At 49.4% G+C, this 62,210-nt stretch overlaps 2 long non-coding RNA genes across 2 annotated transcripts; one reads left to right on the plus strand and one right to left on the minus strand.

The window, feature by feature from the left end:
- Positions 1-955: 955 nt before the first annotated feature.
- Positions 956-46,562, minus strand: LOC110353619 (uncharacterized). Its single transcript, XR_011804860.1, has 5 exons — positions 46,480-46,562; positions 27,571-30,306; positions 25,233-25,382; positions 2,329-2,477; positions 956-1,535 (listed from the first exon to the last, which is right to left on the minus strand). It is a non-coding gene; the product is annotated as an uncharacterized lncRNA (long non-coding RNA).
- A 129-nt stretch (positions 46,563-46,691) lies between these two features.
- On the plus strand, positions 46,692-47,297 carry LOC110353620 (uncharacterized). Its single transcript, XR_002404367.4, has 2 exons — positions 46,692-46,820; positions 47,101-47,297. It is a non-coding gene; the product is annotated as an uncharacterized lncRNA (long non-coding RNA).
- Positions 47,298-62,210: the final 14,913 nt, after the last annotated feature.

The following is a 62,210-nucleotide window of genomic DNA, read 5'->3' on the forward strand; positions in this document are numbered from 1 at the left end:
TGTGTGCTATTTGAGGGTGTGAGCGTTGGCTTTTCCCAGCAAAAATCCCAAAAAGGAAGCTAGCCCTGCAGAGGGGACGTGCCCCTTTGGTGCTGATAAAACCCAGCAGCAGCACAGCTGGGCACTGCTCTTTTGGCATGGATTTACCCAACTGAGAGCTGAATAAACCCATCAAAGCACACCACGCTCAGCAGAAAGCGATCCTCCCCGGTTGTCACTGAATAGATGCACCAGCTTGTCTGGTTTGCCTTCAGATTCCTCCAAGGAAAATGTTTTTTAAGGGGGAGAGGGAAGAAGTAGAGGTGTCCCCAGGCTGGCAGACGTGATGTGGGGTCACCCAGCCTCCAGTAAGGCACCACGGTGCCCTCTCCCAACCTCGGAGCTGTGGGGTTCAGCCAGGGCCAGCCTTTGCCGGGGGGGAAGAGATGTCAGGAGACTACAAATGCACAAACAGAAGCAGGCAGGGGGCAACTGGGAGGCTTGGGATTATTTGGAGGGGCCAGGTCAGCTCTTCCCGTGAGAAAGTCAGACGGGAGCTGCAGATGAGCCCGGACAAGCAGAGAAATGCCTCCCCATCCCTCGGCAAAGTCCTCTGGGGATGTTGGAAAAGGATAGGGCTGCTCCCCCTGGGCACCAGGAGGAACAGAAATAGCACAGCAGACAGGGACTGGAGCACAGAGGTCCCGTGGGGTCCCTCCGCTGCCCAGACAGGGGTAGGGGGCTCACACGCTGCGTGGTCCTCGGGTATCAGCACCGTGGTGCTGCTGTCCTACAACCCTGCACATCCAGCCCTGCTGCAGCACGGATAAATTCACCAGGAGCCTACAGACATCAAACACTTGCTTGATTTCATGTGCCGGGGCTGAATAATTTTATTAGCATCCGAAGTGCTAAAGAAAAAAACATCTTTCTGCTTCTCAGGCTCTGTGAAAAGCTGAAAGACGCCCAAGGGTGGATAAAAATGCAAAACAAACGGGAGCAATGAAAATGGAATTAAAAAGAAAGTCCTTGCTGACCTGCAGCCCGGCGCTGATGCTGGAGAAGCAAATTGTGATTTGTGAATGCCTCGAGATGGGGAAGTGGAGGCCATCGGAAAAGGGAGTGAATAAATGCGACTTGGTATGAGGTCTATGGAGATAACTCGAGGCAAGAGCTCGGCAGTGTTTTTCCAGCTGAATAGAGTTTGGCCAGGCAGCATTTTGCAGGCATGCTTCAATCCCATGAAAACAGCTTCTCGGGATTCTGGAGGCTGTGTGCTTCAGAACGGTCAGCACCTTGTGGGGTGCCCCTAATCCTCTCCCCGACCCTTCCTTATGGGTAAAGGCAGAAGGAAATGTTCCCTCTGGGTAATGTTCCCTTCTGTGGCAAACTTCAAACTTCTGAATCTAAAGATGAAACCAACGGTGGGAAATTTCTCAATTCCTATTTCAGTGGGGGTCCTCCTGGTGTGTCTTTAGAGCATTGAGGACAGTGGTTGGGCTGCTGCTAAACTTCTCTGATCCCACTGTGTTGGCTCCTTTTTTCTAGCCTGGGAGCTGCAAAGAGGAAAAAAAAAAAAAGGCATTTTTCCAGCTTATTCACCCAAGGGTAGGGCTGGGGTTGAGTGGGATGCCCTGTGGCCGTGGTGCAGGAGCTCTGGGACTGCTCTGCCTCAATTTTCACCTCTGGCACCAGCACTGCTGAGCCTCTGCAGTCCCTTTCCTGATGGCTCCGGACACCCAGACAGAGCCCCGCTCCCCGTCCTCTGCCCCAGTCCCCTCGGGATGCCCGCAGCAGCCCTGGCCCCACAAATGCCAGGGCCCAGACGTGACCTAGGTGTGGAGGGCAGCGGTGGGTGATGGCAGGGGGCCAGCCGCCCCGCCATGAGATCCCCCACTGTTCTCCGTGAAGAATGGCCCCTTGTCCTGCCCCGGCAGCAGCCCAAGCATCTCACCCTGGGCTACAGGGGCAGCCAGGCGGCGCGGTGTTGGGGACAAAAGCATCGATTCGGAGACCCAGAGACAAAGGGAGCGCAAGAATTGGGGCAGACAGGGCAGCCTCAGCCCTTGGCCCGGCCCCAGTGGTGCCGAAGTGATCGCTTCATGCCAGGACCCCTGCAAGGAGAAGGAGGTGTTGGCTTTGCTGCCACGCTGCTCCCACCAGATATAAGCATTGAACTTCAGCAGAGCTCGTCCAGCTGGGGAGGCTGCAAACCCTGACATAGCTCAGTGTGTGCTGTTTTGTTCTTCAACCCGAACAGACAGCACGGTGACTGCAGAACAAGATGCGCTGAGCAATGCTAAAAAACAAGCGGGCAGCAGGTCCACGGCAGGAGCAAAAGCCACTCACCTGCTACAGCCTTCACCGGCAGCAAATCCTTCTCCTGGTCCTGGTACAAGCACCGGGATCCCTGCGAGGAGCCTGAGGGCTGGGTGTCTGAGATGAGCAGCCCACGTGTGGTTTTGGTGCTATCTCCCGAACAGCAGAAGTTAATGAGCCTGTAGGAAAACGAAGTGGCTTGTAATTCTTTACATCGGGGCTGCCAGCTATATGTTACATTTAATAGGACAGTTATCGTAGGTTAAACACGGGCATGATTAAAAGCATATTTATAGAGGATTAACAGCTCTGTAATGGCTACATGTCTGCTCCGAGGCCATTAAAACTCCCAGAATATGTTTCTAATCATCTATACAATAACTATCTTAATAAATCAGAATTAGAGGCATATCTGGGGGAGTGTGGATTCCAGACTGCACCTGGTGGCATTCTGTAGAGGGGAAGGGGGTGGGTAAAAAATACAAAAAAGCAGGCCCGAGAAGTTTGAGGCAAGAATGACCGCTGTCTGTGGAAGCCTCGTGGTGTGTGAGCATGGATGGAGGCTCACCACTTCAGCACGTGCTTTTAGGACACCTCCCAAAAACACGATGACGGCTTCCAGAGCTGGGTGGGAGCACGGTGGGGCGAGCCCCCCAGGACAGAGCCCCCTGACAGAACCCAGGACAGCTACTGGGGCTGTTCCAGAATTGTTCCTGAGCTTCCATTTGATGCATTTCTCACCCAAAATGGGTTGGAGCCCCGGGGCCATGGGCACCCCACCGCCAGCAGAACGCCGCCGTGCAAGGCAGGCACTCAGCAAAAACAAACGCCGAGGCAGAGTTTGAAGTGTTTATTTTCCAGCTCCAGGCCATTCATCCAGTGACACCGCTCGGTTCCAACGAGTCCCCCTCTGTTTATAGCAGATGATTAATGAGAGCCAGATTGTCCATGCCCCTGACGGATGTAAGTACGAATTTGGGCCTGATCCCCCGTTTCCCCTCCTGCCTCCATCTGAAGCCACTGTGCCATCCCGATTGGCCTGGGGAACACATTTTCTTCCTGTTCTGTGCAATCAAACCCAAGATTTTATGACTTTTATTTTTGGCCTCTCCATCTGCCCTTTTTTGGCTGGAACTTCAGTTGACATGGGAACAGGGGGCGAGGTGCGCTGGGCTCGGGGACACAAAGGGGACAGATTGAACAACAAACGAGTGACCCCAAAAGCTGAGGCATAAGAGCACCCAAAGCAGAATTAGGGGACAGTTGTGCAGGGGCCAAAGAGCCCTGCCACGATGCTTACAGCAGCTTGACGGCTGCTGGGCACAGTGACCATAACTTGGTGACCCAGGGGACGCAGGCTTGTCCCCATCCTTGTGACTTGTCCCCATTGCTCGCAGACCTCTTTGTGCCATGCCATCCGTCTGTTCCCTGAGTTTCCTGCAGCACGCAGATGAGCACACACCTGATTTTCCTACAACAGGAACACTTAGGAAAAGCTCAGCTTTTCCCCCTTCTAAAAGCTATTTTCAACACTCCCGACAATTAATTCTTTTTAATGAGCTTGCCATGGTGCAGCAGAGGGGGACTAGCGAGCTAGGGCTGAAACCAGAGACATGGGGTCTAAACCCTAGGTGCGGGGCCTCATTAGGCCCACTAATCAAGTGCCTCTGGGGGAATCATTCTGCATGGAGACAGGGAAGCTGTAAGAAAGCACTGGACATAAATTAATGAGCCCAATTAATAACAATAATAGCAAAGACATCTTTGCAATGGCTAAATGGGGTTGGATTGAAACCATCTTGAATATGTCACCGCAACAATGCTTTTGCATTCCTCCGAAGTATGGCTTGGGGCAGGAGCAGTTGACACATTTCTCTAGCACTTGAAGCTCAAATTGAAAAACTGCCATTAACATTAAAAAGGAAAAAATAACTTTTTAAAACCCCATACGTTTCTATTTTTTTCCTCCTTTCTGATTCACCCTTCCGATATTTTGCTTGGACTCCAGTCCTGATGCTTTCGTCCTCCTTAGCACATTTTTGGGCTGCTTCCACCATTGTTCTTGGAAACGTTTTTTTTAAAGGACATATATTTAGATATACAACCTGGTCTCCCATGTTAAAAATCCTACCTCGGGCTGGAAAGGGAAAAAGCAGGCGGTAAAAGTGAGCCAAGCCCTTGGCCAAAGCTGCTGCCCCGTGCGCTCACGGCGTGCACGTGCCATGGGGGCGTGCAAGCAGCTGGGCATGCATCTGTGCACACGTGCACGTGTGCAAGGGCCACGCAGCAGCTGGGCCACAAGCACGTGCTGGTGGTGGCTGTGGGTGACCGGGACCTCGAGGTGTCAGCGGAGGAGCTGGCGTGGTGGGTGGGATGTTTGTCTGTGTGTGGCACTGGAGGACTCTGTCTCCAGTGCGGAGCCGTCTCCCAAAAGCTTTGCCAGTACAAACAGCAGCCTGCGTGATGTGCTGACCCCACGGGGGCTTCAGCACGACCCCGTGGGTCTCATCACCCCTCTGAGGAGGTCAGGGGGACGCAAACATTTCCCTAAATCTGGCAGTGAACCCAAATGTCCTCGCAGCAACGCCTGGGGCAGTGCCGAGGGGCTGCAGGGGCGGTGGGTTGGGATGGGACAGTTTTAATGAGCCACAAGCACGCCGCCCGCACCCAAACACCCAGCTCTGCAAAGGCAGGTTGGAGTCCAAGCCGCACTCGCAGGCTTTTCATAAACACACTTTAATAATCTTCATCAAGAATTTTAATACAGAGCGAGCTGCCTGCCAGGAAATGCATTTACACTGTCAGCTGCCGAGAGAAATAGCTCTGCGCCGCTGTTCAATACCAGAAACACCCTCTCCCCCTCCCTCCCTTTCCTTCCTTTTGCTTCCTTTCCTTCCCTTTGTAGGGCCGTGGTGCTGGTGAAGTCGGGGGGCTGGCGGGGAGCCTGGTGCAGCGCAGGCAGGTGGGGTGCGAGTGGTGCTGCCGGCACCTCCACGGACCCTTCTGCACATTTTGGGGTGGACGGGCTCAAGCTTTGCCTCGATTTTTGGTGGGTTTGGGGTTCCAGCATCTCTGCCCCCCTCCTGCTAACCTGCAGAAGGTGTCGTTGTGGGTTCTGCTAAGGAAAAGCTGGGTGTTTAAGTTATGGGAATAACGGGGGGATGCTAGCCACGGATACAGTTACAAAAGCTTTTCTTTCACAGCAAAGATTAATGGGATCAGAAAAAATTTCCTTGCTGCCTGTGGTATTAAACAATTTAAGGGATTAGTTGAGGGCTTTACCATCCTCTGGCACATCAGGTTTTTGTTTCTGCCAGAGGCAAAATACCCAATTTGATGTACTCCGAGCCCACGGGGCTGCTTATGGTGGGAATCGTGTTTTTATAGCCTTTTTCCCAACAGCTGAAACTGCTCCTGCTGTAACCCTCCCCGCGCTGCTCCAAGCCCTGTGCACCAGGCCAGCCCACTCTCCCTGGCACTGTAGCAGGAATGCCACCACCCCGTGTCCCCACAGATGTCCCCAAAGCCACGTGTCCCCAAAGCCAAGGGCCACGGGCAGGGAAGGGCTCACAGATTTGGGGCTCAGAGCAGGGACCAGGAGAAACACCCCGGGGAGCCCAGGGTAACCTCGGCACCAGCAGCTCCCCTTCCACGCACTTTCATTTCTCATGGGGAAGGATTTTGGAACAACGCTTCCCGGCGTGTCAGATGCTTGTAAACCAGAATCCAACTGACGCAAAAAAAAAAAAAAAAAAAAATAAATAAATAAATAAATAAAATAAAAAAACCTCCAGGCCAATGAAATAAAGTAGTGAGATCAGACATACACATACCAGACGGCCTCCCTGAGCCCAGTTCAGCACGGGTCGGGGATGCCAGCTTTCCACCACCATTGATCCCATCACCTCCACCGCCCTTGTGAAGTTCTTGCCTTATTTATTTGCTTGAGATCAGAAAGGCTGGTGGAAGCCGCCTGGCAGAAATACCAGCGCTTTGCCAAGCGTTTTGAAGTTTCCACACAAGTTGCCTTTTACAGGCACCGGGTCATTCACTCCCGAAATGGTGCTGAGAGCTGAAGGCGCCTTTTCATCGTGCGGGCAGCCTGCTGGGGGCACGGTGCTGCACGGCGAGGGCACCATGGGCTGCCAGATACCCAGAGCTTAAAATCAGTAAGAACTTGAAAATTCTTACCATCTCCAAAAACTTCTCATCCTCATGAATCTCTTTAAGAATCTCATCTCTTTAAGGCACCCACAAAGTTACTTCCACCTCCCCCAGGGCTCGCTCCCTTCCCCTGCCCAAGGGATGCGGCTGCTCTTGGGCAGCATCCGTCCATCCGCGTGTGCTGATGAGAGCAAACCTGAGGCCATGGGCCCAAGACAGTGAGATTGTGCTTGTGGAGAGCAATGACTCCAAAAATGGGGAGAAAAGAAATGAATGAAACCTTCAGCAGCAGCTCAGGATGCTGTGGGCAGCTGCATGCAACCTGGAGCAGGTTTGGCACGGGTACTGTGCTCAGCCTAGCGAGGACTTGAGCTGGGGGCACCCCAAAACCAGGACTTGAGCCCTAAATCCAAGCCCTGGAACAAAGCACGAGCCACAGTCATGCCCTGAGCAGCCACGGAGAACATCCAGGTGTCCCGGTGCCTTGCTCTCCGGGGGCTCGGCTTCCCAGCAGCCGGCAGAGTGGGATGTTGTACCTTGTTTGTGTTTCTATGGTGCTGCCCTGCCTGCTGGCTCCCCTCCTGCAGCCCCCGCCGGCCGAATCTCGGCGAGGTTAATTTCTAACATGAAAAACGGCCTCCCAAGAGCAACTGCGGTTGATTTAAAATAATAAAAATGGAAATCTCAGATTTGATGACTAATCCCGGGAGAGCGGCGTAAAGTAGTGCTAACCAATCGGCCGCGAAAGACCAGGGGAAAATTCCTGCTGGACTTCTCTCCTCAGTCCACTCCCTGGCTTCATTTTCCATCCCCAGATCCTTCCAGCCTGCAAACATATACAGTGTTGCCTCGGCAACTGGGAGACGAGATATATGTACACGAACAAATGAGACAATCTCTTTCCTCGGCGATCGCCTGGAAGGTGGAAAATGTAAACCCCTTCTTGCCTTCGAGCACCGCCAGCTCGTGGCAGACACACTCCCACCCCGAGCTGCTCCCGAAGGCTCCGGGTCCCACGTGAGCTCAGCTCCCACCCCACAGGTACCTGCTCTCTGCCCCCGGCAGGATGCTCAGGAGGTACAGACTCACCAAAACATGTCTCCAAAAGGGTTTTTTTTTGGTGACAAAACTGTTTATTCTCCACTTTCCAGGAGTCCCCACTCGTTTGTGAGCCCCACTTTAGAAACACACACGCTTTCATTCCAGCCTGGGGCAGGCACAGACAGCACCCATCGGTGTCCCACCTGCACGACACTTGGTCTTTGAGCAGGTCCTGGGTCTCAGGACATGCATGTACATAAAGAATACGCAAAAATCAAGCACGATGGGAATTCAAAACAGAGTATTTATGCCATAGCCTTCTCCTGTCCCATTCTTATACCACCATTAAATCCTGCTGTGTCCCAGCTGCTCTGCAGGGTCACCATTTACCTTCACAGGAGGGCGTGGGCTGCAAATCTGTCCAGATTGGGCTGTCCAGATTTGTAGCCCATGACCCTCTTGATGTCCTCCAAAAGAGGCTGTCCTGCCAGCCCAGGAGCACAGCGATCTGAGCACGGGGTGCTATGTAACTTAATTCTATTTTTCTATGTCCCCTGGGCTGCTGCAGCAATGGCCACGAGTCCCACCCCTTGTACAAGTCCCCATCTGCTCTCAGTCATCATTCCCCTGTCGCTTTGTGCAGCACAAACCCCGACACTGGAAATTTCCCCTACATTATCAGCAGCTTTTCTCTCCAGCCACACTCCCTAAGGACCTGCCCGACCTGTAAGCAATTAAACCTCTGGGTCTTGTAAACTCCCCGCGGTGTCTTGGCTGCAGAAGGACCCGATGAAAAGACCAATTCCCCCCAAGCCGCCTCGGCACCGGTCTCGACTTCCCGGTGAGCTGTGTCATGAGCTGTGGCTCTCAGAGCACCCCTTGCTCAGACATTTCCCACCTGGAGCCCAACTGGTCCCCTAAAGCAGCAGGAACCCTGTGGCATGGTCCTGATTGATGAAAGCATGAGCCACTTGTCACAGATGGCAGGAGGGCTGCAAAAGAGGGAAAAGAGCCGGGTGAGGAGGGCCACTTGTGTGCCTCAGGGGCACAATAGAGCAGAGAGGACAAAACCTCCTGCAGGGCCCCGTTATGACTGAGTTGGGGTGGAGGCAGCTGGGGAGCAGCTCCTTCAGATCATCCACTAAGTCCTTTGCTTGGGATGCTGTAAAAAGCTTAAAGCAAAACTCTGGCTTCCTCAAAATCAGCTCAGGTTTTGCCACAAGTCTCAGCAGAGCCAAGAAATCACCCCCTTGCTTCCCATCCACCACCATCACTATTAACAATGCCTCTTCTGAGATTTTCCCTATCAAACGAAGGACGTGCCTGGCATTAAAAACCACCCTGACAAGCCAGGGCCATGACCAGACTTGCTCCTTAGCTGCTCCATCTCTCTGCCAGCTGGTGCTGAATAACCTCTCCTTGCATTGCAACCAAGCAGCACGGGCACAGGAAACATCCCCCAGGGATGGCTCTGAAATGCAGAACCCGGATAGCGGAGGACGGTGCATCATTACTCATAAAGACAAGGCGAAATGTGCTTTGCCAAAGTGTGAAAAACATTTATAGCCAAATGCAAAATCTCTCTCGAATTTGCAATTCCTTGTGTGTGCGGGAACCCGAGCCCTATTTGTGGAAGTGGTTGTGAAGGTAAGCTGCCTTCTGCACTGAAGTGTGCCAGTTCTGGGGCACCGAGAAGATAAAGTGAAAAGAAGGGTGGGAATATGTGATCTGATCTGCTTTTTAAGCAATAACAGCTTCACTGAAAAACCTCACCAACTGTAACCCACAGGGCGGAGCAGGATTAAGATCACTACTCCCAGAGAACAAAAATGATGTCCTTTCACATGCTGGTAGCATGTTATCTTTAAAGTCAGAGGACGATAAAATAACTGCGTGCAAATATCATCACCTTTCATCTAGGAGGATTTTTTTTTTTTTTTTTTTTTTTTTTTGCTTTGTGCACATCACTTCTGCTGCAGCTGCAGTGCGGCCACCCTTGGGCTGGAATGCAGCAGCAGCAGCACGGGAGGGGATGGGATGCTTATACCACTAAAATGATGAGCCAGAGGGGCAAGGGGCATTGGTGACACTCTCTCTGGAAGGGACTTTAGATGCTGTGCTGAATTGCTGCCTGTGAGTTAGTCCCTAACTAGCAGAGGTGGTGAGACCATTAGGAACAGCAGTTGGAGCAGGGATGCTGGACCAGGTATGTGCTGGACCCCCAGCCCCGCTATTTCTTTGCTCCCTGTATGTCTGGGTTTCTACCACAGGTTCCACCTCCCCTTTAAAGATAAAAGCTTGAGGTCAAACCCATAAATCCTACCCCAAGGCGAGGGTTTTGCTTCCTTGGAAGGGGATGAACAGCAGACCCCAGGCTGAACTGGGCGCTGTGCTAAAGCAGTAGCTGCTTTCTCACTGGGAACACTGGTGGAGGGCAGAGGTACCGAGCCCTTCAGACCTATTGATCCGGGGCTGGGGGCACCTGAGTTAAAGTGCAGGTGGAATTTCAGGTAGGCGGGAGGTGTTTCCTCAAAGCGGAATTTGGGCAGGAGCCCAAGACTAACACCCCCCCGCCTCCCCTCTTGCAAATAGCGCCGAGGGCTCTTTAACGACCACGAGTGGTCTAGGCCTGGGTTAATGTCTTATCCATAAGTTATTCAGTGTTTCCTTTTAAAGACAAAATAGTTGGAATACCTCTCTTTTTCTCTTCAAATTGCAGTCGTGGCGGCTGAAAACGCAGCCTCTGCACTATTTCCATATGTGGCACCAACACGGAGAAGCCTCCGCTGAATGGGAGTCCCACCTCTTGAATTTTTATGGGAAACTCCAGCGTTATCAAGTTTATAGCGGTGCTAATACCCCCCGAGATAAGAGCAGCCTCCTTGCTAGCATCAGGCTGGGAAACCAGCCTCCCCGGGGGCTGCCAGTCACGTCCCGGGGCATCCCGGGCAGGGTTTGGGGCAGCCGCATCCCCTGGTGCCCATCCTGGTCCTCAACACCTTTGCAAAGCAGCAAAGACCAACTGCTGGTCTGGATCTGTATGATGCCTCCAAACTGCTCTAGAAATTGTATCTTTTCCCCAAGGCAAAGCCTGATTAACATTTTTCCTCCATTTCATGTTTTTCAGGCCTTTGTTGAAAAAATGAATGCAGGAAAGCTGAAAGCATTTGTTTTCTGGCATGGTAATTTCTCTTGGGAGGCTGATACCCATGTAAAGGATCTCACTGCTGGAGAGTTAAGAGCTTTACCTACAGAGAAATCAAACGGGCTGACCCAGCCCTGCGCTGCCCTCCTGCTGCAGAGCAGACGGGGTTCGGCCGTGATGACTGTGAAGGGAATAGGGAATCCTCCGCGAATATCAGAGGATGCTGCCTACAGCTGTGGGTCTTTTTGGATCCCAAAGGGTAACATTTTCCCAAGAGCCAAAGAGCCTTTAATCCTACGGGGATTTAGGGCTTAGTTTCTTGAGCAATTGGGAAATGTGTTCTGGGAATGGTTCTCCTGTGTCACTGCAGGGGTTTGTGCATGAACCAGCACGGGCTTAGGAACAACACCGACCATCTCCCCCTCTCATATTAGATTTATTTCACGTGGATGTTTACAGGTAATAGGGATTAGGTCTTTGCTCAGATGGTCCCAGTGCTATGAGGTCCCCTCTTTGATATGAGCTGCTAATTGCTACTGTAATGTTACAAGCACTGCTGAGGAAGGACAGGAAGGGGAGCTGCCAGGAGCTTTCCATCCATCCAGAGCACAGACATCGTCGGCATTTTTGGAATAGCTCAGGCAATTGGGACTCCAGAGGTATACGAAGGGAAACAAATGACTTGGTCTGATGTCCTGCACTGCACTCAATACTATAAAAATTACATATATCCATACGTGTGCACACGTAAATATATAAAACAGAAAGGAGATGCTGTACTGCTGGAGAAAGCGCTCAGTAAGCCTGCTTCCCCTTGCTAAAAACCATCAGGTGTGAGGTTAGGCCAGTTATGGCAAACCAGGCTACGGAAATTCCTGACAGTGACCTTTTTCCTCCTGTCTTTGCAGCCTCATTGATGCAACGAGGGAAAAGAAACAAGCAGATTAAAACCGAAACGCTTCTCCTCCGGGATCTGCAGAGAGCACCTCTGCCCAGGCACAGCTGAATGTACTGGGGGCATGAGGCAGAACTGCTTTGGGACCAGCTTCCAGCCCTGGAGCTTGGTGTGGCTGGAGCAGGGTGGACTGGGCTGAGCCCGGGTTTGGCATGCTGTTGTCCCAGTGCTTGGCCATAACTGTTCACTTACCGCCCTCCTCTTGCAACCGTGCTTTTAAAACTTGGCTCAAAAGCCAATAAAGAGAAAGAGAGTGCAAGAGGCAGGGGGAAAACCTCAACCCCCAGCTCTAAATGCCGGCCTTTGTATTTTTTGTTGCACCCAGCAGTTGGCTATAAACCCTGCCAGTTACAGCTTCAGGTGCACTCAGAGCGACTCAGAAAATAAAGCCACACAGTGTGCTTCAAGCCTCTGTCCGGGTTATTTGCAAGTCACAGCATCCCCCCCGGCAGATGAGGGGGGATCCCACCTGGTTTAGGGGTTGGGAGTGAAAAAACTGCTCGAGAGCATGGCATTTTCATGAAGTTTAACAAACCATGAAAAACAGTCCCTGCTGCCATTTGCTTCCAGCCCTCCTGTGTGGGGGTCAGCGGCTTTCATGTAGGGCAGTGCCCAGCCTCAGAGGAATAACATCCGAGGCACAGCCAGGTTATTTGCCCCCCTGAAGCCTGTCATTTCAGCGAGCCAGCAGCCCAGGGACAGGGGTGTAGACAAACAGCCACGAGGCTCGGCTCTTGTAAGCATCCGCGCCAGAAACGCACACAAGGAGGCATTTTCCCTGCCCTATTTTCATGTTTCTTGACAGCAGTGGCAGCAGCTGCAGTGAAAATAGAGAAGAAAGGCCTGGCCTAGAGCTCTTTGATATGTTTGTAAGTTCTCCTAAATGCCCATTTGCATTTGGATCGATGGTCTGGGCCACTTCGTCGTCTGTCAAGAAATATATTTTGGTTTTGTGAAAAATGTCAGGGAAAAGAAATGTTTCCTTTGATATTTCTCTTTAAAAGGTTGCAGGCTTCCTTTGAAAAGAATATGCAAGAGGAGAAACATCCACTTTGGGCATTTCTAACAGAAAGCTTATTTGAAAATATGTTGGTTTTTGTTGTTTTTTTTTTTTTTTTTTTTTTTTTTTCCCTCGGACCCCTCTCATCTCATCTTCCCCTCCCCTTCCCCCTTTCGGTCTCTGCTCCTACAGAGAACACGTCCAAGTCCCAGCTTTGCCATCACACTGCCTTCAGGGGCTTCAAACGCAACAAGGATGCTCTGGAGAGACTTGGTACCCCTCTGCTTCACAGAGTTGGTCCCGATTTCAGCTCATGTTGCTTTACTTCCAGCCCAGGCACTTGGCTGTCCCCTGCCCAGACACCTGGTGGACCCAGAGCCACCTGAGGTGCCAAATCACGGGGTGATTTCTGAGGTTTCTGTGGCCACCTTGGCACAACCACTACAGGCGCAGTCAGGAAATTTGTGACCCACTGCTGTTCCTGCTCTCCGTGGTGCTTTAGATTGCTTTAGTGCCAATAATTATTGCTGCTGCTACCTACAACCCTACAGACCTTATCACGTCTCAGCAGAGCCTGGTTGCTTTGACCAAAGCAGGATCCAGCCCAATTTCCCCGTTTCCCATCCAATTCACAGAGGGCAGTGGGCTCGGTGGCTGGGTCACCTCCCCGTGCCTGCTCTTCCCCCTGGGCACGAGGAGCCCGTCCCTGCGAAGGGCTCGGGGCTGCCCCGTGAATGGCACCATTGAGACGCCTGTTCCCAAACACGCCTGTGCCTCCGAATCACTCCACAAATGATTTTCTTTGGATGCCTCGAGCCACCAGTAAAAGCTTCCCGTGTTTTCATCCTCCAGCCACGGCAGCTGAATGCTCTTCTCCTGCCAGGCTCACCAGAAAAACAGGAAAGGCTGGGAAAATCACCCAAAAATGCTCCTTGCAGGCACCACTGAGCAGCCACCCTCCACCAGCACACGCAGGGTTCCCTGCAGGGATGTAAAATGAGGGAAATAAGGGGGAAAAAGGCTGGCTTGTCACCTCAGGTGCACCCACTGACATTTTTCTTGCCTAAAACACTGTCAGAGGTCTGCAAATAGCAAAATGCACCACGAGGTCCCGCTGGTTTTGTGAATTGCTCATTCCAAAAGGAAATGGGATGATTCTGGGGTGTAAAAATAGCCCTTTTGGGCAGTCCCAGATGAGCCAGGACAGGCTGGTTTTCTCCCATGCCTATGATTTTCTGATTCAAAGTAGATTGAGACTTCTAAATTTTCATCTTTTAAATTTAGTTAAAAGAATGTGAATGAAAAAAAAAATCCCTGTGGACTGAAGCAAGCCTTGGTTTGGTAAGAAACCCTTCAGATTTTTTACTAGCTGAGAAAAATCAACAAATTTATGTGGGCTGAACCACAAGCACTTTCTTAATTATTAAGCTTTTAGGAACTGCCAATAAACCACAGAAACCATTATTCAACACAGGCCGGGCTGTGCATACCTGACCTGGGAAACCTCGCAGGGCGCGGGGTTTAAGACTTCCTGAGGATTATGTCAGCCCGGGGCTTTCGGATGGGTCCTCAAGGCACTTGGCAAAGGCTCCAACCTCAGCCTGCATGGACGTAGATGCCCCAAGGGGTTTGGTCCGGGGGGCTGTCACCTGGAGGGAGCCCTGTGCCAAAATCCTGTCCTCCAGTGAGGCAGGGAGGTGATGGGGCTGCTCCCTGCTCCCCAGGCTCCCCACTGCTCCCAAAACACTTGAGAAGCATCTGGTGCTCCAAGGCAGTACCTGTAACCCAGAGGGCTGGATTATTTTATATATATATATATCTTTTAAACCACTGTTTGCCCTCAAAGTGGGTTTGCCTGACCAGAAAATAAGCTAAATCACAAAGGGGTGAGTGAGCTGGCTTCCTTCAGAGAAATAAGAGCAAAGGCAGAGCTCGTGTCTGTAATTTGAGGGCAGCTTTTCGCCAAACATAACAGGTTTGTGGCCTTGGTGGTGAGAGTAGAGGGAGGAAGAGAAGTAAAGCAGGAGAAACTTTCAGTGTGGGTCACAAGTAATTGACACTTTGGAGAGTTTACAGAAAAAAAAATATCTAAACAGGACTGCTTTGGGTCATAGCAATATTTTCTCCAATTTAAAACGGTATCGTGTTCCACTTTGTTTCATTCTTTTAACGTGATAGTTTATTCTTTTGGTTTAGTAGAACATTTTATTCTTTTAGTTGATGTCAATTTTCGAAAATCCCCAATACAGAAAGAAGGGTCAAAAAGGTTTATTTTGAAAAATGTCAAAGCAAAACATTTCTACATCAAAAAAGAAAAAAAAAGAAGAAAAAAAAAGGCCCTTTTCTGGCCAAAACATGCTTGCCAAATTAGACTGGTATTTGTGAGTCATTTCTTCAGCACATTTTTTAGTGAATTTACTATTTGTCAAAAAAAAAAAAAAAAGGTTAACCTTACTCTAACGAAAACACACTTGCATTGGGTTTGCATAAACATAGTTGGGGAAGAAAAGGTATTGGAAAGAGGGGCCTGGTCTTCCACTTTGCATTTGTTTCAGCATCTGTCCCTGCAGGAGCTGGGAGTAGAGCAGTGCCCACAGATAAAAGGAGACGCAGGCATCCCCCATCTTCTGCAGAGAGACTTCGGGAACCACGAGCCAGCCCCGCGGAGCAGAGCGGGTAACATATTTCGGCAGATATGCTTTTAAGTTTATTTAAACTTCAAAGTGGGGCATGGTGAATGTGATTGTTGAGGAAGAAAAACACTGCTGGTGCTGGAATCTCTTTCAAAGGCGAGACAGTCCAGCCATTAGCAGGATCTTAGCACACATTTTTCTTCCCCTCCTGCACGTTGCCCCCAAAAGCCCTTCTACTTCAAGAGTTTCTCCTCCCTCAGATTTTCAAGGCGCTGACTTCAATAAAGCTTTTCCGACTGCCTGCATGAGCAGGACTGGAGAGTGCTCACATCCTCACATGGGAGCTGTCAAGTGCTGGGCCTTCGTCCCTGGCACTGGAGAGAAAATGGGTTTTTGAAGTCTCTGCTTCTGACAAAGGAAAAAAAAAATAATGGTGGAAAACAACACGGCTTTACCTGGCAGCCTGAAAAGCAGAGCATCTCCCGCAAAAGCAAAGCATCTCTTGGTGCCAGCTCTTGGCAGCCTTCAATTTCCATTTCCCAGAGCTGTAATTAGCCCCCAATAGGGTTCCACCAGTCCGGGTTCCCCAAGCTCTGCTTTGCTCCATGTTGCTTCTACAGAGCTTCCTTCCTCCGGGAGGAACTATTCCCACAGAAATCCCTGCCTTGAGAAACGTCCATTAAATCATTTTTCCAATGGAAGATCATGCTTTCAATTAAACGAAAAAAGCTCACAGAAAGCATCCGATTTCCTCGAAAGCGTTTAACTTGTTTTATTGGAAAATAAAAAGACCAGCGCTTGAACATTGAGAAATTCCATTTTGAGCAGAGAACGATCAAGTTTTGGTCACTAATACCTTATTTCTTTTCCAGCACAAGTCAACATTTTCCCTTTTTTTTTTTTTTTTCCTGACACATCACAAATTAATATTTTCCCTGGGCAGGCAGCACGTGGACCTCGCGTTTGCATTCAGGCATCTACGTCAGCCTGGAGACACGCAGAGCTACGGGTTTCAGCTGCCTGGACGAGGATCTGAAAAAGCAGCCCTCGAGCAGGGCCACATTTACAGGACCACCAGAGCACATTACGAGGATGGAGCTTTGCACCACCGAGATGCAATCCACCTCGTAAGGACATTTCAGATGCTGAGTGCTTTGCTGGCAGCGGTCGGAGGGACCACCACGAGCGCGGAGGCTGACACCCGTGTCTGCCCCAAGGTCAGGCACCTCTTTAAAGCTTTCTTTGAAGCTTTCTCCTGGGTGTGCTCCACTTCTTCTGCCTGCAGGTTGGACAAAAAGCAGCACAAGCTCTTGCAAAGGAGGAGAGATGAGATCTTCGGACATACAGAGATGCTGGGGACATGAACAGACCATGCTCTGCTCTCCATCTCCCTTGCTGTCGCATCAGCTGGCCCACCACACACATGGCCTTTCCTTCTCCAAATCTTTCCTTGCACTCTATAGTTACAGGACAGGAGTAATCTTCACTAAGACTAATTAAAACCCCCACATTTGCAGGGTTGATGGCGTAAAAAGCTTTAGACTCAGCTGTTCTGAAAATAAATCTTCATCTCTCCCACCCCCTCAGCTCACCCAGCACTTTGGTCTCCCCTGAATAATTCATGTTCTTTCCCAGCTCGTTGTTTTTCTTCTTCCCAGGAAGGCAGCCTATGACTACACCTGCTCGTTCCTGATTGTTAATGAATAATCCTGAATTATCCATGAAATGCTGAGCAGCACCATGATCTCATCAGGCATTAACCACGCATGAGACAAGCGCAGCAACCAGGCAAAACTCAGCAGCTCGACCTGGGGGGCTCTCCACGCCAGGAGGGGCTTTCTGAATAGCCATCAGGGCAGGACACAAATCTCCCTGGTGAGAAGGACATCGGCACGGGGAGAGATGAAAGAGGCTGGGATCAGAGCAGGGCTGCATGTGTAGCACCTGGGGATCTCACTCCCAGCCCGGCAACTTGGTTAAATCTGATGTGGTTAAATCCCATCTTTCTCTTCTGCCTTCTTCCTTCTCCCTGTACTGTCTTCTCCATCACTGGGCTGTCTGCCCCACTAAAGGTATCAAGGATTTTTATTTTTTTTTTTTTTACCTAGTTCCATCAACAGAAAATTCTGTTCGCTGATTTGGGTACTGATGAAAAACTAAACACGAGCACTTTTCCTTTCCATTTCCCTGGCTCAGCACTAAGCAGATCTTTCCTCCCCTGTTCCCAGTCTCCATTTCCCACATTTTTGCTGCAGGCTACACCTGCTTTGCTCCAAGTCCTTCGGTCCCCTGGGGGTCTACAGCTCATTTTTAAACCCAGCAGTGCAAATATCACAGCAAAGGGACAGCACTGGGGAAACCGAAGCACTGGGGGAGCCAGAGACCTGCCCAAACCAGAGGCAAACCCTGCAGAAGGGTTGGGCACCTCAGCCACAATAATCCGAGACTTAATTTAATCACAAAACCATTTCTTCCCTCCGCCCCAGGAGCCTGGTGTGCTTCATTCCCCTTCTGAACAAAGCAAGGGCGAGCTGTAAAATAAGGATGGTTTACAGTTATCTAATCATCAGCTCTTCAGTCCCTAGACAAGCTGGAGCCAAAGGTTTGAGTCCCACCAGGGTTCAGGGTTGTTTTGCTTTGGGAGGTTCCCCTCTGGTGAGAGCTTTGAACACCAGCTCTGCTCTGGGGAGATGTTTTCTAGGAGGGAACAGGCAGGTAAAGTGACTGCAGCCCGGCCCCTGACTTTTTGCACTGTTTTGGGGCTGAGAGGTCTACAGGGTTCATCCTCTGCCCAAGTGTTGTCCTTGCACTGCAGGTCTGGGTTCTGCAGAGCACTTGGGCATGTTCACGTGTCCTTTGGGAGAGAGGGGCCTCAGCAGGGAGGCCTATTTATATATTTATTTCATATTTAAATAGGCCCCGATCCCAATATCCCATGCCCTGAGAGCTGACCCACCGGCTTGCACAACACTTCTCCTTCAGGAGGAAATGCGGTGATTAATGCTAAGCAAAACACTTCTGCAAGCTGTCGTGAGAAAATGAATGTGCGAAGCAGAAAGCTTAAAAGCTTTAAAGTTATTAGCTAAACCAGTTTCAAGTCAACTGCAGTCCACCAGCAAACCTTTGAACGCAACCTGCTCTTTTCGTGCTAACCATTAAATCCTGTTCACGGCTGCGCTGACACGACCCTAGTGAAAAGCAGGGAGCTGGAGCCCTTTTCCCTACTTTACAGCATGGCCCTACAGATACAAGCACACACAAAAGTGCACGAAAAGATGTGCTTGTAAACCATTTCTTGCTCCTTTTGTGTTACTTCTGGGTCACACCCCCTGCACCCGGCTGGCACCAGCTCTCCTTGCCATGCGCTGCTGCAGCTGCACGCTCGTGCAGACACGTGGCTGCTCCTTGCTAGGCTGCAAACCAGAGCTGCTCTGGGAAAGCCAGGTCCATCTTCAGGATTTTGAGCCTGTGTTTAGCCCCATCACACACACACAGATCTTTTTCCTTGCTTTCCTGCCTTTGACACACACGCAGCCCCTCTGATGGATACACACGCATGCAGCTCGTGCTTTCATTGCCAGCCAGCGTGATCCGAGCTCCAGAAGCAGACGGGTTTCCAGCCAGAGATCCCATCTGGTGTCCTCAAAATCATACGAGCAAGGGCTGCCCAAATCCCGAGGACTGGAAGAGACCTATGGGAGCTTCCCATGTGCAATCCTTCCCAGAAACACAAGCCCGTGAGTCAGCCGGGTCGGTCCCACCTTGGCCAAGGGGGCTTTGGGATTAGGAAATTATTGGCACAACCATGTCAACAGGGGGAAAATTGGGCATTATGTACCTTCAGAAACCCTACGTATGGGTGCTTTTATGACGTGGAGGGGCTGGGTTACGGATGGGGAAGGACTCCTGCTAAGCAGCAGGCTCCCTGTCCTGCAGAGCCAGGATGTGCTGAGTCTCCTGACTCCAGCCCAATGCCTATGAGCCCTTGTTCCTGTCTGAGCCCCATCAGCCTCGTCTCCTCCTGCGAAATCTTTCCTGGCTTCGATGCAAGCCAGACAAGAATTTTTTCCTGGACTCCTCAGTAGCTTGCTGCTGCATCTGAGCTCAGGATTTATACCAAAGGCCAAAGTTCAGGATTGTTTTGGTTGCAAGTTTCAGCTCTCTATCATCTTCACCAACAAACGTGTCCTCCCATTTTAATAGCTGAGCAGCTGACGCCTCCAGAAGGGCAGCAAGCTTGCCAAGACAGGACCCAGGCAGTACTTTACCAACGTCAGAAACGCCACCTGCCATCAGATGCTGGAGGCGCTGCCGTGAATCAGGGCCAGGGCCTGGGGAAGCTGCCCTGGGGTGGAATTACAGAGGGACTGCAAAAACCTCCCCTTCTCTGCCCTTCTCCATAGTCAGAGCAGGGATGAGCTTTTATGTATTTGCACAACGCCCTGCACAGGGGCTTTCTGCTCTTTGAGGCCTCGAGCTGATATGCTGATAGTATTTATCATGTCCAAAGTAACTCACTCGTAAAACATAGAGGAGAAATTTGTTGTTCTGGCTGGAAAAGCTTTGAAGCAAAGTGCCTTTTGCCTGCAGTGTATGTATGAGTCTAAAAGTCTACAGGAAGCAAGCTGTGCTGCAAACACCTCCCGCTTACCTGGCCCTGGAGTGGCAAACACAGACACAACACGTCTTAGACAACTGCGACAAAAATTAGCCCAGTTTCGAGCGAGGGAACTCATGCAAATGAACTCTACCTCACCATAACACTAGGAATACCCTCCAAGTCCAGTCCAAAAAAGCTTCAAAGTACAAAGAGCTTCAGCCAAAAAATTATTATTTTTTTTTTTGCTTTCAGGCCCAAAAAAATCATGGTTAATTTTTTTTTCCATTAAACACTGAAATTTTCTGCAGAAACATCTCACATTTTCCAGCCAATTCAGAGCAAAACTTGGTGCTAAAATGTACACAACCTATTTAATCCTAAGTGGGATGTTCAGACAGCCAGCTCCGCAGCAAAATCCTTATGGCTGGATCCCGTTCATCCCTGGCAAGGCGCCGATGAATTCAGGGAGGAATCTGGTTCATTTTGTCCAGCATAAGACAGAGACATCACAAGGCACGGACACAGCTACTTTGCAGCCCAGTCCTGATCTCACAGCGTCGCTGCACTGATTTCAGCAGCAGAGAAATGAAATCAGCTCTGAAACAACAGCAGAGCAATGAAAGCAGATTCAGACCTGTGCTGAATCTGATTCAGATCCACACTTGTGCAACACATGTTGGGCTGACTTAGCTCGAGACGTTTCTTAAGAATTATATCCTTCGGTACAAGCTGTATTCAAAATGCTGGAGAAAGCCAGTCATTCCCTTCAAGAGCAGGAGCAGGAAGAACAGGGAATGATGTTAATTCTCAAAAGCAAATTGAAAAAAAAAATATTTGGAGAGTCAATGAGGCAACAAGACAGGTCAGCCCAGATGGTAAGAGAAGCTGGAAAGAGGGCAGCGAGCACGGGCTGGGGACGCAGCTGGGGCTTGGAGGATTACGAAGCAGAGGGAGAGGAGCACAGGGAGTTCAAGGGGTCCGGGTCAGAGGGACACGTTAAGTGGATTTAAGGGAATAGAGCTGATGCAAGGCCCACACTTTGGGCTTGGAGGAAGGTCTGATTCATACCAACGCCGAGTCATATCTCAGGTCAGCCTAAGGGCTCGGAGAGCTGGCTGACAAGGAGGGCTGCTGGTGGCAGGGCAAGCCAGAGGCTGCCCAGCACCAATCCTGCCATGCCCCTTGGCACCATCCGGACACAGCAGAGGTCTGAGCTCACCTGCACTGAGGCATCTCCAAAGTCAGCCCCATCGATGCAGCTTTGAAGGATGGGAGCGGATCACCACGGGCTTAAAAGCCAGCCTGCCAGAGAAAGCCATGTCAGGAAGGCAGCACAAAATGGAAATGAACCTGTTTAAGGACACAAACCACAGAGCTCAGCAGTCGCTGGGCAGCTGGGAGGATGTAGGGGTGGTAAAACAGGGATGGAGAGGCTGTGGTAACAGCTTTCCAGCGGCTTGGGGCTTTGTTGTTGGTTGTCCTGAGTTTTTTCCAGCCAAACCCTTGTGCTTAAAGTACTTTGGATGTTTGTGCCCAGGTGTTATTGTTATTTCACTATGGTTTTATCATCATCTAATAAAGAGTGGGATTCCTTTTGGCTTCCTTGGCTCCTGCCTTTCTGCATGCAGCGCTTCCTAAATGTGAGGACAACCAAGGGGTACCAGGACCAGAAGCGCAGCCCAGTCCTGCAAAGACTCGCACAGCTTCAGGCACGCGAGCCTTTCGGTAAGCAGGGGTTAAGCAGCAGCAGAAACATCTTTGGAGCTTTATCTGACTGCTCAGGGAGCTGCAGCCCCCACACCGAAGGAGAGCAGCATGGAAAAGGCTGGCTGCGAGCGGTGCCCACCCATGGAGCTGAAAAAAGGGGTCAGGGCTAGCATCGCCCTGCGATGCTCTGCAGGCAGGAGGAGAAGCAGCAGCACTGCTGCGGTCCTGCAGGGGGAAGAGAGGGGAACGGGCTTGGAGTGTTTCACTCCGTGGGCAGGATTAGCAGGGCTAAAGCAACCTCCCAAGTAACTATTGCCTCAGAGAAAACAAGTCTTAGGCAGCATCACAGCAGCCTGGGGGAGTTCTTTCTCACCCCAGCACCACCAAGTAGCAGGGTGAGTCCCACCACCTTAATCCAGCCTGAACTGAGCCCCATGCAGGCTAACAGGAGTAGATCCCAGAGCAGAAAGGCCTTCAGGGAACGTATCCTTTTCCCACAATGGCTTGCAACTACTTGCTTGAAAGATGTCTTTTTTTTTTTAAAAAAAAAAAAAAAAAGCTGAATTCCAGTATATTCCATTACACCATATAGTTTCAGATTAAGGCTCCCAAATATGCCTTTAATTTAAGCTTAATAAAGCTGTTATTGTCCAGTCATTAATGACTGCTTATTAAAAACATATTTATTGCATCTGGTGCTGAGGGATCTCGCAGAGAGCCTCAGGCAACAATCCCTACCTCCACCCCGTAGCATTTAACGAGAGATACATGTGTATGGGGCTGCTAATTCTCAGCGAGCATGTTTCCAATAAGCACTTGTTCCTCAGCTGAGGTAGCGTGCATGCATACCTGTGTGTGCACAGACACACAACGGGATGCAAATGAAAGGCAGATTTAGGAGCCTTGTTTTGACAGCGTTAGCGGTTGCTTTGGGACAGGATGAAAACATGTTAATGTCGAAACTATCAGAAGTCAGCTTTCTGCTGTATTAATAACTGCTTCAAAGACATTCGGTGGGGTGACGGTCAGGGCACCACAGGTGAGGATCCAGACCCACGGCACCCTGCTCAGCATCATTCCCTAATTACAGACACTGGGATGACAAAGTTGGGCTGACCTACAATTAATTTTATCCTAGGAGGTTAACAGACTGAGATAAAAACTATCAAAATAAGGGAAGAGTTTCTCTGCAAACACCAGGTCTTTTTCTTTGCAAAGACCAAGGATAAGGAAAAAATATTTATTTTTTTCCTAGGCAAGCTGACTTTGGTGAATTTTATGAATAGACTCACAGGTCGTGATAGACTTCTGCATCCTAGAATTGGAATTTTCAATTCCCTGTCCTTCGCCAGACAGCCTCAGCCTGGGAGTAGTCTGTAAAGACCGCAAAGTGCTGATTTTGGTACCATGGTGCCTATTACTCCAGTGTCGAGATCCTTAGCTGTACCACTGATAAGAAAAGTACACGGAGAAGAAGTGGGCGGTGGGGTTGTGAGAAACCTGCCAGGAATGCCAGCTCCTGTTGGCACCCGCCAGCAGCCCTGCCACCAGCTCATTTTGTGGGGAGGGTGTGTGTCCCTTCTGGGGACCATTTGCCCTACCAAATAACAAGATGCACAAGACGTTGACCCCACCTGCCCGCTTTGCCCACCTCCCCGCAGCCCCCGTGCCCCTTAGCCAAGTTTATTGGCTCTGCTAAACGAGTTTTGTTTTGGCTTTCACTATGAGGGGAAGTTAAAGGAATTTGAGATCTGATTGTTGGGCATTCAAAGATGCTCCCTGCCTCTTTCCTTCCTGTTTTTCTTCGAAGCAGCGTAGCCAGAGGTTGGGGGTATGTGGGGAAACGCTGCCAGAAAAGCTCTGACGACCCACTTTGGAGACAGGGTTTAAACACTCAGTTGTCCCTTGTAAACCAGGCCCTGCATGAGATTTTTCCCAAAGCTTTCAGTCCCCTCTCCTTGCCCCCACCCCTCCTGTTTTGCTCATGCTGCAAGTATGTGGAGAAAAAAAGACTTTGGTACAAGAAGGTCCTTTTGTGCTGCGGGAGAAAGGGGGCACAAGGAAGAATAAAACAACCCAGGCCACAAAAAGGCAGCGAGGGAAGACCGGTGTTGTCTGGGCCATCCTTTCCTTTCCTGGAGGGCTTTGAGCTCCTTGTCGGAGGGAGGCAGCTCCCTCTCCCAGACACGGGACCCCCAGACTGCAGCACAACCCCAGCCAAAAGCCTGTGTGCTCTCCATGGCGGCATCGTCACTGCTGAGACCTGTAAGTGGAAGTGACAGCACGGGGGGTTTCTGCTCGGATCGCTTTCCTACAGCCTCTGCTCCGGGGGGTTCGAATAATGTCTGAAGGTTCAAGGTCAGGATTTACAAAAGGAGCAGTCCTTGGTGGGCAGTGTTGAGGCTGAGATGGAGCAGGAAAGGGGAGTCCCATGCCAGGTGGGGGGAGATTGCTTCTCCCTTGGAAGCAGGGATGCTTCGTTGGTGGTAACGGGGTGGGACCTTGCTTGTTTGAGCTGGAGGTGGGACCCATCCTGCTCACCGAGGTGCTTGGTGCACATGGGGAGGAGGGAGGAGACACCAGCCCTACAGGACCTGACGTGGCCCGAACCCTTTGGAAAATCTCATTCGAAATGCTGAGCACTTTCTGGCTTGGAGCGGGATAAAAAAAGAATTTGCTCTGTTGCGGCCAGAGTGGATGTGTCAGCACCGCAAGTCTCCAGGGCGAAGGATTCCTGGCTCCGGCTGGGACAGGCTCCTGGTGCAGAAGAGAGGGTCTCGGAAACGCATGTCCCTGCTGCCCAGATGTGTGTTCTCCACACACATTCGGGAGAAGCAGCTCCAGAGCTAATCCAGGCATGCTGGGGAACTGCGGTCACCTCCCCACCGTGCCGGCAATGAAGCGAGGGGAGGGCGCAGGCGGCTCCCCCAGCAGCAGGTGCCTCCCCTGTGCCGGAGGCTGGCAGCACCAAGCATTGCTCACGGAGCAAACCGAGCACAGCCCCCGGCCCCTCGACCCCCCAGCGAGCTCAGGAAAAGCCCAGGCTGGGCGATGCTGCCCTGGGAGCCGTCCTGCTGTGTGGAGGCATTGCTGCTATCAAAGCGGGTGTGAGCCTCCACGCTGGGGTCTCGCCGTCCTCCTGGGCGCTTGCTGACGGCCGGGTGATGTACGAGCACCACGACTGCTGCTTTGCTGCCTCTCCAGCATGGCCCGGGCCCCGAGCCCAGGAGTTTCGCTCCTTGAGTTAATGGAAATATTATACACATGGAGCTGGCCCCGTCCCAGAGACACTCCTGTCTTACAGAGGGAGCTGCTCCTCGCTGCCCCGCAGATGGATGCAGTGGAGGGGATGGAGAGAAGGAGCCAAGACAGGCAGCGGGATGCTGTGAGGAGCCAGAGCCTGTCCTCCTTGTGCAGGCTGTGTCCCCAAGAGCAGCCCCTGCATCCCAGAAAGAGTTTCCAACACAGCTGGGCAAGGAGAACCGCAGGGTTCACCCACCGCTTTGGGCAGGAGGTGCAAAAGCAGCAGGGCTGAGCTGTTCCCAGGTTATCCCGCACAGAGATGTCACCCTCCTAGTTAAGACCCCTAACATCCCACCCGTCCAAGCTCCGGGCAGTGCAACAAGCCAAAGGTAGAGATGAATGCTCAGAGAGGGATTTCTGCCATCAGAGCATCCCTGATAACTCACGTGCAAGGCGCTGGCCTCCCATCTCAGCGATCGAGTCCAAATCCGAGGAGGGTCTTGTTTTTATTAAAAATGTTTTACATCTTCTGCAACCGCTCTGCCAGCTGGACGACTGCGCTTTCAGGGCAATTATATGCATCATCTAAACATCATCTAAAATGAAAGGACCTCATTTAATTAGGTTATTTAAATGACACGTTTGATGGAAAAAGCCAAGCAGACTTAACAGGATATTTAACGATCACGTTAGTTTGCATGCGTACAGAACATTATCTGAAAGTCTCGGAAATTAATGGCAAGACTTCTGTTGACTTCAGAGGCTGCGGACCAGATGTCGGCAAAGGAACGACCGGAGGGATGATACGGGGAGCAGCCATGGCCACCGCCACCTGGGGAGCACGGGCACCGCTGGCTTGTGGGATGTTGCCAAAGGTGAATTTTCACTTGGGTCAAAATCCTGTGTTTTCCCCTCCCCTACAGAAATAGCACTTCTACCAGTTCCGCCAATTTGTGTTTTTTTTCCTCCCTTTTCTCTTCATTTCCTCCGTGTGGAAAACAAATCGGAAAGAGACTTTGAAAAGGGAAAACTCCTTTTCAGCAACATCAAACCTGAAAGCATGCCTGTTGTTGAAAAATAAGAAATGTGGTATCTCGCACCAAAACAAACACGAGTTTGTTCAATAGTTCAATTCTTTCAACTCCCTACTTAAAAACCCAAGAAACCTAGACCAAAGGGCACGAATTTTTTTAAGCTTATTTTCAAAGTGTGAAAAAATACTCTTCATTTCCTTACCCTTTAAAAACCATGCCCAGCAGGTATTAAACATGCCCAACCAGGGCACCCGCTGATGGCAAGGCACAACCTCAGGAGGCACGCTGATGAGCGCAGCATTAAAAATAACTTTGCCTAGCCGAGCTGTATTTAACCTTTTCAGATGCTATTAAATGAAATTCTGCTGGAACATGGCTAGCCTAAACAATTTCTCTTTCTGCATATGCAAACGCAATCAGTGCTGTTAAGTTAGGAGCCAATTCTTGGATGCCATATTCAATATTATCCTGCTGGAACACAGAACAGCAACAGAGATACAAAGAAAAGAGAAAATGCAGAGAGTTGTCATGTATGCCAACTTGAGGAAGGTAGGAAAGACATCTGTAATACTTAAAAGGGAAATTGTTGGAAATTTTTCAGATTTCTCGAGCGGCGTATTTTAACTTTTTCCTTGCGGATGCTGCTTCTAACAATTCCCAGTTTCTCACGGCGAACAAGTAACCGCCCTTTCATCTTTTTCCCAGATGCAACCCAAAGCTACTGCCATCAGTAAGGCAGTGCCTGGATGTCCCGGTGCTGGACCAAGCCCCTCGCTGTGGGGCAGAAGGGATCAGACACCCCGTGATACTCTGTGGGGCAGCTCCTTGGCTTCTCCCTCGACCCCTTCCAGCCCCACAGGGCAGCCAAAAAATGTCAGCGAGTGAGTCACCGGCAATGGAAAGACTTGTGCCGCTAAGCCCAGCTCCTGGCCCTGGCTCCTGCAAGTGACACAAGCATTTTGGCTCTTGGCCCTCCCTCTCTTTACTCCACAGATCCACAGCCCCTGCCCCTTCCCCGTGGAGGTGTCCCGTAATGTCACACACTGCCCGTCCCCTCTCCCCGGCTGCCCCAGGACACAGCAGGCTGCAGGGCCAAAGGAAAGCAGAGGTGGCCCATGAAGCTGCAGGAGATGGTCTTAAATCCTGACACCTCTCGGGGCATGAACAGCTCAGCAGGGAGGGAGAGAAGCGAGTGAAGGAAAAGCGGTGAAAGGCTCAGGCGTGTTGGGAAGGCAGCGTAATGCCAGCTGCGGGGCTGCCCCTTACAATAGGTGCAAAAGACGGGAGCTGGAGGCAGCTGAGAGCAAGTGGAATGGGAAATATTACAAATATTACATGCCTCGTTAGCAGTAGGCAGGCCCTGCAGGCAGGGAGGGGTGCGGGCACCGTGCAGAGGATGCCCAGGGCTGGGGCACGTGTCAACCCCTGAGGCTGCCCCGAGATTTGGCACGGGGAACAGCAGCAGGGTGACACACACCTTGTGTGAAGGCACTTCGACCCGGATACCTACCAGTGCATCCTTTACAAAGGAAACCAGCACAGTTTTTGCATGCAGACCTGGTGGGATGTTTCTGAAGAACACCACTACCCAGCATCGCGCTGGCACGGTTCCTGCAGCTGACAACCCCCTCCCTGTTGAGACAACTCTTCCTGCTCTAACTCCACTTTGACTGCCTTTAACTTCCCGGTGCTGGCTCTTCCCAGCCCATCTGTGAAAGCTCAGCATGATCTCGAAGCCCTGTGTGCTTACATGCAGCAGAGGTTTAAGCAAGGGGAAAGGGCTTCCAGCAGATACGGGGGAGTTTTGCACTGTCCAAGGCCAGCAGAACCGCAGGGAACCTGTCCGTGGTCAGACCCTGCCCTGCAGCGCAGGCACTTCAGGAGGTCTGGAGAGGAAAACAGCTCTGGAAAAAAAAAAAAAAAAAAAAAAAGAGCCTCAGAAATTCACAGAGCTTGGCCTGGTACGTGGCTGTGCATTGGAGCTGGGTAAACGAAGATCTCGGGAAAAGCTTGGTTTGGCTCAAGCCAAAACAAATGTTTTCCAAAAAACGAATAAAGAAACCGAAAACCAGATCCACGAATAGCCTCTCTTCCCTGCTGTTTCCAAAACTGCACTTCTTTTGGTGAATTAACTTTTTGGACCTCCTACGATGAAACAGCCACTGCAGAATAAGAACAGAGGAACCGATAGGCCGTTCAAATAAACACTGTCCTTGTGTATATTTGAATCTTTCATCATGTACTAAATTTCTGTGTAGGGCTTTTATTTGTATTTGTAAACTTTCAGATAAAGGTACTCAAAGTTTACTTTTTTTTCTAACATCACACACTCAAACAACTAGGGAGCACAAATCCAGCACAGACCTGTTTACCTTTCCCCCACATTTCTTACTTCTACATCCTCCTTCCCAAAAACAACAACAAAAAAGCAAACTGAGGAAATTGAACACAAACAATGCTGGGAGCCTGGTGCTGGCCTGGCCACAGGTCTGCAAAAAGTTCAGGGATTCGCTCATCAAATGCAGCCATAACACTCCAGAAATTACTGCAGGGCTGGCAACAGCAAGAGATTAATCATGTTTAATGACACTTCAGTCCCCGTCCCCCCCCAAATTAATGTAGGTCTTCACGAGCCATTTGGTTTCAAACTAGGTGAAGAGAACTGGCAACGATGACACACCACAAAAATGGGACTGCTGGGTTCAGCAACCCCAGGGCCACGGGGTGCTCGATTGCTATTTCCTCCCAGGGTGAGGAACGCCGGCAGCTTGGTGGGACGTGGCTCTGGCATGGAAATCACTAGAAGCTACTAAAGAGCGAGGAGAGAGGGAGAAGCATGGGCATCTTTCTTTGCCCCCCAGGATGCAACCTGAAAAGTCAGCCGGGCGATACACCATGAAGGAAGCACATCAGCATCTCAAATTCTTCAGTCTGGCCTTCTCCAAAACACAGATGTTACTAAAAACACCCCAGGAACTGAACCAATTTGCAGTTCTATCTGTAAGCAGTGAAGTAGGTTCCTTGCATTTTTGTCCCAATAAACACCGACTGCGGGCAGCGAGGACTAAGTCTGAAAACTGGCCCAAAACGCGATGTGTGTGCAGACTTGTTTCAAGTGCTTCTCGGCACAGGGAGAAGCGATTCCTACCACCCACACCTTGCCCAGGCTCCTGGCAGGCGGCTTCAGGGAAAAGCCACGGGGCACACCCACTGCATGGACTTCTTAGGAAGGGGGAAAGCTCCATCTCCTCCTGCCACCAACTCCGTTTCTGTTCAGTAATGGAACAAGCAAAACGAACACAGGGAAAAATAATAACCACATTCCTTCAAAAAAAGTCCTCAAAGAGTTTCCTTGTGAATTGTATGCACAGAAAATCATTTGTGTGGGCTCTTATTTTTATCAAAACCATCCCACTTCCTATGTCAATAAAGGGCCATTACCGGTTACATGATATTTCTGGCTTGTAACTTGATGTCTTGCCCATATTCCTTTGCACTGGAATCAAAAATGTCTTGTCTGTGAAGTGCGGGTCAAATAATCTGGGTTTTACAGTTGTTGGCAGCTCAGGGGTTGTTTTTTTTCTTCCCCTTCGCTTTCTCAACCCAGTCAACACCTCTACCCTCGGTTCTCCCCTCTCCAAAGGGAGGATTCCCCCAGGGAAGACATGGGCCCAGCACTTGAGTCCCCAGGGAGAGCCACGGGCAAAGAAACCCATACAGCCTTTGTGGGGCTGTCAGTAGGGGACATGACCAGGGACTTGCCACATTTCCCGAGGGCTCAGTGGGCTGAGGTCGGGGCCTGATCCTGCTTTAGGAGGCAACTGCCTTCCCCTGGCTACACGAAGCAGCAGATTCCCCTAAGTGATGGGGTTATGCTAGCAGGGGGAAAAACGAGACGAGAAGCAGATGCCCGGCTGCAGCCCTGTGCTGGGGTCAGTTCTCTGACCTCTTCAGTCCTGCGACAGCTTCAGATGTCGCTGCTGAGCCCAGACATCAGCTCTGCACTAGCAGAGCCTTGCTGGCCTGCAGCTACAACCGGGGCTTTGTCAGGTTTTATTAATTGTGCTGTGTAACTACCTCCGCACCGACATCTCTTTCTAGCGGTTTCTTGGTCTCTGGTGGCTTCGGGAGCTGCTGATATTGCATCTCTCGAGCTACGTGATAGCAGGATATATCCGATCCTCCTCAGTGCCTTTCTGTCCTTTTCCTGCTGACTGCGGTCCCTCCCATCGCCTTTGTAATTCTTTACCTCTGTGCATCAGCAGCTCAGAGGCTTCCTCCGACTTTCAACCCAAGCCAAAGTTGTCCTTGTCCAGCTGGGTCTTCCATCAGCTTTATTACGGCTTCACGTCTGTCTCGCTCCTGCGCACGGGGACGAGGCAGATGCTTCGCTGGGCGGCTGCGCTCGGGCTCCAGGCTCCTCTCCTCAGCTGAGGAAGCACCACGAGCAGCACCGGGTTGTACATTTTTCCAGATTGTTTTGAATCTGGAGAAAAAAAAAAAGCGCAGAGTGACTAGGATCCTCGCTTTGGTACCTCAGTTTACAGCTGAAAGGAGAAATCAGGGCCCTTGTGTTTATTTTGCAGCTCTCCAGGGTCTCTTGCTTTAAGTGAAAACAGATGAGCTGAACGCACTAACCTCAATGTTTCCCTGGGACACTGCCTCCAAACCCCGTGGAAGTCAACATCCTTGAAGGAACATCTGATTCCCCGAAAGGTGAGGTTATTCCTAATGAATCTCTCCAGGGGAGCAAGAAAAGGGAGGTGGATTTTGTTTGCACATGCAACTGAAAATCCTGGAGATGGCTTTTGGCTGGGCTACGCTAATAAATAAGGACTAATTTCTGAGAGCATAACTCATGCTGGTGGGAGATAAGAAAGGAATGCGAGTTCCCTCAGAGACCAGGCTAGGAGAGAGTTATCCTCTGAGATCAGAGCAGAAATCATCGAGCCAACAGCAGAGGCCAGTCACCAATAATAAATCCACCCTCGGCAGAGCAGACCCTGCTTCGGCAGAGCGAGGCACCATCCCGCCCGGCAGGCAGCAGGGAAGCAGGAGGCATGCCAAGCACTCGTCCCGAAGCAAGAGCTTGGTGTTTGCAGCACAAGCTCCAGTTAAACAGCAGGCCGTTTATCTTGGTTATGAAGTGAATGCATTCCTCCAAGGTGAGGCAACGGGCTCCACAGAGCTGGTCCTCCCGGCGGTGGTTTTGGTGGCACTCCTCTTTGGGGAACCAGCAGGGAGGAGGGAATTGGGGCCAAGTGGTTTGAAGCTGGAGGGGCTGCCAAGGAGCCTGGTGCTTCTCCGCAGCCACAAGAAGTGTGAGCCTCCTGGTTCACCCTGCTCTTGCAGTTTCTGCTCTGCCTGCTTGTTTAACTGTTTATGTAGTAATGGAAGCTCAACCCGCACCTTGAGGGTGCACCACTGCTTGGAGACCCTCATACGTCCCCCTTTCAGGGGACCTGAAAGGTTGCATCATCCTTCACTACCTACTTTCCAGCTTTTAGTTAAGGTTTAGGATGGATTCAAATTGTTGTCTACTTGGATTTAGAGATGTCAAACTACCTTTATCTCCTCACCTCCACCTTGCCCATACCACACTATCGATGCTGTCCCCATACCTGCTCATTCACTCAGAAACCCTGCATGGTGCAAATTTTCCTTCTTGCTCTGCCCTCCCTGCTCTGGCCACCTTAATCCTCCCCTCTGATTTCCAGCAGAGGGAGGTTTTTTACCACTACCTGTCTTAAATGACACTGCAGCTCTGGCCTGCACCGTTAGGTCAGCCCACCCCACTCCCTGATAACCAGGAGAGCCTCGAGGATGTGGCTAACCCATGTCCCGACCTGTATCCGTATGCCCAGCACTCACTCTAATGAAGATGACAGCTTTTAGCTGGGAATCCCAACGCAAATTCTCTGATCTGAAAAGCCTAAAGCTTTAGAAATTCTTAGCATGAGTGCCCTGACCCTATTGAACCTAATTTTTAAGAGAATTTAGATCTAATGCTAGCTACAGTCAAGCACCTGCCAATACAAAACTGCACCTAATTAATTGGTGTAACAAAAAGAAATCCCTTTTGCAGGATGTTTCACATTCCCAGCTCTTTTCCACAGCCCCCTGCTCCCATCTCTAGTGGGAGATGCACATCTCCCTCTCCTCGTCTGTTGCGACACTTTTTTGGCAGCCAAGCCCACGCTGCTGTGGGAGAAATCAGCTGACGGAGCTCCTAGCGCAGCCTGCTCCCTTCCTGCCTTTCAGAGACGCTCCCTGGTTTCACTCTTGCTGCTCTGTGCCTCGCAGTGTCATCGCAGCCAGGTGACACCACGGCCAGGAATTATGAAATACCCCCCGCAGGCCAGGCTGGGCATGGGGGCAGAGAAATGAATGCGATGCGGACAGAAATAAATGCAACCTGCTGCTGGTACCACCAGAAATCACGCTGGTTGTAGCAGAGCCTCCGCACCTGCAGCTCCCGATGCTCTCATCCAGCCTCACCGTGTGCCATTTTGCTTTAGTCTCGCAGGGAACAGCTGGGTTTTGTCTCTTGTCTTCGCTGTCAAGTGCAGCCTGGACTAAAGGAGCCGCACAAAGCAGCAGCTTGGCAAAAGTGAAGGAGCTGGCTTGTCTCATCTGGTGCCTCCTTCTTGCTGCACAGGGAAGGTTTTTTTGTCTCCACTCTTCCTAGGATCCTGCTCAACATCTAATTAGGGCTTGCTGACGGGATGCTAAGGAACAGTCAGCTGAATCCCTTGGGATTGTTACCTCCATGGTATTAAACGCACATGTTGGGATAGGCTCAGATCTTCATTTGCTTTGGAAAGCCTGGGGTCTGCGGTCCTCTTGTATGCCCTGACTGTCCCTCTTGGATTAACACCTTCAGATAACCCAGACAAACCTTTTGAATGTTTTGGTACAAGCAGGCCAAGATCTCTGCTGCCTCACACAGCGTCACAGACCGCAGGACATGCAGAGGCAGTGTTAGGGGAGCATCAGATCTTCTGCCAGGTCAGAGACCCCTCACGTGGAAGATGTGCTCACAGGGAGAGGGAGGAACGGTGCCATCAGCAGTGCAACGGGCAGAGCAAACAGCATCCCCAGAAGAAAATCACTTTTCAGCAGAAGAGGCTACATAAAGGACAAGCCCAAGTTAGAGAGTAAATCCCTCAGTTTAAAAATTCACTGAGGGGGTGGAAAAGAGGAAGGAAAACAAGAAAGGCAGCAGTAGATTTTGTGTTTTTCAGTGGTAGAAAGAAAGGTGCTCTGGGCAGAGCAGCCTTGTGGCATGGCTGGGTGTCCTGGTTTCAGTTAGCACAGAATTAATTTTCTTCCTAGTAGCTGGTGGAATGCTGTGTTTTGGCTTAGGATGAGAAGAGTGCTGATAACACCCCGATGCTTTAATTGTTGCAGAGCAGTGCTTATACTAAGCCAAGGACATCTCAGCCTTTTGCTCTGTCCTGCCAACGGGCAGGCTGGGGGTGCAGTAAGAGCTGGGAGGGGACAGACCCCGGACAGGTGACCCAAACTAGCCAAAGGGGTATTCCATACCATCTGACGTCATGCTAAACAATATATAGGGGTGACTAGCCGGAGGAAGGGGGCCGGACTGCTCGGGGTTAGGCTGGGCATCGGTCAGCGGGTGGTGAGCAATTGCATTGTGCATCACTTGTTTGTACATATTATTATTATTTCCCTATTATCACCATATTATTATTATTGTTATTATTGTTATTATTATTTTGTTATTATTATTTTCCTGTCTTATTAAACTGTCTTTATCTCAACTCACGGGCTTCACTTTCCATTTCTCTCCCCCGTCCCAGAGAGGGAGGGGGGAGGGTGAGCGAACGGCTGCGTGGTGTTTAGCTGCCGGCCGGGTTAAACCACGACAGTCTTTTTGGCGCCCAACGTGGGGCCCGAAAGGTTGAGATAACGGCAGATCTGACCAGAGTGTGTTAAACTAAAATTGGTGTAAGGATTAGACCTGCTTAATAGTCACTTGTCATAATGCTGATTGCTTTAATCTCAACTCTGCTGCGCCTGTTTTCCAAATTGAGTATTATAGTACATTATTTTCCGTATTTGCTCTCTGTCGTGTTGTTTATCCTCTCCGGGCCCTGGTTTCAGATCATTATGGTGCTGTGTGTTGTAGCAATGGCTTATGAGACGATGAAATATGTGGTCATGACTCTAACTTGTTATTTGTATTCAGTAACATCGTCGACTCTGTACTTTGGAAACTGTATCTTGGAAACTATTAGCAATTATACCTATTGTTTTTTTTCATTAGGGAGTCAATCTGTGGAGGGGAAAGGGGAGGATATTTTTCCTTACTTGCTTACTCTCCCTTTCTCCTTCACCCCCCCTGTATCCTCCTGGATCACTCTGCCTTCCTCCTTCACCACTCTCTTATCCCCTGAGCTTGTCAAAATAGCTCTCCAAGATATTGAATATTATTGGGATACTCGGAATACCATAGTCTTGTTGTTCTGCCTCATGAATGCACTTCAGATTCTGCTTAAAGTTAAACAACTACTTGGGGAGCTCATCTGGAGATCTGCCCGGAGGCAGGATAGTTGTGGGTGGCAGGGAGTATGGGCGGATATGGGCAGGCATCTAGAGCAGTTGGCACCCCCAGTGTGTTGGAAATTCACCCCTGAACAATGGCAAAATCCTCAAAAACTGGCAGAATGCTTGAAAAAAAGGTGTCATGATTCTGGCAGTTCCAAAGTAACACAAATCATTGTAACGTGCTGGGGCCTGGCTCATGCCTATCGAGCTGCCATCGATACTGCTATCAACTTAGTGACAGACCCTGCGGCCACTCCAAGCCCTGTGACAGATCCAACGGCCACTGTGACCCCTACGGTGGATTCTGCAGCCGCTCCAGCCCCAGCTCCTGCAGCCACTCCAGATCCGGTTCCTGCAGCTGCTCCAGCTCCAGCTCCAGCTCCTGCAGCCGCTCCAGTCCCAGCTCCTGCAGCCGCTCCAGCTCCTGCAGCCGCTCCAGTCCCAGCTCCTGCAGCCGCTCCAGTTCCAGCTCCTGCAGCCACTCCAGTCCCAGCTCCTGCAGCCGCTCCAGCTCCTGCAGCCGCTCCAGTCCCAGCTCCTGCAGCCGCTCCAGCTCCAGCTCCTGCAGCCGCTCCAGCTCCAGTTCCTGCAGCCGCTCCAGCCCCAGCTCCTGAAGCCGCTCCAGCTCCAGCTCCTGAAGCCGCTCCAGCTCCAGCTCCTACTGCTGCTCCAGTCCCAGCTCCTGCAACTGCTCCAGCTCCAGCTCCAGCTCCTGTAGCCGCTACAGCTCCAGTTCCTGCAACTGCTTCAGCTCCTGCAGCCACTCCAGCTCCTGTGGCCGTGTCAGAGAAACGAGCAGTAGCAGTGCAAGTTGACCCTGCAGAGGGTATTCCAATCCCTGTAACGGGGTCAGAGAAACGAGCAGTAGCAGTGCAAGCTGCCCCTGCAGAGGGTATTCCAACCCCTGTAGCAGACTCTGTAACAAAGTCAGAGAAACGAGCAGTAGCAGTGCAAGCTGCCCCTGTAGAGAAGGTGAAAAAATGGTATAGAGATTCAGGTCGTTTAGAACGCAGAGAGTCTTCTGCCAATCCAGGTAAGGCTTCTGCCAAAACTAAGTATAGAGATGACGAAGATGACGACGACGCTGGGCCATCAAGGATTCAGGAGGAGGAAGATGAGGATGCCGAAAAAGCAACAGTAACTACCCGAAGCCTAAACGAGCGCGAGCTACGAGATGTGCGAAAAGATTTTGGTCGCTGTATAGGTGAGCAGCTTGTCACCTGGCTGCTCCGGTGCTGGGACTCTGGAGCCAATTGTGTGGAATTAGACGGCAGGGAAGCCAAGCGGCTGGGATCCCTTGCTCGAGACGCCGGCATTGACAAAGCAATTGCAGATGGAGCACAATCCACCAGCCTCTGGAGGCGTCTCCTCTCAGCTGTGAGGGAAAGGTATCCCTTCAAGGAAGAACTTTTATGTCTACCAGGCAAGTGGACCACTATGGAGAAGGGAATCCAGTACCTGAGGGAATTAGCCGTACGGGAAGTGATTTATGAGGATCCAGACCAGAGACAAACATCCAAAGATCCAGATGAAGTCAAGTGTACACGACCCATGTGGCGGAAGTTTGTACGGAGTGCACCATCATCATATGCCAGCTCATTGGCAATAATGGCCTGGAAAGAGGATGAGGAACCCACAGTAGATGAAGCGGCTAAACAACTCCGGCAGTACGAAGAAAGTCTCTCCTCTTCCTTACAGGCCTGCGTCTCAGCTGTGGAGAAACTTTCTGAAAAGGTTCACCAACTTGAAGAGAATCTATTGTCCTCCCCACCTGAACCAACCAGTGTCCACCGACCAAAAGAGAACACCTGGGAGAAAACACTTTCTGAAAAGTTTCACCAACTTGAAGAGAGATTATTCTCCTCCGCACCTGTACAAAGCAGTGTCTCAGCTGTCAGGGGTAGGCGTTCACCCACACAAGGAAGACGATATGGTGGGTACTCACCCCGTGCCACCCTGTGGTTTTACTTACGAGACCATGGAGAGGACATGAGAAAATGGGATGGAAAATCTACCGCGACCCTAGAGGCACGGGTACGTGAGTTGCAAAAGAAAACAATCAGGAAAAAGGGATTCTCCGAAAAGTTTGCTGCTCCAACTTCCAGCAGACAGTCCTTCAAACACAGAAACGAAGAAGATTCTGACCAGGATTAGGGGGGCCCTGCCTCCAGCCAGGGGGAGGAAAGGGACAATCGAGTTTATTGGACTGTGTGGATTCGATGGCCTGGCACATCACGCGCACAGAAGTATAAGGCTTTAGTAGACACCGGTGCACAATGTACTATAATGCCATCGAGCTATAAAGGACCAGAGCCCATCTATATTTGTGGAGTGACAGGAGGATCTCAGCAGTTGACTGTATTGGAGGCTGAAGTGAGTCTGACTGGGAATGAGTGGGAAAAGCACCGCATTGTGACTGGCCCGGATGCTCCATGTATCCTTGGCATAGACTATCTTAGAAGAGGATATTGCAAGGACCCAAAAGGGTTCCGGTGGGCTTTTGGTATAGCTGCCTTAGAGACAGAGGGCATTAAACAATTATCTACCTTGCCTGGTCTCTCAGAGGACCCCTCTGTTGTGGGGTTGCTGAGGGTCGAAGAACAGCAAGTGCCAATCGCTACCACAACTGTGCACCGGCGGCAATATCGCACTAACCGAGACTCCCTGATCCCCATCCATAAGCTAATTCGTCAATTGGAGAGCCAAGGAGTGATCAGCAAGACCCATTCACCTTTCAATAGTCCCATATGGCCAGTGAGAAAGTCTAATGGCGAGTGGAGACTAACAGTGGACTATCGCGGCCTGAACGAAGTCACGCCACCACTGAGTGCTGCAGTGCCAGACATGCTGGAACTTCAGTATGAACTTGAATCGAAGGCAGCCAAGTGGTACGCCACAATTGATATCGCTAATGCATTTTTCTCCATCCCTCTAGCAGCAGAGTGCAGGCCACAATTTGCCTTCACTTGGAGGGGAGTCCAATATACTTGGAATAGGCTGCCCCAGGGGTGGAAACACAGCCCTACCATTTGCCATGGACTGATCCAGTCTGCGCTAGAGCAGGGGGAAGCTCCTGAACACCTGCAGTACATCGATGACATTATTGTGTGGGGTGACACAGCAGAGGAAGTTTTCGAAAAAGGGAAGAAAATAGTCCAAATCCTTCTGAAAGCCGGTTTTGCCATAAAACAGAATAAAGTCAAAGGACCTGCACGAGAGATCCAGTTTTTAGGAATAAAATGGCAAGATGGACGTCGTCAAATCCCAATGGATGTGATCAACAAAATAACAGCTATGTCTCCACCAACTAACAAAAAAGAAACACAGACTTTCCTAGGTGTTGTGGGGTTTTGGAGAATGCACATCCCAAATTACAGTCTGATTGTAAACCCACTCTACCAAGTAACCCGTAAGAAGAATGAGTTTGAGTGGGGCCCTGAACAACGACAAGCCTTTGAACAAATCAAGCAGGAAATAGTCCATGCAGTAGCCCTTGGGCCAGTTCGAACAGGACCAGATGTAAAGAATGTGCTCTACACTGCAGCCGGGGAGAACGGCCCCACCTGGAGCCTCTGGCAGAAAGAACCTGGGGAAACTCGAGGTCGGCCCCTGGGGTTTTGGAGTCGGGGATACAGAGGATCTGAGGCCCGCTATACTCCAACTGAAAAGGAGATATTGGCAGCATATGAAGGAGTTCGATCTGCTTCGGAGGTGGTCGGTACTGAAGCGCAACTCCTCCTAGCACCCCGATTGCCAGTACTAGGCTGGATGTTCAAGGGAAGGGTCCCCTCTACGCATCATGCAACTGATGCTACATGGAGCAAGTGGGTTGCACTGATTACTCAGCGGGCTCGAATAGGAAACCCCAGTCGCCCAGGAATATTGGAAGTGATCATGGACTGGCCAGAAGGCAAATACTTTGGGATATCATCAGAGGAGGAGGTGGGTCGTGCTGAAGAAGCCCCACTGTACAACCAGTTGCCAGAGAATGAAAAGAAATATGCCCTGTTCACTGATGGGTCCTGTCGTATTGTGGGGAAGCATCGGAGATGGAAGGCTGCTGTATGGAGTCCTACGCGACGAGTTGCAGAAGCTGCTGAGGGAGAAGGTGAATCGAGTCAGTTTGCAGAAGTGAAAGCCATTCAGCTGGCTTTAGACATTGCTGAACGAGAAAAATGGCCAGTTCTCTATCTCTACACCGATTCATGGATGGTAGCAAATGCCCTGTGGGGATGGTTACAGCAATGGAAGCAAAACAACTGGCAGCGTAGGGGCAAACCCATCTGGGCTGCTGCATTGTGGCAAGATATTGCTGCTCGGGTAGAGAACCTGGCTGTGAAAGTACGCCACGTAGATGCTCATGTGCCCAAGAATCGGGCTACTGAAGAACATCAAAACAACCAGCAGGTGGATCAGGCTGCTAAGATTGAAGTAGCTCAGGTGGACCTGGATTGGCAGCATAAAGGTGAATTATTTATAGCCCGATGGGCCCATGACACCTCAGGCCATCAAGGTAGAGACGCAACATACAGATGGGCTCGTGATCGAGGGGTGGACTTGACCATGGACGCTATAGCACAGGTTATTCATGACTGTGAAACATGTGCTGCAATCAAGCAAGCCAAACGGTCAAAGCCTCTTTGGTATGGAGGACGATGGCTGAAATATAAATATGGAGAGGCCTGGCAGATTGATTACATCACACTCCCTCAAACTCGCAATGGCAAGCGCCACGTACTTACAATGGTGGAAGCAACCACTGGATGGCTGGAAACATATCCTGTGCCTCATGCCACCGCCCGGAACACCATCCTGGGCCTTGAAAAGCAAGTCCTATGGCGACATGGCACCCCAGAAAGAATAGAATCAGACAATGGGACTCACTTCCGAAACAACCTTATAGACACTTGGGCCAAAGAACATGGTATTGAATGGGTGTATCACATCCCCTATCATGCACCAGCCTCCGGGAAAGTTGAACGATACAATGGCCTGTTAAAGACTACCTTGAAAGCAATGGGCGCTGGGACGTTCAAAAACTGGGATACGCATTTGGCAAAGGCCACCTGGTTAGTCAATACTAGGGGATCTACCAACCGAGCTGGACCTGCCCAATCAAACCTGTTACGTACTGTAGATGGGGATAAGGTTCCTGTAGTGCATGTAAAAAACATGCTGGGTAAAACAGTCTGGGCTACTCCTGCCTCAGGAAAAGGCAAACCTATTCGTGGAATTGTTTTCGCTCAGGGACCTGGATACACTTGGTGGGTGATGCAAAAGAACGGAGAGGTCCGGTGTGTACCTCAAGGAGATTTAATACTGGGTGAGAATAGCCCATAAACTGAATTGTACCATGTTAATTAGTATATTACACTGTATGTTATCACTACCATGATTACTATAGGTGACTAATTAGAATGTATGGAAAAGAGTGTAATCTGAGCATGACATAAATGGTATGGAATAAGGGGTGGATAGATGTCCTGGTTTCAGTTAGCACAGAATTAATTTTCTTCCTAGTAGCTGGTGGAATGCTGTGTTTTGGCTTAGGATGAGAAGAGTGCTGATAACACCCCGATGCTTTAATTGTTGCAGAGCAGTGCTTATACTAAGCCAAGGACATCTCAGCCTTTTGCTCTGTCCTGCCAACGGGCAGGCTGGGGGTGCAGTAAGAGCTGGGAGGGGACAGACCCCGGACAGGTGACCCAAACTAGCCAAAGGGGTATTCCATACCATCTGACGTCATGCTAAACAATATATAGGGGTGACTAGCCGGAGGAAGGGGGCCGGACTGCTCGGGGTTAGGCTGGGCATCGGTCAGCGGGTGGTGAGCAATTGCATTGTGCATCACTTGTTTGTACATATTATTATTATTTCCCTATTATCACCATATTATTATTATTGTTATTATTGTTATTATTATTTTGTTATTATTATTTTCCTGTCTTATTAAACTGTCTTTATCTCAACTCACGGGCTTCACTTTCCATTTCTCTCCCCCGTCCCAGAGAGGGAGGGGGGAGGGTGAGCGAACGGCTGCGTGGTGTTTAGCTGCCGGCCGGGTTAAACCACGACACTGGGAAAGCTCGTGGCCGTGAGCCCAGGCTGGTGTACGAAGCAGCCGCTTTGGGGAAGGCACACCACAGACCTCTGAGGATGGGGAGCTGAAACCCAGCTCTTCCCACAGCTGGAAGAGGCTCTGCTTGTGCAAACCCATCTCCCTTTGGGAGGGAGGAACGATCGGCGCTTGAACTGTCAGCTCCGGATCAGAGCGTGATCCCGGAGAGCTCGCTGCACCTGCTCTGTATTTATAGACCACTAGTGGGAAAAAGTCAAGGCGATGGGACTGTGGAGAAAGCGGGGTGGGAAAATCTGATCTCAGCTATGCAACACCGCATTTTTCTACCAGCATATTAAATAAAACCTTCTATATTAAACCAAAGCCACATTGTTGAAATCCTAAGGGGCTAATCCAGTTTCCTCCCTAATCCTGCATCTCCCAACAGGCTCCCAGAGAGACGCGCTCCAAGGAAAAGATGTGAAAAAATTTCACGGCAATCTTTTCAGTCAATGCGTCTTAATTATAAAGGAAAGCTTCCTTGAAAGTGAGGGCTTTGGGGCTTTGGTGTGTTTTAAACATCAGAAAACATGATGTTGGAGGATAGTTATCAAGCGTGTTGCCGAATTGGCAATGACAGGCACTTCTGCCCCATCAGGCACAATGAAACCTGCTTCTGGAACAGGGAGGTGTATGCTAATGAAACTCACAGCACCTTAGAAGCTAAAAGACTGCGTTGCAGAACCAGCTTTGCTATTTACTGGCAACCAAACCCTCTACTGAATCTCTGTTTAACGCTAATTGCTGTTGGCTCACTGACTTACTTGCAGGAACAGCTCAGCTCAGTTGCCCACACACTTGAGAAGCCCCCATCTTAGAGTGATGGCCTCTTTGTGGGATCTCAGCTCCCAGCAGCATCTCTCTACGGCCAGATTTTGGATGCTATCAGTCAACACATCTCATCTGAGAGGAAAATCACATGCATCTCTTCTTGTGAGGCCCAGCTAACAACGTAACAGAATAAGAGGAATAACCTCACACAAAGACAGGAGAAATTCTTTGGACAAGCATCACTTTCTAAGCACACCTTGGGCTCCTTGAGCAACCTTCCCAGCTTCAAATCCACCTTGTTAATTCCAGTGGGACTGTGCCAGCACCGCTGAGGACACAGCTTACCCATTACCTGGACCCCAAAGCCTCCCAAGTCACTTTTTCCAAGGCCCGTTTTCCCCATTCATCACCCCACCATAAAAAAAGGCAAACACCCAACATTAAAAACCTGCTGGGAACGCGCTGGGGTTTGAAGCAGCAAACACCAGCCAGTGTGACAGAGACATCACCTAATAGCTATGCAAAGAGCTCTATTTTTAAACCTTTGCCTTGGCTACCTATTAACTCCTTTTCTCCTGGGATGACGTGCAGAGATTCCTCTCAGTTTGCAGAAAGCAACAGGCCTGATTCCTGCCTTTTAACCTTTACGATTTGTTTTCATCTCCAGGAGGGAGAACTGCACCCCCTGGACTACATCGCAAGGCCCGGCTGTGTTGGTTTTGGACAGGTCCTGAGCTGTTTCATACTTCGCACTGGCACAGCCTTGTTATACCAGCTGCTTAATAACAACACACCTGTATGCAAGCTGGGGCTGGGGGCTGCAAAGTAACCAAGCAGCGGTCTTAATTACTGCAGGGTGACACAGTGATGCCAGCATGACCTCATGGTTTACTTTAGCCGGATGATCTGACGTGATGAAGGACACATGTTTTCTCAGCTGGCCACGGCCCCTCCAGGAGTCCGGGCCGACCCATGGGCTACGCCTCTGGTCCGGAGATGGACACCTGTCTGCAGGAGTTAGGGCCGTTCACCCATCCTTAACCTAGCTGCATCTCTTCCCTGTTGATGTGTAATCAATTTTCCTCTTGGAAAGATTTATTGAAAGTGGTTCGGGGTTTGGTTTGGCTCTCCAAACTGATGAAAAGATTTTAATTCTCTCTTTGAGATCTGTGCCTCACTACAGCTGCCTAGAGTGGGCCAGGAAGCTACAAATGCAATGGCATCCACATATAAAGACTGGGAAAACATCTCTGCGGCAAGCTGAAGGCTTGCACAGGAAAGTATGAGACATTTACGTAATAATTATAACTCACACTCGCACAGAATCTTTCAGCAGGGGATTAAAAAGCACTTTGCGAACATTATCGACCACAACTCTTCTACGAGGTAGGTATGATCCCCCCGTTCTCTACAGGAGAGGCCAAGGCAGAGAGGTGTTTTTCCAGCCCATATTTTCAGAAGTCAGCCTGCACATTTGGAGACCTTGAAGTCTGGATGCTAAAAAATGAAATTGCAAAAGCAGCTAAAGGCTCACACACCAAACAGCAGTGGCTGCTTTGAAAATAAGCGTGTATGAGAAGCATTAGAACTAGGACTAGAATCCATGAACTGCAATTATCAAAGCTTGGGTATAGCTACATTATTGCAGCATGTTTTGCTAGCTAGGAGAAACAACTTTTTTTTTTTTTTTTTTTTTTTTCAGTCTTGTTTTAAACAATCAGATCCACTGTGGGGGCACAGATCACCTCATCTCCATATTTGAGTTCACCAACAAGATTAAGATCTTTGCTTTCCTTCCCAAAAAACTACCGCTGAAGTGGAAGATACCAAGCTGCACTCGAGGCAAAGATTGGAATCATCCCACTTATCACACTCCAGATCATCTCCTCCTTTCTTCCCTTACTGAGTGGACTTAAAAGAGTTTCTCTTGTGCCAGTTCTGAACAAGTCACATCAAAATGGGGACGTTGTGTTGACCAAAGTGATCACAAAGGAGCTGTGAATGGGGGAGAAAGGAGTCACAACCAGGCTCTGGAGCCATCTACTAGAGCCATGCCATGGCACATGGGTTTTGAGAAGGTCTGATGCAGGCCATGAGGAAGGGGTGCTTATTTACAGACTGCTCACAGAAACCTTGAAAGATCACGGGAAATCCAACAGAAGTTTCAACACTTTATTGCCGAGAGGAAATGTGACCGAGAGGTTGCTGTAAGGGTTAATTCACTAGCCCTGCTCCTAATATAAACATGTACAGACCTCAATTATGCTACCCACATTTTAAAAAGACCATAAAACATATATTGCATTGGCAAGATAGTCAAATGCACCCCTGGGACTTGTGCTCTGAGCTCCTTAAAGAGGTTTTATTTGATTTTTAATTTTTTTTTTTAAGCTTATCCAACACATCTGCATTATTGTGAGGTATGTGCACAAGCTCTCGGAGATTAAAGAACTTCTATCTGCAAGTACTTTACATATATGAGTAGCTCACAGTGGACCAGAGGTATCGTTTTCAGAATACCTGAATATCTGTCATCCGTCTCCCGCTGACTGCCAGCGCAGCACAAGCTCCCGAGGCTGTGCTGAAATCCAAGCGTGGGCTCCCCAGCCACCGGGTGCTTTTGAAAACTTTGCTCTAGACCACTACAGTCTTGGAGTTTCAGCACAACTGCTCTTCAGGCATGCAAAGTAGCCTTAAAATGTTGCTGTAGTCAGAAAAGTAACTGTATAAAAATGACACCTCATTACCACAAACATCTGCCCTGCATGTTTCTGGTGAGTCATACCCACTCCGTTTACAGAGCAAAAACACAAACACATGTTTTTACTCCTCTGACCAACACGGTGCCAGTGTAACTCAGGAAGGACCCGTGAGGGTCTCTCTGCCCGGTGTGGTCATGGCAGAGCCGCCAGCTCCAGGGCCTGCGGGTGCCATGGCGGCTGCCTCCTTCCCCACACAACTGCCTTTGCTCTCACAGGCCGTAATTCCTCTCAGGGGGGTCCAAAGGGATCACCTGGAGCTCAGGAACAGGCTGAAAAAAGCTTTTTGTGATAATTAAATGCCCATGCCTCTTGGTACAATGTCAATATGCATTGTTGGCCTAGGCTTAGTGGCGCTGGTAGGGTGCCCTTGCTGTAGGCCGAGCACCCCGAGACCGAGAAGAGTCCTGCTTGGAGGGGCTCCTTTATAGCCATTTATTTGGTTGGGAAACTGAGGCACAAACCCATGCTGTGTAGAGGCCCTGTGTGACTAATGATGAGCTCCCAGCTCCATGTACAGCAGAGCTGGGTGGGGGTAAAATACCAAAATTAAACTCCACACAGCCGCTGCTGCCTGAGCCAAGGTGCGACCTCTTCCACTCAGGTGGATTAGAAGCAGCAGGAGCCCCATAACCCCAGCTGCCTGACAAAAGCGTGCTTTCCTGCACTGAGATGCAATGGAATAAGCAATTTGACACGTTCCCAAGTGGGGAAGTGCATGATTAATGGTATCAGAAACCAAAGCAAGTTCCCCATTCACAGCCCCAGCACCTCAGCAACTTCAAAGGGACTCTGGATAAAACACAGCAGCACAACCCAGAGCTTTTGTAACAAAACACCTACTTCAACCTTAATCTACACCACAGAGACAAAGGAGAGCAGACTTGGCAACACACATTGCAGCTCTCCCAGCTTCACCAAAGGCAAGGGAAACGGATGCTCATATTTTAGCCAGATGAACCCAGGCTGTTCATAAACCTCTGTGCACCACAGAGGTGAGGGCTGGACCCAGACCTGCAGCAGCCAAGGCATTAAAGCTTGGGGCCTGGCAAAGATGCTTCAGCAATTTGCTCACTGATAGCACCCACTCTGCAGGGTTACAACCAAGGACACAAGAGATCCTCAGCTCAAGATGAACTGAGTAATATGAGATTATCCATCACTAATACGCATCCAAAGCATCTGCCTCGCTCTTAAGATAGTTTTGTTGTACAGTGCCAGGAACTACAACATCCTAGAAAAACTTTGGAAAGCTTAGAGAAATAAGCTTTGTTTCAAGAAAATCTTGGGACCTGCAAGACTTGACAAAACCAGCCCTGTCCAGCCACAAGCACATCCTCAAATGCCCTGCTGTAAACAGGTCCTGAAGTCAGAGACCAGCACTGCAGTGTTTTGTCACTGCTTAATGCATCGGGTCAGCTATTAGTTCTGTGCTAGAAAGGCAAAGCACCCCCCGTCCCTCAAAAACCCAGCACAAAAGCCCCCCTGAGTTCCCACCTTCCTGCTGCAATCAGACAGCACTGCCAAAGGCCAACCCAGAGCTGGGACAAGGCAGTTTTTTCAGGCTGCAAAGGACAAAAGTTGAAACCCGTGGAAGTTTGTTTGACCTACACTTTGTCACGCGCTTCTCATTTTGACCCTTCTTGCATTTGTACCCCCCACCCCTTGCCATGGAGGGTGGTCACACAACCTCTGAGCTCTGATAGTATCCAGAGCCCACCCGAGATCATGCTTTGGCATCTACATGTGGTCTATTCCAGCCAAAAATGGCATGCAGGGCACAAGCTCTGATGAGGAAAAGCTGTTTCTCAACAAAGTGCAGTTACAGGACAACTGGTGAATCCTGCCAGGAAGAGTTTTTTTTTTTTCTTTTTCCTTCAAAACAGAACTAAACCAGAAAAATGTGTGATTTTTATTGCTGGTGAAAGGTGCTGGATTTGCACTCACAAAGGAAGCACAGGATTGTGAAATGAGCTGGGGAGAGCTGATTTTCCTATCTGATGAAGCTTTACAATATCCAGAATTTCTTCACATCTGAGTTCCTGTTCCCGTGATGTAGAACTTTTTTTTTTTCCCCAGTTGATTTTATACTATCTTAGATAACAAAATTACGAGCTTCTGGCTATAAATCAGAATGTCTTAAGATTTGTCAAAAAAGCAAAATACACATTTTACTATTTTAACATATTTTAATGTCAAAAATATACTTTTCAAATATATTTTCTATATATTCTTGCTATATTATTTTTTATATATTCCCACTGAGATTTTCAGTGGGAAATCATGTTTCCAACAGGAATTTTCACTGATTCTTCTAAGAAAGATTTAAGCAAAATCCATCTAGAAGAGGCTAACAACCAGAATGGTGACCAAGCCTTGGCAAGGGCTGGATCCTACTTTTATATTTGCAGATGAGTACCTGTGCTGAGGAATTACCTACCTACTCTTATGTTGTCTTCCCATTCTGATGGTGGGATGGCTTGTGGTTACTAGCCCACACTAAATAGCCACCTGGGTTTAATCCCCTCCCACCCTACTTTTAAAAGGGCATCAGCTAATAACTTGGTTTGGGCAAACAGGAAGGAGAAAGCAAACTTCAGCTCTGTGAGTAGTAGAGACAGTGGTGACTGACAGGGAAGCAGAGCCAAGAACCTCTGGACCCAAATCCCCTTTAGCTGAAGCACCTGGGTCTGCAACAACAGCTTCACCTGACAGCCCTAACAGATTAGCATACACCCCTGTATTTGAACTTGCTCTTCCATCAGAGATGCAAAAGTGCATGTAAGCGAAAAGGAATCCTGTTCTGTGAGGGAGAAAAAAAAATGTTCTTTGTGGCTATCATCCCAAATTCTGCAAGTCAGGGAAGCATCCCCATTGCAGGGTCTCTGGGGTCTCTTCTCTAACACCCCTTGTGTTTGGCAGCACATGAGCACAGACCAAGTGCAGGGATCTATGGTTTCAAAGCAAAAACACAAAGCTTGGGTTGCTTCACACCATCAATGTTCCTCCGTAATTTATCTTGGCCAGTGAAGAACTTGCGCTTTTGATTAATTTTGTTTAGGGAAGCAGCAGTGAATTCCAGCCCACAGCGCTCTGATGGGACACATGGATGAAAAGCATCACCACCGAGGACGCAAGCACTGCTAGGAAGTCTTCTTCAGAGAAGTCCCCAGAACTGTTGAACCCTTCCCAGAGCACAGCCACTCACACCAAATCTTTAGCATCGCCCAACAAAAAGCTGTGCTGCATGGAATAGGGCTGGGAAAAGAGTTTAGGCGGTGCCAGGATGCAATCGTTCCAAAGAATTCAGAAACCACAAAATAACTTCCCCAGTCATGTACAAAAACAATCGTTTTGGAAGAGCCTCCAGTGAGTACATATACTCATTTACACTCTGTTGTTATTATTATATGTGTTATTCTCCATTGGTGATGAAATCCATATGTCTGCTTTTCCCTTCGTTCTTTCTACATTACTATCTGAGGCTTTGATTTATTTCCTGGCTTTCTATATTGATTATTCAGAGCCATATAGGAGGGAAAACATGATCCTAGAGACCCAGAGACAAAATCGTAAGCAAAAACAAAGGGCAAAGAGATGACCGCAGTGCCAAGTATCACACATCTGTAGTGTCTCTCAACAAGGTGGGGGGGCAGGAAAAGCATGTAGCTGTTCTCCGAAATGAAACAGACAGGGATTTATTGCAAAAACTATGGTAAACTAAACTTATTGGGCAAGGGTTAAGAAACTAAGGACCCGATCTTATAAACACTAACGCACATACTTAACTTGGTTTCAACATCAAAGATGACTCACGTGAGTAAAGTTATAGAGCACGTGTTTGCAGGGCATGAGGGGTTAGCATTACAGTCATAAAAGTTTGAAAAGGCTGGGATAAAAAGCGCAAATAAGCAAGGATTAAAAATAACCAAAATAGAGATAGCTGGCAAGGAAATCTTGGCAGCTAAAATAATAATAGTAAAAACCCACATAAATTAAAACATTGTTAACATATATGTGAGGGATCCTCAATCTGTTTGTTTGCCAGACTGAGCAATGATACGGTCTTGCTGTTGGAACCTTTGTTCTTTATCATCCTTCTTGCTGCATGTCTAAAAATGGAGCACTGCCTCTGAGAAAACAGCTTTATTTGCTTAAATATTCTCACCCAAACACAACAGCCTGCAGAGCAGGATAACTGCAGGATCAGCACTGATGGTGAAGTCTTCCCAGTAGGACCTTATCTTTGCTGACGTAATGGAGCCCGATGCCAGCACATAGTCGGAGCAATAGGGTGTTCAAAATTATGACAATTTATCAGATTATATCAGATTAGCAAAAGCCAAGTGGATGACCTGTGCCATTCTTTTTGCTTCACTGGTAGAGCACCTGCAAGTTCCCATCACTGACAGGACCAAACATCAGCCCATCCCGGTTCAGAGCAGATGGAGCAAGCCTTGAGCAGGTACCACCACACAGCCAGCCCCAGCAGCCACCTTACCCTTTGAGGGGCAAGTTCTCATCTTACTGAAAAGATCAGACAAAGAGCATGTTGCAGAAAGTTTATTCCTGTTTCAAAATGCACTTTTCAAATGGTAGGTTCCCACCTACTTCCAGACCAGTGAAGAAAACTCCACTCTTCAGTGCTGGTGTCCAACTTCTGCCAGCCCAAAGTGAGAGCAGCACTTTGAGACACCAAGCTCGAGCTGGAAAAAGTTAGAGACAGCGAGAAAGCGAGGAAAAACCCACTTACCCACAAAACTTGCACGTTTCCTGTGGGAAAATTATAAATTATTTTTTTTGTGGAAGGCTGTCAAAAAGGGGATTTTTCCCATAACTTATTTTCTTTCATGGGAAATGCTGGAGTTGCAGCCAGCTCTATTCTGAAGCTCTTAGGTTTCTAGCATTAGGCTGGGAATATAATAAAAATAAGCTTCTTCTGGAAGAGTGCTGGTATTTCTAACTCCTAATAGAGCTGATTTTAGGACCAGCATGAACAGTGACCGGGAGTTTTAGAGAACCGTCAATGGGAGATACAGCAGCACAGATGAAGAATGTCAGGAGGAGCTTTGGAGCACGGTTTAGCTCCCGTTCCCTTCTCCAAGGGATTTCCTCTGTCATATTTCTCAGTGGTGTAAGGAGACAAATTATGAATTATTTTTGCAGGGATGAGAAAACTTTCATAGGTGCCTGTCATTCACGATCCACTTAAAGCCTGGTCTATCAAACGTGGCTGAGCAGCCAACTCCGGTGTGACCACGTTGCCTCTTCAGCTCCCTATTCTGCTGCACGGCCCCCTTTGCTCAGCTATAAACACCTACCCCAAACCACTCGGCTGCAGCACATCCAAAATCTGACCTTGACACACGAGTCCCTTCCGAAGGGAAGCAGTGGGAGCTGCTGACTTCCTTCTGGCTGCTGGCAGCGAGCCCTCTCCTGAATCCTTCTCCTGTTTTCCCCTTCCAGGTTCACGAGAGGTCCCACCTAGCCTGCAGCAGGCTGGGGGAGGTCTGCAGCTGACTCCTTTGAAGCAGATCTGCAGAACAGGCAGCGTCTGCTGGTCACTGAGCATCAGCAATTGCAATATCTAGACCTTGCACCTTGACCTTAAGCACTACCAAGACTGCAAGTCCCATTTCAAACATTTAAGGCACCTAAAGCATGGTGCTCACACCTCAGAGAGCAGAGAACAGCCCTTTCCACTGCTCCCACTGAAAACGAGCAGGATGCTACCAGAGCAGGACAACTGTCGTTTCTTGAAATTCAAGAAAAGTCACATCACTGTGCCAGGAACTTAACTGAATAACTTGTTCTGAGGTTCTTCCCCTCACGTGTTTCATTGGAAAAAGCCAGCAAAGATACATGTGGAGGAAAGCAACTCTGGCTACAAGAAGCAATTAGGGTTTGTTGAAGTCAAAGCCTTACTTTTTTCAATAGTTCAAATGACAATTCCACAGCCCTGTACTCCAGTAAAACCTTGGGCATATTTGCTACAGCAGTTGCTCTCAGATGGTCGATATCTCGGGACTAGATCAGCACAAACTATGTGCAACAAGGAATGTGGTGCATTTTTATCCCCAGCCTCTTCCAGCAACCATTAACTTCCTTCCTCTGCTCTTCAACTGTCTGGGTTTTCAGCGTTTGGTACCATATCCCATGCTCTGAATTGGCAGGAAGATTAAAGAAGTCTGCAGCTCTTGTCTTCACGAAGCATTGCAAAGGGATCATGTCATGGCTAATCCCTCCCCCCCCCACCTATCAGTTACTATTACAAGAAAACTAAATCGCTTGGAACCAGGAAAGTCTTTTTTTTTTTTTTTTTTTTTCATCTCGAGATTGTCTCCACTTACAATCTACAGCGTAACGTTAAACCTCGCTCTCCAGTAACGTCTGATCTCACCAGCGGACCGTGGCGGCGAGGAACCGTCCCAGCAGAGCCGCGGAAGTGCCTGCAGACAGAAACACAGGATCCAGACTTGGGCTCCATGGGACAGGGAGACTACCTTGCGCCGTGATAAGACACAGCAGAAGGAAGAGAGAGCCTTGGGGATTTTCAAGAGCCGGTGAAGACTTGCAGCTGGATGCGAGGGAGTGCGAGGCTCGGTGGTGAGAGCTGAAGAGGGATTGCAGGAGAGCCCATCTCTCCCCTTGGAGATACCACCTGGGCCAACAAGCAGAAACCTGAGAGGGGCTGTGGTTAGAGAACTATGCTAGATAACAACCTCCTAGTGGCACGGAGACCTGGTCCCACCCTTGTCCAATTGCTTTCCCAGAAGCCTAACCTTTTATCCTTTTCTGGGCATTACTTATTTATTTATTTATTTTTAAATAAAGTTTGCTTGCCCCTCCCTGCAGGTAATTTGCGGCACTGCAGCTTTGTGCCTGCACACCCCCTTTGCAGCCATCCCAAAGGAAACCCTACAGCTCCCCTTTGCTTCTCTCACCACCACCGTGCAGCGATGCTTTGAGACACCCTGAGCGTTACCAGTACTTACCGAGGGAAGGACCATGACCAGATACAAGGGTGGGGGAAACAGAGAAGCCGTTTGCCCTCCCTGCTGCAATGCAGGTTAGGAGCAGAGCACCAGGGCCCCACATCCCAGCCCTGTGGTCTGTCCAGCCTGGGAATACCAGTAATTCTGCCTGCTCCATGGCTTCTTGCCACTACTAAAAGTGATCATGCTTCAGGGCTGCGCTCGCTTCCCATAGATTAGCTGCCTCTGCACATTCCCAAACAAAGCATTACACTATGTGAAAAGAAGGCACGAGCCCTGCAAAGCCCATCCCGCTGGCTAAGACAGGAAATATCTCCCATCATCTCAGCTAATCCTCCACCAATACAATGAGAAATGATGTCCACCGGCCGCCAAAAGATTATTAAGTGGAGAACAAAAATACTGCACCGCCCATTGCAAGCGAGCCAAAGGTAATAAAGGGGAAATACAAACTGCAGCCAATGGCTGGAAGGAGGAGGGGGCCAGGAGAAGCAGCACAACAGCAGGCGACTCTCAGCAGAGCCCCGCTGCTGGAGGACAGGTGGCTCGAGGACATCTCAGCTTAACCCCGGCTCCCCAGGAGGCCATCCCATCCTTTTCGCTGCACCGGGGGATCCGTCGTGCTGGCAAATTAGGGTTATGTTTCTGTCAGCTTGACAAATACATGGGAGAAGGCAAGGGGACTAAAAGACAAAGCGTTGATGTAAAACTGGGAGCAGACCAGCAGGTAAAGGTGCCAGAGAGGAGCCAAGCAAGCAGAAATGTCTCCCAGAAATGCATGCTCAGGTAACACCACACGTTTCACAGCTCCGTGCCAGCTTGACACTGACTTTTCTGTATGCTCAGCCTTAGGTTTGGCTGTGGGGAAGAACATAGAGATGATGGATTGAGCTTCCAATGTACCTCGGGACCTGCCTGCAGGTCACAGAGCTGCTGGCAACGTCAGGCACCACCAGCAGGGTCCTCCCAGTGCACCCTACCACAGAAGCACTGCTCCCCCTTCTTATCAGCACATTAACGAACAGATTGGCTTTAGCTACATCAGATCCAGCTAGAACAGCCACTTGCAAACATTTTAACCACATCCAGCGAGCTGGTGCTTCTCGCATATTCCAGCATTAGGCTATGAAGAGCTCTGGGTTACCTGGGACAATCCTGCACAGCCCAGCTTTAGAAGCAGCAGTTGTGGTTAGGAGCGTGGCATTTGGATGCTCAGCACAAAAATCTCACAACATCTCCGTACTGCCCTTCTCCCCAGCGCTCGAGAAGGGCTGTGAAATTAAACAAGCCATTTGGACAGACAGCACTGAGGGAAACTTGGCATCTGCTTCAACATCAGCCTCCAAAAAACATTTCCCAGGTTGAATAACTTGTTTTTAAAGGCAGTATTTCTTGAGACTTTTTTATTTTGTTTGTTTTGCTTTGTTTTCTAGCAAGTGCACTTAAGGCAAATAGCTGTAACTCCTGCAGAAGCAGCACAGGTATGCCTCCTGCTCTTTGCTTTTCCTGTAGGAAATCATCTACTGCTAATGTTTTTACAGAACTCCCCCCACCCACACACACACAGTCCCATCATGCTGCTGCATGGGAAATCTTACTTCAGGGGAATTTATCAGGAAAATTTTGCTCCACCAAGGAGGTTTAACTTGATTTTTTTCCTATCTAAAGGACAAGAGTGAAAAGCAAATTAATTTTATGCTTGATTTCACAGACAGCAGACCCTACCCACCCGAAATGCTGAGATGCCTTAGCTGATAGTGCAGACGAGGTGCTTTAGCCTCGATTGCCAGCAAGGCTTAGCGACAGTACACGAACCCCCACATTTATTTTTATTTTTAACTTTATTTTTCCAACCCACAGCTCGCAGACATCCCCCCAGTACCCTTGCACACCTATTATTTCATTAGCTCCTGCATCTGCCAGCTTCCTTTATCTTCCTTCAGCCAGCAACTCATCGCTGCCGCAGAGCCAGCCCCAGTTGAGGGGAGAGCTGTGCTCTGCAGCGATAGCAGCACTGCCTGCCAGCCAGCAACAGCCACGGCCAGACTTAATCCCCTGTATAGACAAAGGCTTGGGGAACAAATGCAATTTGTTTTAATTTACTGTTTGCTTACATTTCTGATAACGAACGCGGAGATCTTGGCACCCTGCAGAGCACAATCTCTCCTTGGTGAGCTTTTAATTCCTCCTTCTCGTTTCCAAGCAGCGATGCGAGCCGATCCCCTCACTGCAGGGAAATGTTTCTTGTGTGCTTCAGGGAGCACGCTGAGCTGTTTTCTGCTTTGTAACACCACTGGGCACCCACGTTCTTCCAAAGCATTTGGGAACACACCGATGGGTAAGTTTGGTCTCAGATGTAGGGCAAGATAGTGTCAAGAAATTAAGATCGATGGAGTTTGCATAAACCAGGTGCACCAGCCATAAAGCAAGACCTGGATTTCTGCTGGTTCCCCAGGCACTGACAGTGCTCACCCATCCGGATTTGAGGACAAACAGACATATCCCATCACCTTCTGCACTCAGACACTTACAGAAGCATTTGGGAAGATCTGGGGACCCACTGTCCTAGAGCATAGTGAGTGCCTGGGTCTCGTTTTCAGCCAGGCTGAGGTCTCGTCGATGCTGGTTAGAGCAGCACATCACTGAGCACCAGGCCACTTCGCTGCAGCTCAGCAAGACGCACAAATATGAGTGAAAGCCTGCGGCTGGGCCCCCTCAGTGGCACCACAATTATGCTAATAAAGATAATAAAAAAGAGGACGTTCCCTCCCGGAAAGCTTCGTTTGGACAAGCAGCCAGACAGAACCAGGGCAGAGGATTATCACTATCACTAGTTTTCTGTGACTCACGTCAGCTTCCCCTGCAGCCGCGGCAGTGCTGGGAACGTTCAGCATCCTAATTCCCACACCCAGCTTTTGGTGTGCGACTCCAGCATCCCTTCACCCCACACCTTCCCCGCTAGTGGAACCGTCCAGTGCTGCAGCCTAGAGCCACCCTTTACGAGGAAGATTCCTGCTGCTACTTAAGTTATTATCGAATGCTCCAAACAGCTCCATAAATGCCTGAGGCTTGACATCAAAACAGGTTTTGACTCCCAGCTCAAACACCTATTAACTTTTGCAAATTGTTCTATAACATCATTAAAGTCTTATGGGAACACCAAAATGATTACACCAAAAGTGGAAGACCTAATGCCTTCCAGAAAATATTAAAGGTGTTTTCCTTAGATATAGTCATCAAATCCTTTGCAACAGAGTGACTTATTTCACTCTTTTTGGGTATTATATTCCCACTGGGGACTTACTGCCAGACTTTCCATATATGAGTAACACTGAGGGTGACACAGGAAACACACAAGCTCATTTCTCATCAGACTTGGTATCTGCCAGAAGCTCCAAATAGGCGAAGTGAGGCAGATGGGCCCAATCCCCACCTCTGCCATGCCACTGGAAGTCATCTGCTCTCCAACAAGGTGCAGTGCAAACTGGAGCGGGTGCAAGTCCCAATGCTTTAGGTGCTATTGGGCAACCCCATCACCTGGGTCTGGTCCTAGTCCAAACTCCATGTACCTGTATCTTCACCTAAAGGCTGCTGTTATTGTTAGACAGAAAATTTTTCTCCTGGTGGTCTTAAATAGAGGGTGGTTTCCAGGGGAGGTTGCTCCCTATTAAGCTGTCAGAGTTGTTCCAGGGCTTGAGCAGTGCAATCAGGTTTGCTACAAGGGGGATAGCCTTTGTTCAAAAGCCTGATGACAAGACTCCTCATGCAGAAGCTTCGCCAGCTCAAAGCTCCCAGAGGAGTCAATGGGAAGAGGCAAAGTGCCACCAGGCAGCAGAGACCTCTGCAATTCTCCATCACTCCTTGAAAGTGCTTGGAAACCTACAGAGAGCCTATGATATACATTTGGACATCCAAGATAGAAGTGTATGCATGCACATACTTAAAAATGATCCCCCGCTACTGTCCCAGCGTACACTGCAACTCCCACAAGTGACAGCTCGCTAAAATGCTGGGTTTGAAGAACTGCAAGAGCCCTGTTTATAAATCCTGGCACTCCAGTCCTTTCTTTGCAGCAACAGACCACAGGCAGCTCAAGCCTAGGTCAACCCCAAACCCTCCCAGGCAGAGCTGGCCAGTTGTTCTTCCTTCTCTATTTATGCACCTGGTGATTTACGTGCGAGCCTCATCCACCAGGAATTAGAGCCAGGGTTGCTCCCCACCCAGCAGGGAGGGTGTTTCTCCCCACTGCGACAGTCGCTTCAAATGCTAATCTCATCCTCCTGCAGGCTCACAGCACCTCCCCGACTGGCAGCACCGACACGCGTATTCCCTCTTCCATTATCCAGAACCTCTGGGATTATGAAACACTTTGGGCTGGAGTGTTTTTTTCAGGCCTGGCAAAATCTCACTTAATAAAGCTTTCTGTTTTGGCAGCGAACCATTAACAACTGCTCCACGTCTGGTTTTCTCCTGCTTACATCTACCTTTCAGCAGCAGCTTCTAGCCCATGTTTCCCAAGTTAGGGAATGGCCCACAACACAGTGCCAACAACCTCCCAGTCAAAGATAGGGAAATTTACTCTTCTGTATCCTCATACCTGATTACCCAACCCAGAAAGGCAATTAAGCTAACTGGTTGAGAATAAATCATGAGCAATAACCATTATTCCTTGACATTTACTTGTTTTCTTCTATGTCACAGCAAATGGTTATATAAGCAAGTATCAGGCAAACAGCTACATGATCCAAGCAGGAAATGTCAGAAGTGTTTCTGGAGTCATCACAAGTGACACAGGTCACCGGGGTAGAGTTCCTCCATGTTACCACTGCCACGTGTTTATTTGTGAGATGCTCACGTGAAGGGTTTATCTAAATTGGGCTCTACGCTTAACATGCCCCAAGTCTCTAACTCTGCATTTATGAAATGGGCTGAGGGTATTCAATGACTACAGAATCCAACAAAGCTAACAGAAGCATGCAGGGAAGCTCTGGGCTTGATTTAATTCCCTAACAGCTCACCTGTTGCCCTACAATGACACAGTCCCTGGCTGTTTTTGCACCAACAGGCAAGCAGTTGGCACTCTGGCTGCTTTTAAGCCTACCTGCAGCAGAGAGCAAACCACCATCATGGGAACTCTAAGCCATGTCAGCCTCTTGTTGAGCTCCTGCTCCGCACACCTTTCTATCTGGATGGGAAAAATCAAAGCGAAAGCAGCAGCGACAGAAGTGATCCAGCAGATGTTTCTCCCTGATACTTTTCCAGAACGATGCTCGTGTTCAACAAACCACCTAATGACCGCACACAAGTCACCCTGCTCCCGGTTTGGCCAGACAGGCAGTAGCAGACACTGCTTAATTCCCCGCTTTGCATTTCATTCAGGATTCACCAAGTTTTCCATGACTGGAGACCTCACCACCCACATCGTACCATCACTCGCTCCCACTCCCTGTCTGTGGCCAACGATTTTCTGTATTCCGCTTTGGCAAGCCTTCCCCCCACACTTCACTAACAGGTCAAGTTCATCCTCAGATGTGGGATGCCAGTTCTTCCGCCCCTTAGCCAAGCTCCTCACATCCATGTGGTAGCGATTAAAGGATGACTTCCTATCTGCCTCTGCTTTGCTGCTGCTGCTCTGGCTTATTGCTAAATCTCTGCTCCTTCGCTCACCCTCGTACTCTGACATCGGTGAGCATCTCTCCGAGGATCACAACTTCCTTCTGTGAGACTTCTTGGGGAAGTCTTGGCTAGACTGGTCTTCTCCATGGCCATATGAAAACACATTTGTCACTGCAGAAAAGCAATCTTCCCCCTCTCCCTCTTCTTCTGCCCCCAACCTATGCTCTATGCCATTTTTTGGTGCCTCTCCCCACAGCATGGTGATGGTTTCCCAGACTGGAAATAGGGGCAGCTCCTGCACCATTCCGTTTGGGATGGACACATCAGGGAACTCAGAACTCCCAACAACAGCATTTGCTCAATGCATTAAGTACAACTGCAGTTAGTTGAGCAGAAAAGGAGTACATAAAGCATCAGAGATACAGGCATGGAGGTGGTATATGCACAGCTTCACGGTATCGTAACAATAGGAGCAGCCATTCTGCATTTGAGAGAAAGCCATGGGGTTTATTTGTATCATGTGATGATGAAATAGCTCCTAATCCAACAGTAACTAAGGAGGATGTTAAGCCACAGCTAGTAAATGAGGTATTTTGAAATCAGCAAGCCCAGAGAACTTGTATTTGAGATTTAAAAGAGGGCTGGCCAAAGAGTACTCCGGATCATTAATGTTGACTTTTAATAAGTCTTTGGAACACTGAGGACTGGAAGAAAGCTTACGTTGTGCCAGAGTTTTAAGAGGATAGAAACAGGATGACCCACATAATTATCCACCTGTGACCCTGACTCCTATCCCAGGTGAAATAATGGAACAGCTGTAAAAGAACTTCATTAATAAAGCATTAAAGGAGGGTAACAGCAAATGCCAACAGCTTGGGTTTATAGGAAGCAGATTTGTCACTAAGTTAAGAATTTTTTTTTTGGAGTTGAATAAGTTCCTTAAGCTCGCAGGCTGAACGTAAAAGGAGCACAAAGTTTATACAATTTAAAGCCATCTGAGGCCTTACAAAAATCTCAGCCTTCCTATCCCTGTAGAAGGACTACCAAAACAGTTACAGAAACCCTGATGCAAGCCAGGAAATTGTGGGGTAAGATGGGCAAGCCGTCCTTGAGTCACCATATGCTGTGGAAAGTCACAATCGAATGAGCAAAGGGAAAGGAGCTGCTATCACCGGAATTTCCCCGGTGTTAAGTGCAGAACATTGTCACTCCCTGCTCTGGATTTCCTTGGCTCAACACTTCCACAACTGAGAAGTGTGTTGGCTTCTAATTAGTTATGTCTTCAGAGCACGATTTACACGGCATTCGCAAAAAGCTTCATTTAGCTGAAGCCAAATCTCCAAACTGAAGCACAAATACCAGAGAGGCGTGCAGGTACGTACCACGAGATGTGCCTCCAGAAACAGCGGCGAGAGCCAGAGCTGAATAACATCTTGCTGGTGAGGGACTAGTAAATCCGCTCCACGTTGTGAAGTCTCTGGGCCCTTGCCCAAGGGTAAGAGGAGAAATGTGGGGAAAAAATTGAGGCAGCTGGAAGTTGCTGTCCATGTCATCTTCCTGTATGAAGCAATGGGGGACGATCGGCCAAACTGCCTCACGCTTTTGGGTCCGGTATTGCACAAAGGATGCGCCTCATCTCCTGCAGCATCGCTGCCCTGCCTGGGGCTTGGCAGCCCTCCTCCCTCGCCCCTTCCTGGGAGGGCAGCTACGGTGTGACCTTTACGAGGAGGCCAGGAGCACCAGAGCCAGAAATCTTCAGCCACAGCCCTGTCATCTTCCTCTTGATTTACGCCTGCAGAGCCCCTGCCAGCTCCAGGTGCACCAGGGGGCAGGTGGGGGAGAGAAGTCATCCCTCACTCTAAAATCCTTCGCACACAGCTAGACACGTCGGATGTCATCCCGCTGTGCCAAACAGCTGGGCTACTCTGGGCATCTTGGGGACGGACAGAGGGGCTGTGAACAATTTCCAAATCCCCTTGACGGTCATTGCTGAGCCTATATGACTTCATCTCGGTTACTGTTATGTTTTTGAGAGTCAAGAATAACACCAGTTTTCCATATCTTGTGGTTTTTGGAGGGTGTGAATAAATTCTCTTGCTGTGAGTTATTTAGGTATCAGTAAACCCAACCCAGCAGCGGTGAAGCCATTGAGCAATACAGAAGGCCCACGGTGGAGGTGTGGCAGACAAAGACTCACCAGCATGACACATCTTGAGGTCCCAAATGTCAAGTGAAAACCATCAAGAAATGTAAATCCCTCTTATGTTCATAATAGGTCTACTCGATCAAGTTACCTTGAATTCAAAGCTTGTGAAGCACAACCATCTTCCCCTCCTACGCTTGCTTTCATACCTTTGGCACCTGAATAAATACAAAATGCCCCAAAGACATACTTGTGCCCTTTCAGGCCACCAGGAATCAAATAACCTCCAAAACCTTCATAAAAATAGCTTATTGGCATATCAACAAGAAAAACTATGCTGTTGTGATCTCCCCCCATTGCATGTCTTTACCTAAGGCTGTATCTCAGTGGGAGCTTTCAGCTGAAGCCTCATTTGGTCCAAGGGGGCACTGAGAGCTGAGCACAGCTTTAAAGGACTTACAGGCAGCCTCTCTCAGCTGAAGTTGCTCAGGTTGCCTGCTGGAACTACAAAGCATACTCTGGAGAGTCAATTCAAAGCTGGTTTGGCCTCAGGTTTCGTTCAGCCTGCCCCATGTTTGGGACTCCAGCTGCACATTTCACTAACTCCGACCCTTGTGAATTGTCAGGGTTGGAAGAGGCAGCGGGGAGAGGCCAATGGGTGATGTGCCCCAAAGCCAAAATGCTTCCTAAAGGTAAATTTATACCCACAGTGGCTATGGCTGCTTCCTTCCTCACCTCTGAGCTTCCCTTCCTTGTCTCCTCCAAAAGGATCTTGATTTTTTTCAGGTACTCCTCAGCTGAGCCCATGAACACACATGGAAAGCCCCATTTTGCTCAATGGATTTTGGACTTGGCTTGATAGGAACGAGCCTCCTACATGAACAAGTGCACGAAGAACAGGAGGAGAAGGAGAAACCTCATTTAGGACTATACAAGGGGAAATTGCAAAAAAATTACCTAAACCTTTAGGAACATATTTATATTTTGATTTCATGTAATATTACTTCCTGGTTTCCAGCACATATTCCCTGGGCGTCCCCTATCAAATATCAGGCAGTATTAAATCACTGATCCCTGATCCCCGTAGCTCTCAGAAAAACATCTGTACTAATTTGTTGGTTTTCCTTAACATGAGGGCCAGATGAACTCCTCCAGGGCTCAGCCAAGTGAGATCGCTGACAGATGCAGAATAGAAGTGCAAAGATTTTTCCTTTATTAAAAATAAGGTTCCACACTCCAAGGCCTGAGCTCGTAGTTTGCCAGAGTGATGAAATGACACGCGGCAACCTTGATCCAACACTGTTGTGGATACAAAAACAGGGTTCTTACCTAACGCTGCTCCACTAGCAAACCATTTCTGACAGCACATCCAAATTGGCACGGCCGATGAGGTGAGGGGTCTGGTGACTGGACACTGCTTTTTTTGCTCAGGGTCTCCGAAATGACTCAGTTGTTTAAGTTCGCTGACCTGTGAACGCAGCAGATCTGGCACCCAGCTCACCACCGTCAGGGCTCTGACTCCATCTCTGCCAAACGTTGCAGTTTGATGGGAAGCTGCCTTCTTAGAAGGGACAGCAGATGTGAACGTAGGCCAGTTCTTCGTCTTTGCTGCTCACGATAAGGCGTGCTGGCCAAAATCACCAGCAATGATTGCTGCTGGAATAAAGTGCAGAGCCCCAGAGGGATGAGCTAGCACCAGCCTCAGTGGGCAGTCAGTCCCAAGCACATTCTGACTCTTTCTTTCCATACTCAGAGTCAAACTCAGGCTAAAGGTGTACCAGGTCATTCGCAGAAGCAAGCAGTCAAGATTTAAGAGGAGTGAGCTTCCCTTTGCTCCTATCACCTTCGCTATGTATTGCTTCAACAGCCTCACGCACCCAACCAAAGTATTAACGGGGGCATTTATCAGCAGTCCTGTCGATGGCCACCTCAGTTGCTTCAACCACCAGAAAAAGCAGATCTAGCCACATTCATACCCATATTCCTGTTTTGCAGATGGAGCTGTGATCCTCTCCTATTTTGTCCTGGTTTGGGGAAGGCACTGTACTTCAAGAAGTTAATTGCAACAGACATGCATAACGAGCCTTCCCTGGAAACGATGTCATTTTCATAGGAAAAGCTCCCTTCCAAGCCCAGATTTCCCCAGAGATGGCACACCAAGTAACTGGAGGAGACCTGATGCGTGCCCATGAACCCTCCTGTTCTTTGCTCAGGTTGCTGCTGCCCAGAACCTGGGCAGGGACAAAAACATTTCAGCTGTCTCCAAAAAGAGCGACTAAAATTAGGGACCCTCAGCTCAGAAACCAGTGGCATTTTTCTGGTTGCCATGAGAAACTGTCAAGACTGGGCTCCCATCAACTAGACCTGCATCAGTGCTGCAGCCTTGGTGTTTTCTTTCCCAATTTCTCTACACTGAGAAATTCATGAGCTAAGACAGCATGGCTCTTCCCCTGGGACCCCTACGAGTGTCTGGCTAGGGGATTCACCTGGTATTTTCCTGTGATTCCATGAAGAGGAGAATACTGTGAGGTCTCTACAATGTGTTAGCACCCCACAAACTGTGCTCTGCTGTCCTAAGGAAGCGTTAGGATTTCTCCCTGTCTGGTGGGCTTTGTGATATGGGTGCTTCTACACTGCAAAAAGCTGGAATGCTTCGCACAGGATGCTCAAAGAGTATTAGAGGCTGGCCTTGCACTACCAGGAAGATGAATTTAAGCGCAAGCTAGCTGGCAGGGAGAGACCTACTTGATGTAAACCTCAGGCATGTGCTCAGCCCCAGCAGAGCCACCACAAGACTTGTCAGCACCACGGGTCTCTGCATCTGAGCGCCTTGCACTCGTTTGCCAGAGCTGGTGGTTCCCAGCGGGCATCCCCCCTCCAGGAGCTCCCCCACAGTCAGAAGGGCAGAAACCCCCCAAAACCAGCATCCCTCCACCAGGAGCCCGAGGGTGCACCCCGGCCAGGGGCACTGGTCAGCCCATTGACACGCTGTGGCTGTTCTCAATAAACTTTTATGGCCTGTCAATGCGCTGAATCCTAGGCAATAAAATCTGTCATAAAAAAAAGCCTCGCAGTGCCAGTGTCTTTTTTTTTTTTTATTATTTTTCCCTTTTTAATTTGAGGACAGCTGGGAGGGACTGATGCAAGGGCCAAGTCCATAAGATGTTTTTTTTTTTTTTTTTGAAAAAATAATCGGTTTTAATTACAATGGGAATTTTCAGAGCCTCCTTCTGGGGAGAGCAGCCATCTTCAGAAGTGACTTCATTTCCAGAGCTGGCTTCCCTCCCAGTATTTGAACAAGCAAGGAAAGAAAAGTTCACAAAGCAGATAGGTTTCAAGTTTGGCCTTAAAAGTCACAAGCTGGCCTTTAAAGTTGCAGGCAGGCTCTAGGACGGGTCACAACCGATCAGGCTGCGA

Source organism: Anas platyrhynchos, chromosome 25, assembly GCF_047663525.1.
Source record: "Anas platyrhynchos isolate ZD024472 breed Pekin duck chromosome 25, IASCAAS_PekinDuck_T2T, whole genome shotgun sequence".
Taxonomy (NCBI): Eukaryota; Metazoa; Chordata; class Aves; order Anseriformes; family Anatidae; genus Anas; species Anas platyrhynchos.